Genomic DNA, 63762 nt, shown 5'->3' with positions numbered 1-63762 from the left:
AAACTGTTCAGAGGTGAGATGGCTGTGGATGGTCCTGGTGGTGATGGTAAGAGGCAAAGAGGTCTTTAAATATGAGTTAGGGAACCCGGGTTCTGCAGTAACTTTACCTTGGACCGTCACACAGCACAGTGATTAAGAATCTAGTTATGGCTCTGACCTGTGTGGCTTGGTTGGTCGGGCATCATCTCATAAACCAAAAGGGGACAGTTTGATTTCCAGTCAGGGTACACCAGTAGGTTGTGTGTTTGGTCCTGGTCGGGGCACGTGTGAGAGGCAATCAATGTTTCTCTCTTTCTTTCTCCCTTCCTCTCTCTCTCAGTAATTAATTAATTAATTAATTTTAAAAAATTTCAACATGGAACCAGATAATTGAGTCTTGGCTCTGCCACATACTAACTGCAAGCTGGGTAAGCCCCATGACCTTCGACCGTGGCTGTGCTGCTCATTTTACTCTTTCCCCATAGATCCATTCCCTGAATTTCCACTGCAGACTAATTTGCTAGGCCCCCTTTTAGTTACTTGTGGCCAGTGAGAGACACTGGGGAAAACGAGAGGTCAGGAGAAAGGGAGACCACAGGTCCTCTCTCCCTCTGCCTTGGGCCGTGTCTCTGGTTATGTCTTCTTGGTTCCAGCTCCTGGGCCGGCTTCGCTCCTGGCTCTGCTAACAGCACATCCTCTCCGTTTCTTTGCAGCCTTAGGGATGGTAGTGGCCCCCTGGGTTACTAATCTTTGGGGGACCTCATCATTCCGTTTGGTTTTTTAGTTCTTCCACTTGCTATATTTTGTTTTGTGTATTAAATCCCCTCTGATGAGGGGATCTGGTGAGGGTCCTGCTTGTACAGAAGAGTTGTCTCTTCTGTGAAATGAAGATAATTGTTGTGCTGACCCCCTAGTGGTGCTGTGCTAATTAAATAAGTTAATACAGGCAAGCACTAGAACTATGGTCCTGTACTAAACCTCTAATACATGGTAGCTCAGAGCGTGCTGAGTTTCCTCATCTATAAACTTACAGTGTAACTGTTAACCATTGTTTTGCCTTTAGTAGGAAGGATGTAAGAATCAAAAGATACAATGGTTATGAAAGCTTTTGGAAAATAAAACATTTGTATATGGATACACTACTTGAATGAAATGGCCTGATGTGGACTCCGTTTTCCTCCTGATCAGACCTTTATTTTCAAGGAGCTACAGTACAGGTGGGGAGACAACACGTTCTCCACAGGCAGTGGAGTAGAACGGAAGGAGCAATGAACTTCAGGTCAGAAGGCCTGCAGTTCCAGCTCTGCTGCTTTCTGGTTCCATGCCTTTAGATCCGTACTTCTCACAATGACCAGCGTGAGCCTTACCTGGAGGGCTTGTTAACACAGGTCATGGGTCTCCTCTCCCAGACATTCTGACTCAGTAGGTCTTGGTTGGGTGGATAATTTGTATTTCTAAAAAGCTCCTACATGGGGCTACTGCTGCTAGTCTGGGACCAATAAGCTTCATTTCCCTCATCTATAAAAGTGGGACTGTAACACTGGTTCCATTTCTCACATTTGTGCAGATAAGAAAGTACTTTTGGCCCTGGTTGGTGTGGCTCAGTGGATTGAGCGCTGGCCTGCTAACCACAGGGTCGCTGGTTCTATTCCCATGTCTGGGTTGCAGGCCAGGTCCCCAGTAGGGGGCACACAAGAGGCAACCACACATTGATCTTTCTCTCCCTCTTTCTCCCACCCTTCCCCTCTCTCTAAAAATAAATAAATAAAATCTTGAGAAAGTACTTCTGTTGTGATTTAAATAATAGTATTTATTATCTACAAACAACTGGGAATACCTTTTTCATTATTAAAAATAGAAGTTTTAGTTGACTTTCAAAATATTTTCCAGACAGTAAGAATACCTGCAGATTCATATGAATCGAATATGTAATTGCAGGGAGTTTGTACAAGAACAGAATATGGGTCAGCTTTGGATGTCTCTTTGAGGGTTGAAGTGTTTGAAGTGGATTTACTGGGAGGTGAAAGGTGTGAACTGGCAGCACAGTCAGGAGGGATGTGCAGGGCGGTTTGTGCAGCACCTGTTGTGTTCAGCAAGAGGCAGCAGAGTGAAGGTGCGTACAGCGGTCACGGTGCCCCCCTCCCCTGCCACCTTCTCTCTTTCCCACTGCTCCGCTCTCATCACTGCCTGACGTGTCTTGTTTCCTTTTCTGCGTGGTTAAATCCTATCCTCTCTTTGTATCTTAGTTCAGGTTCTCTTTTTTTCCATGGAAGTTTTTCCTGCTGCCTCTTGCCTATTTTAATCTCTTCCTACCCTGAAATCTTTCCTTCCTTTCAAAAAAGGCTTCTGGTCTGTCCTGGATAAGCATTTCTGTTTATTGTCTTTTTTAAAGCTTTTCACCTGTCTCTAGTGAGATTGTCAGTTTCTTGAGGCCAGGGACTAAGTCCTCTTTCCCATATGCGTCTTAAACCCTAGGACAGGGTTGGGAATAGTTTAAGCACCCAATATTTGCAATCGCGGCGGCCTGTCCATGAATTCTTGTAATGTATGAGAGAGGAATTTTGCTTTCCATTGTTTGCCTTCTTCTATTTCCCACTTTGCCAGACACACACATATATAGTTTTCCGTTCTTTTTATAGAAAATCTGTAGTAATCAATGAGAGAAGTCATTTCCTAGAGCCTGGAACGGGTGAGCTGGGACTGGAAGCTACATGTTTTGATCCCAGAGGCTGAGTTCATGCTGTGGTGGTGCAGCGCTAGCTTCCTGAGTCAGCGATGTCTTAGAATTGCCCCAGGCTTCACTTGGCCTTTAGAATGAAGTCCAGGTTCCGTACGTATGGGAGACAGGACAGCACAGCTCAGCTCTGGCCTCGCTTCCCAGCCTCGTGCTCAGACGCTCCCTTTGCTGTATCTCTGGGGCCTCTTCTTATATTTCAGAGAGGGGGAGGCCAGGGAAGGTAGGAGTGGACAGAAAAGAGCTTCCGCTTCATTCAACATACTGAAATGCTGCTACTTTTACTTAATTTTCCTTATTATGTAATGTATGATTATATAAAAAACGATATGTATAAAAAACTATATGCAAGGTCCCTGTGAGTTACTAATCATCATCATTAAGCACCCATCTGTGAGCCTGTCATTCAACTTAAGAATTCAGCCGTTGCCCTGGCTTGTGCATCTCAGTGGATTGAGTGCTGGCCTGTGAGCCAAAGGGTTGCTGGTTCAATTCCCAGTCAGGGCACATGCCTGGGTTGTGGGCCAGTTCCTCAGTAGGGGACCAGCGAGAGGCAACCACACATTGATGTTTCTCTCCCTCTTTTTCTCCCCCTCTTCCTCTTTCTCTAAAAAATAAAATACAAATAAAATCTTAAAAACCAAAAATAAAGAATTCAGCTGTTACCGATGCTGGTGAAGTTCCTGTGTGTCCCTCGCCTTTTCCTGTAGGGCAGGTGGGTTTTACCACAGGCTGCCTCACCTGTTGTCTGCAGAAAAGGCTGTTGGTAAGGGGCCTTTTCTGGAGGTCAGACCTACGTCTGCCCTGGGACTGCTGAGGTAGTGCCTGGTTGTCATCTGGCCGAGTTCCCCACATTTGCCTCTATTCCAGGGTTTGCTGGCGGAGGTCTTGATGCTAAGTAGGATCTCTGTCCCTGCAGGTCAGACCGGGAAGCTGATGTACGTGATGCACAATTCAGAGTACCCTTTGAGCTGCTTCGCCCTCTTCGAGAATGGCCCTTGTCTTATTGCCGACACCAACTTTGATGTGCTCATGGTGAAGCTCAAGGGCTTCTTCCAGAGTGCCAAGGCCAGCAAGATTGAGACCCGGGGTACCCGTTACCAGTACTGTGACTTCCTAGTGAAGGTGGGCACCGTCACAATGGGGCCCAGTGCCCGAGGCATCTCTGTGGAGGTAAGACCTTGGTGAAATACAGGAGCACGCTGTGCGGAAGGGGCTGCTCAGCGGAGGGCTCTGCAGATCCCACGGCCCTCTGTGTGCACACAGGTGTGCGTGCCTACCTGATTCCTGTCTGTAGCGCACCGCATCTCTGCCCCCTCTCTCTGCCCTTTTTAACCTTTCTCTAATCATCTGGGACTCTCTAGCCCAGGATGGAAATTGGAAGTTGGGTTCACAGCTGGTAGAATAGGAAGGCTGGCTTGCTGGAGAAGGGAAGGGATAGTTAAAGGAGGCAAGTGAGTTATGATGTAGAGGGACCGGTCACCTTCCACATGAAGGATTGGAGCAGACCAGGACAACTTTCGGTGTAGTTAACTTTTGGGAGGTAGGTCTGTACGCCTCTCCTTAGTATGCTTTAAGATGAGTCTCAAAAGTTGTGTAGCAAAGATGTACCTTTTCTTTTGCTGGGCTGTCCTCATTCTTTCACGATGGGAAGGTGGGTGTGTGATGACTGTCTTTGAGGGGGTGTGGTAGGACTTTAGATTTTCAGTAGATACTGAAAATGGCAAAGAGAGAGTGTGACAGGAACTGGCTTTGGGACCAGTGAGGATCTACAGTCTACCCTGTGTCCAGCCCTGTGTGAGATTTAAAAAAAAAAAAAAAAGTAAGCTATGGGGCCTGCCTTTTGCAAATTTGTGATTTAGTAATAGAGCAAGGCTGAAACACAAACTTTAAAAAAAAAGATTTTATTTAGTTATTTTTAGACAACAGGGAAGGGAGGGAGAAAGAGGGAGAGAAACATCAATATGTGGTTGCCTCTTGCACACCCCCCACCAGGGACCTGGCCTGCAACCCAGTTGGAGTTGGATTCCCTGACTGGGAATCCAACTGGTGACCCTTTGGTTCACAGGCTGGCACTCAGTCCTCAGAGCCACACCGGCCAGGTCCAAACTGTTTCCGAAGTGGCTCTATAATAAATGCCGTGAAAGAGGCACAGACTGCTCCAGGAATCCAGGCCAGTGAGAGCACTGCTGACTTGGGGGATTGTGACTTCTCCTCCAGGACTAGCAGGAAGGAGGGCGTTCAAGTACAGAGACATGGGGAGAGCTGAGCATCCCTAAAAAGCACCTCTGGTGGAAAAAAGGGCATCAGTGGTAATTACTGTTCTGCAACTCCAGGGTCTCAAGGGCCAAGATTTCCTGACTCTCTTTAGCACGCGACACACCTTGCACTGGCTGAGACCCACTGGGGACCCACTGTTTATCCTCCATATTCGCAGCTTTGTAGTCCGGCACCCCCCAGCTGTTTCTTTACTGTTTTTCCATCTGGTTCCCAGTGATTTCCCCTGCTCTCTCTGCAGTGACAAATTTAAGAGAGAGGAATGAAAAAGCCAAAGGTGTATCCTCTGGCCCCTGCTACATTGGTCAGGAAATTATTTCTTAGGGTTGGAGCTGGCTGGGTTTACCTGGGGAATAATGTTTGGCCTTGAAGAGACTTATGAGCATATTTGTCTGCTTTGCACTCTACTGATCCCCATCACACACACACACACACACACACACACACTCTCTCTCTCTCTCTCTCTCTTTCTCTCGCTCTTTGTTTTCTTAACATTTTCCTCAGCTCTCCTTGAGTCTTTCAGCATAGTAGGGATTATATAATTCTGAGAAAATCTAAGGGGGCCCAGATTCGCCTTTGCGTCTGTGGGCAGGGCTGAGGGTTGATAACACCAAGATGAGAATGTCAGAGATGGCCTAAAGGCAATGGTGGTGGTGTGTCAGATCCCTGGTGTTTGGGTTGAGTGTTTCCCGTGCAGCAACTGTGCTAGAAGGTGTGAGTCTTTGGCCTGGGGTTGTCAAGATGGGAGTAGGGGTAAGAGGTGCAAGGGAAGCAGAAGCCCTCATCCTTGCTTACATTCACCCTCATTCTTTGTTCCTTTGGTCCCCAGGTGGAGTATGGCCCCTGTGTGATAGCCAGTGACTGCTGGAACCTGCTGCTGGAGTTCCTACAGAGTTTTCTAGGCAGCCACACTCCAGGGGCTCCCACAGTGTTTAGCAACAGACATGACACGGTCTACGGCCCAGCAGATACCATGGTCCAGTACATGGAACTCTTCAACAAGATTCGCAAGCAGCAGCAGGTGCCGGTGGCTGGGATTCGTTAGTGAGCTCTGTCACCAGAGGACTCCCGAGAAGGAGCAGGTGCTGCACCGTCAGGCTCCTGAGCCCCAGAAACCCAGGGCAGACATGGAGCCCTCTCTCCCTCCAATTCGCAGCTGTGGCTTTTGTTCTGGGGCTATGGACTATTTGCCCCTGACCCTCACACACAGCTCCCCCGATTTCACCCCACGCCTTATTGGACTTGGCTTGTCCTCAAGAATGGTAACTATGAAGAATGGAGAAGCTTGGAGCTTTCCTGCTGTAGGGGAAAAGGTAGGACAGGGGTGTCCCCGCCTAGTGTTGGTGGGGAAACTAGTCTGTCTCCAACTGTCCTGGATTTGGCCTAGGCCGTGGTGGACAGGCTGCATTTCATGTCCGGGCTGTGCTGTAATAAAGGCCTTTCCCACTGCTCAAAGTATACGGCTGCATCTCTCCTGGAAAAGGAGTAGGAGGCCACCTCGTTATATGGATGTCACTTTCTGACCTGTGTGTGGAAGTGAATTGTGAGTTGACTTTTCTAGGTTGCTGCCTGAGTCCTTTGAAGTCTGGTCTCTCTGACTCCTATCAGTTCTGTTGTGAATTATGTTAAGCCACAGGCTAAGCTGCTATAACAAAGAGAGCCTAGTAGAAATTTCATTTTCCTTCTAATAGTACAGAGGTAGTCAGATGGTCCAGGGCAGATTTAGTTGTGCAGGGTCGTCAGGGACTTGGTTTCTCTTTATCTTGTTGTTCAGCTACCCCAGGTTGTTGTCCTTGCCATAAGGTCAAAGCAGACTCGTCAGCTCCATGTCCACATTCCACTGGGGAAAGAGAGAACAAAGTAGTTTCTTTTTTAAAGTCTATGACCTGGAGTTGCTCAAACAACACACTTTGCAGAAAGGGACACTGGGATACAGAGCCTCTTGTTTGGGTAGTCACGTGCCCAGTCAAAACCCAGGGGCTTTTGTGACTGAAGGATGAAGGGGAAAATGGGTGCAGGGCCCAGTTAGTGGCCTCCGTGCATGGAGCTCAGTGGATGTGCCCAGGAGTGCTCTTGGCTCTTATTTTGCAGTTAGCACTCCTTGTAACTCGGCCCTTTATGAACTAGATTGGGACAGGGCCGATGCCAGAGCCGCTCTCAGTTTAGCTGGATTAGTCAGGCTGGGAAGTCAGGTCGGAACCCCTGGTCTAAGTCTCAGCATCTAGGCCTCTCAGTTCTCAGGAACCCAGAGCTTAGTGTTGGAACAGTGAATCTGATACCGGCACTGCGCTCCTGGTTTCCTGAGTTCTTTCTCCTCGTCTCGTGTGAGCCTCCAAGCTATGCGTTTGACACCCGTTGCCTGCCCAGCCCACTCCAGCTTCGAAGTGTTTAGTCAGGCCAACACTGAGACACGGTCGGGGGTGGTCTCAGGACATGTGTTACTGTACATGCTGCTGTGCTGTCCTCAGCGTTACTGTCCCTCACTGAAGGCACCGAAAGAGAAATTGTTTTCAGACATAAGGGCCCTACAACAAGAATCAGACACTGGTCATGTTTCGCTCTTCGCTTTGGCTGGCAGGAAGCTCAATTCAACTTTATCACTGCAGGACCTGTCGTCTGCATTTTTTGTTCTCACTTTCCCCTTGTTTTCTTGTTTATGCTGTATTGATAATGAGGTATGTGTTAGATATCATTAGCACACAATAAAATGCACAACCCTTGTGTTTTGGGCCCTCTGGTTTATATTGGCTGTTATCCAGATTTATCTATTTGTATTTTTCTATATGCTGCCTTCAGTCTTATGAGATGAGACAGCATTTTGAACATAACATGTTCCTGATAATATGTGGAAATTGAAATGTGGTAAATTTGATTCTAGACTTAGGCATTATAGGGAAAGATTCTGTTCCCTAAAACCTAACAAATAATATAGACTCCCTAACTGTACTTGGTCTTCTCTGTTATTTGAGCATACGTTTGACCAGCTCTAAGTCCAGTGAACACCCGATCAAGATTTAAGAACTGCTGCTTCGAGTACTTTTGTCCATGTCTGTCCTTTGTGTCAATTAAAGAAAGTCTATCACTAAAGAAGTCAGGTAATGCAATACATTTTAACAAATATGCCTCCACTCGCAAAATTGCCAGAACAGAACTGGAAACTAGTACGAAGGGCCCAAATGCCACCCGGCTTTTGTGTGCAAGTCTGAAGAAGGCTTTCAAGAGTATTCTAGGATTGTCAGAGTATACATTTTTGTAAGTTCAGACTGAATGAAAGTCGAGGAGCAAATGTGTAAATTTAAGGAAAAATGGCCTGATTATCCTAGTTTTAAAAATGGAAAAAAAAAAAAAAACTGGGTTGCTAGATGGAGATGCTGTATGTTTCAGATTCAAATCTCATGTTCTTCTACACTAGACTGTCTTCTACCCAACTTCCTTTGCTTCCAAATGTGTTACTTCTTTCCCTATCTGTAGCTAACCACGAAAGAGCAGAAACTGGGAAACTTCTGGGACCCTGATAACAAGTCACCTTGGTGTGGGTACCTTAGCCAGAGCCACATAGAAATCTGCCCACCTTGACTATCAGAGCGAGATGGGGAGGCTGCGGGCCCATCCAGCTCCCCCTCGCTGTAAGACAGGGCAGCAGTGGCTCTCGGCGAGGTTGTGCCTGGAGACCAGGCTGGAATCAGGAGCAGACTTCACAGCCAGGGCCCCTGGCTGCCAGCATGTGTGCAGGTCTGGCACCTGGGCCTCCGTGTGGTGCCAGGTGGTTTTGAATGGGGTGTGAAAAACATTGGTACATTAGCGCTTCTTATTCTAATGTATATTAAAGAAAAATATAACCAGTTCTTTATTCCTTAGGATGAGGGTTTTTGAAAGAGTCCATTTAAAGAGACCTATGAAGTTGTAGTACAGGTAATACCTGGAAATGGCACAGTCTGTGGAGGCAGAAGGCAAATACTGGGATTTGGGAAGACACTGTACTCTGCTTCGTGTCTAGTCCACTTCTGGTGGGTCCCGCTCCACCTCTCCTGTGCTGTTCTGGTTTCCTGTGCACCTGTTCTGTGCTGCCCCCGCTTGCTTTCCTCAGTTCCTGAGGACCAAGCAGTTACACTTCCTTGACCATCTAATGATGTCACTGCTCCACCTAGAACCCGCACATTCCCACCACTGGCAGGCCCAGCCCAGCCCGGCATGTCCAGTATTCACTCCTTAGGCTTTAGGATGAGGTAGTGAAATTTTTACCTTCAAATCCCAGCAGGTAAGAGAAGTGGTTAGAAATTCCCACTTAAACACGCCTTCAGATTTGAAAGTTGAGACTCTTCAAGTACAACATAGGAAGGGCTATAGGCTGAATGTGTTGAGGACATTCACAGGTCTAGAGCCATGATGGACTGTGCGTCTTTCTGTCTCCAGGCTCACACCTCTGACTCCCGGTATTGCTTTTCCCTTGCCGCAGCTTTCCTCTGCATATCTGCTGCTATCTGGGCATCGTGGGCTGCAGACACTGGTTACAGTTGCCATGTGGAATGGCTGAAATTGATTGCATTACAAGTTGAGTCCTCTCCTAGGGGGTGGTGTCGTTGACCTTTGAGCAGTCACTTCTTAGGGGGGTGGACTTTCCCCAAGGTGAGTTTCTGTCATTGTGTAGAACATTCCAAATTCAGTCTCTTGAGTTAGAAGGGAGCTTGAGGTCAGCTAGTTTGACTCTCAGTGCTCATATCTTTGATCCCTCCCGGAGATCTTGTAGCTTTAACTTGGCCTCATCCACGCAATCCCTTCCCTGTGTATTTCATCCCTTTTCTTACTAACTCTTGAGACAAAAAAAACAAAACATAACCTGCCCTTTCCCTCCCAGACAAGACTGTGGAGAGAGTCTTGTGCTTAATAAGGGAGTTTGTTGTTAGCTGGTGCTGGAGTGTGCAGGAACCATGGCTCTAATGTAGGGGTTCTAACGTTACTACAGGTCATCAGCCCCCAAGGGGAGACTCAAGAGGCTTAAAATGCCCTGCAACTAGACATGGTTTTATGAATATGCTCAGTTTGGGGAGAATAGGATTTATAGAGTTCATTGGAATTGTCACAAAGATTTGTGATTCAAACACAGCCTCTGAAGGGAGACAGCAGGAAGACAAAAAGCAGGGCTGAAATTTGCCCAGCTGGCTTATCATGAGCAAGACCTTGCCTTGCTTTTCAGACACCTCATCTGGGGTTCTCTCCAGGGAATTTCCTCCTTCACTTTGTAGTCCTTCGGGCCTTTCATTCAGTTTCTTGGAAGCTGGGCCTTTTTATTGCTCTAGTCTTTCTTATAGTTTCCCCCTTCTCTTATTTCTTTATACACATACATTTAGAACCTTTTAGAAATGAGTGGAAGTAAAGATATATGAAGCAATCTTTATGGCTTTCTGGTTGGCCCCAGAGTTACTCTTCCATTATGGTACACTCCATGGGATCTGAAAATTATTCTGATGTGGTAGAATTTGGCATAATGAGTATATTTTCTCATAAGGAGGTGACTGCTAAGGTAGAGAAATAGTTCCCTACTCTCCATGATGAAATTAGCAGGTTAAAGAAATTCTCGGAACTATTAGGGCAAAGATTCCTAATTCTCTTTTATTCTCTGTTCTGTTTCCCAACACAGTCCTGCCCCATCAGATGGCATAGACCTGTTTTAAGGTTAAAAATCTTCTGCTGTGACAGTTCTGAGGCAGCCTAAAGGGGAAGAGAACATGTGTTAGGAGACAGACAGCGGGTGCTAGCCACAGTGCTGTCTCTGACTTGCCTCACAACATCAATCAAGTTGGCCTTTCTGGGTCTCCTCGGTAAAGTGGGAATAATGATGCTTATTTCATTGGCTCCTGTGTGGAGGGTGCTTTGTGGATAAGGAGATGCTGTCTGTGTTCTGCTCTTGCATTTTTTTTTTAAAGATTTTACTTATTTATTTTTAGAGAGGGAGGAAAGAGGAGAAAGAGAGGGAGAGACACATCCATGTGTGAGAGATACATCAATCACTTGCCTCTTGCGTGCCTCCAGCTGGGGACTTCGCCTACAACCCGGGCATGTGCCCTGACTGGGAATCGAACCAGGGACCTTTCCTATGTTTGCAGGCCAGCACTCTGTCCACTGAGCCACACCAGCCAGGACTGCTCTTGCATCTTTTAAGTGGTGCTAAAGGTATTAGTGTTTGCTTAGGATGTTTAAGATGGGAGGTGATGGGGTCATTACTGTTTTAGTAGCAGGTTAAAATTCTCTGGTGCAAAGAGTGTTGTTTTAATAGAAAACAAGCAGTGTAGAGAGGGTCCAGAGAACATAGTTGTTGCTTTTTGTAACCAGATTAGTGAACACAGTTGTATGGAACATCTCTTATTCATAGTACTGAAATTGTACTTGTTCTCCGATAAACTAAAGGATCTGGGCTTTAAAAAAAAAGTTGGGTACAAATGACTATGTCTTTTATGTGGAGCACATACATTCCTGTTTCCCTGAACTCCCAGGCCTTTGTTATGGTCTCTGAACTGTTTTTGTATTTTTTTTAATGCCATGTGTATTGTGATTGCATTTGTAACCAGTTGTGTCTTTAAAGAAAGTTCAGTGTTCTGATTCTGTTTTCCATTCCTCATTGATGAACCGTGTAAGTTCTTAACTCTGAAGCTACAATAAAACCTTTTGTTAGCTACCCTGCATAGTTGTTTCATATTTGAATTATCAAAAACAGCCTTCGTTATTCTTTCTGCTTTCACCTAATACACAATTCTCAAACGTTTTGGTCTCAGGACTCCTTGGTGCTCTTAAAAATTACCGAGTACCCCAAAGAGCTTTTGTTTATGTAGGTTACATCTGCTAACATTTACCTTCATAAAAATTTATAGTGAAAAGATGAAAGTATTTAATTCACTTAAAGGTAACCATAAACCTATCACATGTTAATGTAAATAAAATATTTAGTGAAAAGTAACTTTTAAAAAATTTAGTGAGAAGAGTACCCTTGTTTTATATTTTTTGTAAATCTCTTAAATGTCTGGCATAATAGAGGAGAGTGAATTCTCATGTATTTCCACATTCAGTCTGTTGTTTTGGTTGAAGAATATGTAGAAAGTCCAACCTCACATAGATGTGTAGTTGGAAAAGGGGAGGAGTATGTTCATCTTTTCAGATAATTGTGGATAGCCTTTGATACTACATCACAGTGCCACTAGAGGTTAGTTGTAATGTGGAATCTCAAACTCTGAACTTTTTGTATTGTTATATTAACATTTATTGGTTTATTTTGCACTCAAGGGATCTTTTACTGAGGTGTGATTTTTCTGTAGCATTATGTATTTGGTCATTTGGAAAATACTACAGATCTTTTAAATGTCAACGTACATTTTATCATACAGTATCAGAAAATTATATTTGTTAATATCACCACCAATCAGATCAGAAAAGTCTTGGGAAGCTGTTAAGCTCACAAAGGTAGATACAAGTTTTCAAAAAAGAAGTTTTGCTTGAGAGCTTAAGTTTGATCATTGCTAACAAAGGCTGTAAGGCTCATTTTGTTTATTTTTGAGAAAATATCTGTCTCTGACAAGTGATTCAGAGACGTGAATCACTTTTAATCCGTTAGCTGTTCTTTCAAGTAAAAGTGGTGAAATTTTTCCACCAAGAAAAATTTCTAATTCAGCTCAAAATGCAGAGAAATTCCACAAGTGCTCTTCCTCAAGGAAAACATTGTACTTAAGTAAGGAACAGAAGTGCTTTATGCATATATCCAAAGAATAGTATTACTGACAAAGTGTACTTAAATAAAACAAATAATTTTTAGTGCTTCCTCAAGGGCTTCCTTAAGTAGAAGAGGTATTTTTTCTCAGGAATGGGTGGCTGTGAAGAATAAATGACTGCTAGTACAATTTAGTGCCATTGCTTTGATTTGTGCTGAAGCAGTAACGGTTTTACCTGTCATTACGTTTGCGTCATCAGTACAAATGTCATCACAGTGACAAGGGCAAATAAAATCTTACTGTGAAAGTAGTTTTGATCTTGGGTGCCCTTGAAAGGGTCTCAGGGAACCCAGGTGCTCCTCCACAGGCAACCCTTAGAGAACCACTGACTTACTACATGCTCACAGTGCTGAGACTCTTTCTCCCCTAAATTGCTAATCAGAGATCACCCCTTCCTTCAAAAGTCTTAAGTGTCTCCAAAATCCTTCACTCAACAAAAGCACCTAGTATGTGTTGGACTCTTTGTCGGGGAATTAACATAGAATAAGATATTTATTGTGCAACCTTTATTCTGCAAGAAATTTCTTGGGTGGTTTGGGGACCCAGGGGATAAAGTAGATAATTAAGGAGTTATAAAGTAAGATAAAGAGAATAATGTTAATGGTGATAGACAACAAAGGGAATGCTGAATTTTAGCTCAAACTCTTAACTCTTGAATCACATGACAAATCCTCACCAAATCAATCACCAGGTCCTCTTCTGCCATCAAATCTCTTGTTAATTATCTTTGGAAATGTTTTCATGCTTAATTGCGCTTGGCTCCAGGCATTGTAGTTATACACGCACATGCTGTTCCCCCCGTGTTTTATTGTTCTTTGGCTTTTGTGCTTCTCTATTTCATATTTACAAGTGTGTAGCCTTGAGCCAGTGTAGCTGATAACGCATATGTTTAACTTGTCCTTACATTTAAATATAAGCCTTTACCTGCTTTAGCCATGTGTTGGGTGATGTAATAGTGTTGGTCTTATTTTGGGTAATGTAAACCCCCACCCTTACCCCCTGCCCGGCAAGTTATGTCAGGACAATGTACTACTCAAGAGGCTTCCCAGAAAGGAAACCTTTCCCGAGGCAGTGAAGACTTGCAGAAATAGCCGCCTTTCTCTTTCCCGGTGATTTCTCTCCATCCCCAGCATCTGCCAAATGTCTTCAGTTTAAAGTCAAGCCTCTTCCTTGGGGGCGAATTCCTATAAAACAGCTGAATCCCGCCTGGGTCATCAGTGGCAAAAGTCAGACACGTGCTCACCCCTTTGGGAGCCAATAGTAAGTAACTTTTGCAAACGCAGCCTCAGGAAACCCCACCGCTTGCAGGCTGCTTGCTTTCGAGCCAATGACACAGTTAAAACTAAGTCTTTTAACAGAACAAAACGAAAACGCAGATGCGATTGTGAGAAAGGCTTTATTTACCCCTTGGCCTTGTTTAGAGATGTTCGGCTCCAAAAGAGTGCGGGGAACGAATGTAAAATTCCTTTTCTGTTCCAAGGCTAAAGGGGCTGCGGAGAAGGGAGCGGAGATGGGCTCGGGAGAGTCTCTGGCCCTTTAAGAAGGAGGGACAGACAGAAGATTCGGTACCTTAAGAATCTCTTTGTCTGGAAACCTCCTTATTTACTCTCCTGTGCTTCAACCAAACTTCGACCCCGCGATTCACAACGCCCCTCTACGCCGTCGCCCCGTACGCCAGGCTCTAGTTAGCCTCGCGTTTGTGGCTGACCCTAAACTTTGCGCCCCTGGCGCGAACCCTGGCAGCGGATAACGTTACCGGGGTCGGGGCCCAGCGCTGCGCCGTTGGCGCAATGCGGGGCCTAGGGGCGGGGCTTAGGAGGCGGGGCTCAGGCAGGCAAGCCAACGGGCGATCAGGGGGCGTGGCCGTGTTCGGTTGTCTCGCGCCCTAGTGACAGCTCGCGCGTGCTGATGATGGCGGTAAATAGAGGGGGGGGTCAGTGGAGGGGGCGGAGGGGGGGGAAATAGCGAAGGGGGTAGCTCCAGGGGGTGGGGGGGACAGGGACGGGGGCCAGGGAAGACTCGGCGGCAAGGGAGCCCATTCTAAGCCTTGGAGGCGGGGACAGGAATCTCTAGCACCCTGGCCCTCCCCCTTAAAGAAGCAAAATCCTTACACACCGGGTGAGGGGCGACAAAGGCAGCGCGCGCCTCACGGGCGGGAGGAGCGGCGGCAGGGGGCGGGACCGCGGCGCAGGCGGGCTGGGGGCGCCCGAGGCCGGGGGCCGGCGGGAGGCGAGAGCCGGCAGTCCTGGCGCGCCAGCGCTAGATTTTGGCGGGGTGGGCGACGGCAGGATTTGGAGTAAAAGCTTGGAGGAGAAGAGGAGAAGGAAAGCTTGGGGGCGGTTGCGGGGAACGGGCTAAGAACGAAATGAGGATTAAGGGGAGAAAAGGTTAGAAGGCAAGAGAAGCCAGCCAAGGAGGTAGGAAGGAGGTAAAAACCAGGGTTGGGTGTTAAGGAAGCCGAGCAGGGAATGAGGTTAGGAAGACCGAAGCTTGAAAGAGGGATCCCGGGGTTAGGTGTAAGAGCAAGGATTTGAAGGGGAAAGCTTCGCAGGGGATGGTGGAGGGGTGAGGGGTACTGGGGTAAGAGTTGGAAAGTGGGCAGCAAGGAGGGGCAGAGCGGGGGTAATAGTTAGGAGCAGAGGAGAGAGAGCGATTAAGAGCTAGACGTGACAAGGGTGTGAACTAGTGTAGAGCGAGATGAGCTGAAGGACTAGGACTAGCGGTGGGGTGGGAACTGCGAGGTTCTGAGAAAGGTATGGGTTGGTGGACTATGGCTGTAAATTTTTGAAAGTGAGAGAGGGTGAATGAGACACCGGACTAGTACCAGGTGGAGTTAAGAATAAGAGTGTAGTGGAAGGAAGGGGTGAAAGGACAGAGATGAGATAGGACGTTTATAGGACAATTTGAGAACCAGAAAAGCTGGAGGGAAAAGAGAGTGAGAAGTGCTGGCGGTGTGGGACCGGGTAACTGGGGAATTGTGTTAATTGACGAGGTTCAACAAGATCCAAGGTAAAAACAGGGAGGTGAAGATACAGGGCTAATAGCAGAGGTTGAAGGAGCGAGGTAGAGATGGGCCCCAGGCTTTAAAGGATGAGATGGGGAGTAAGGGAAGTCTGGGGAGTCCTGATGGATGCAGAAGTGGGGCAGACTATACAGGAGTGGGAATCAGATGTGCATATTATGGGGAGATCCTCCAGAAAGAAGGTCTGTCTGCATGGGTAAGGGCACAGATGCTGTAGTGAAGAATCAAGTGTAGGGAGCCTTTGGTGCAGAAGAGGAACCATGGTGAGTGAAAAGAGACCTAGAGATAGGGGTAAAAACTGAGATGTAAGGTGGGAGGGTGCAGGAAAGGAATTCTTTGTTGAGGAGAGAACTGTGTTGAAATTGTGAGTCCTTTTGTCCATAAAAGTAGGAAATTCCAGAAACCTCTTTCCTCAAGGAATCTTGAATCTGCTTCTACCTTCCATTGCTTCTAATTTGACTGATATGTCCACTTTGAAAAGATGAGACCCATTTTGATTTGATTTTGTTCTTGTCTGAATGATAAAGCATCAACACAGTGTGAAAACCTGCTCGTTTCACTAGGGTTGTGATCCTAAGAAAATGGGGTGTATTTTTTACAGTGTGACTGTGCCTGTATAGTGTGATAGTGCTGTGTTGTCACAATGTTGTACCTGACAAGTGCTGGGCAGGCAGAATGCTTTATCCACAGCATTTTGGGTTTCAGCGATGAGCCTGCTATTTCTGAGATAAATCTGAAGATCTTTTTGTTTTGATAATCAGCCAGATTTCTGCCTAGTTGTGTTTGGTGGCTGAAGAATTCTGAGAAATCATTTCAGAGAAAGGCAAATAACCAACCAGGGAAGTTTGCTGGGGAAGAGATTTAGATTTAAATCAAGGCAGTGAGGGCTTTGAGTTCCCAAGCTGCCTTTAGCTTTGTGTGGGACATTTCATACTGGAGTAGGTAACTCACCCACTTAGCAAAATGGAATAAAGAAAGGGAGATTTGTAGAATAGTGGAGGATTTTGGAGTGGGATTTATCATTCAGGGTAAATAATGAATTAATGAATAATTTTGATCATGGGAAAAGCCTCTCTATAAGGCAGTGCAAGGTGGAGCATGGACAGCTCCACTTCCTCTCCTGTTTCGTAGGTGTGAGTAAGGAAGGCCATATTAATATTAATTTTCTAGAAGCTTTTGCTTTTTAAGACACTTTTGGAAATTAAAAGGAAAATAAGGAATTTAGGACAAAATTTAGGTTATTCTTCCTGCATATGTGTTTCGATGATTTTTTATTCTGAAACTTTTACATTTAGCTAAGAATATGAACAATTTTACTTTGCATTTGATGGTGCCAAAGGATACGATATAATTTACTTAGGGAAAAAATGCACACTGTTCTTGATAATCTTATTTGAGGTTATTTCATTAGTGGACATTCAGATACAAAAAGATACTTTTTTTCAAGGTGGTGTAAATTTGGATTGCCACTGTTTTGTGTATATTTATATAAAAGCAAAAATTAGATCGAGGGCATTTGTAACAGCAAAGATTGAATTTTGATTTGTGCCTATCAGAAATGCTGGTTATTAATACATATAAATAATTTGGAATCTTAATTTCAGATGCAGCTGTGAACTGTATTCATGGATTCTAGAGTCTTTAAGCAGGTGCTCAAGGTGATTAGATTGATTTAGCAGTTTAACAGAGGATTTTTTAGAAATGACTACTTTTGCTGCTAAGTTAAGAGGGTTAGTTTGAAATATTAACTTTCAAGTTGAAGAGTAACTTCGGCATGAGTTGTGTGTTTCTGTGAGACATGTGCATATTTTTTCTTTACAGGTGTGTTTGGGCTGGAATTACTACTAGGTGGTATTTTGTGTATGGTATTGACATTTTAATAATGTAATCCTTTTATAGTTGGTGTTCTTATATAAGGTATTTTAGACTTATTGATATTGATAAAGAAGAAAATACAAGCTATAAGATTAACCAAGGGAAAGAGTCTGTTTTGGTCCTGTCATTTTTTCCATATGCTGCATAGTGTGCTAAATCACCAATTGACGGTGAATCGTAATGACTTAGTTGATATCCCTAAAATGGAAAATGGATAATCTTTTTGTTCAACTAATACTATTTATCAGTAAGGACTCCAGTGATAAATTTAAGCTTTATTTTCTTTTGTTCATCAAGTAAGATTCTATTCCATTTCACTATATTTTATCATAGTATTTGCTAAGCAAAAAGTTTTAAGTTTATGTTTTCAGATTTGAATAAGTAGATTGTACATAATCAAATGTTTTTCTGGTTAATCGTAGATTCTTTGGATGGGACGAAACCTTGAAAGGACCTGTAGTTTACCCTGCAACTTCAGACAATATCCCACTTAAATTATCCCAGGTAGATAAAAATTTATCCTATTTTTATAAATCTTCAGAGGTAATATAGGAGCCTTTGTAGATAATCTTTTCCAGCATTTAATTATTTTCTGTATAAGAAGAGCCTGCCTTCTGTCTAACCAGCACTCACTTAATGCTATATTTGTATTTATTCTCTTACTTCATTCTCAATTTTTGAGGAAAATTATTGGCTTACTATTTAATATTAAGAAGATGTCAGTTCTTCATAAACTTAATAGGAGTAGCTACCATGTGTGAGACACAGTTGTAAACTGTTTGCAGATTTTAACGCATTTACTCCTTACATCAGTCCTGAGCTCGGTGCTCTTCCCCTTCCCATTTTACATGTGAAGAAATAGAGCTCCTTGAGATTAAGTGATTTGCCCAAGGTTATACCCAGACATTTTATTTGTACCAAAAGAGAGCTGATAATCTTTTGTTATAAATAATACTTGGGGTTTTGGTCAAGTAGTAACTAAATGATTATTTATTTATAGTTTTTCTTAATTTTAAAATATTTATTTATTTTTAGAGAGAGGAAGGGAGGGAGAAAGAGAAGGAGAAAAACCTCAATGTGTAGTTGCCTCTCATGTGGCCCCCACTGGGGACCTGGCCTGCAACCCAGGCTTGTGCCCTGACTGGAAATTGAACTGGTGACCCTCTGGTGTGCAGCCTGTGCTCTATCCACTGAGCTACACCAGCCAGGGTGTTTTGTTTTTTTTTTTAAATAAGGGAAATGGGGGGTAGGATTGAACCTTGGCGTTTTGCTGGCAAAGCCTCTACTCAGATTCATTGTGCTCGGTCTGGTATTATATCTGCTTGACTTGTGAAGTCATCCTTTACTGTGCTCTTCTCTAGTGTAAACCACGCTGGTTTATCTTAATCCTTTAATTGTTCTTGTTTGTCAGTACTTAAATTTTCACTGTGGCTTTGTTATTAACTGTTTCTCAGGTCCTTCCTGGATAGGGAAGCTGGGACAGACACAGGTCATGTCTAATGCAAAAATTACGTCAAGGTTCTTACATGCTCCTATTTTTTTATTACAAAATTATATTTCGAAAATGAAATGACCCCAAAACAATTAAAAAATGTATAATGGCATTGCAGATTAATGGTTACCTGTCTACCTTTTTAGCCAGAAAAAGACTCTGGACTTCTCATATACCCTACAGGTTTGTAGTTGAAAGATTGTTGCCATTGAGGAAAAATGGAACTCTCAGTGTGGACATCCATAAGCAATCTCTTTTCAGGATCTTGCTGAGTATTTACTATCTTCTCTTTGTTTGCCTCTGTAAATAATATACTGAGTACATTTATGCATGCTTTAATTTGGTTAAGTACATTGATACACTCATTTTTTAAAAATTAAGACTTTTTTTAAAGACTTTATTTATTTATTTTTTAGAGCTAGGGGAAGGGAGGGAAAAGGAGAGGGAGAGAAACCAGTCGTTACCTCTCTCATGCCCCCAACCAGGCACCAAGCCCACAACTCGGGCATGTGCACTGACCAGGGAACCAGCTACCTTTCAGATTGTGGGGCGATGCCCAATGCACTGAACCACACCAGTCAGGGCCAGACTTTATATTTTTAGAGCAGTTTTAGGTTTACAGCAAAATCAAGGGTATGGTATAGAGATTTCCCATTTACCCTCTGCCCCCACACATGTATAGCCTCCCCCGGTATCAACATCCCCCACCAGAGTGGTTCATTTGATACAATTGTTTCTTACTAATTAGTGTTTACTAAGTGTCCAGCATGAGCCAAGTATGTCAATTGATTAAAACTAAACAACCCAATGAGAGAACATCTGTTGTTAATACTCCATATTAGGACATGACTTGGTTTTTTTATAATGTTTCAAACTTATAGAAAAGTTGCAAAAATGGTACAAGGAACTTCTATATACCCTTATTTAAATTCACCAGTTGTTTTCATTTTGCCCTATTTGCATTACCATTTTATCTCACTCGTGGTTTTTTATTAGTCATTTTAAAATTGTTATTCTATTAAAGTTGTCACAGTTTTCCCCCTTTGCCCTCCTCTGCCCAACCCTCACTTATTGTTAAACAAGTAAATTTGAAAAAAAGGATACAGAGGCCTCAAGTTTTAAAAGAGAAGGCAAGAATGTCTTGAGTGTGTCAGCAAGTTGTATTTGATTTTAGTTAAACATGTGAAGCAAAGGCTTTTGTGGTGTTAAGGTTTGTTTTCTTCACTCTCTTCTGAAAAACATTATTTTACCTGTGAATGATGAGATTGTAGTACCCTCCCACATCAGCAAAAACTGTCATGGTGGATCCCTCTGTTGGGGACCTCCCTGCCACTTGGCGTGGTGTGCTCACACATGGGTGGGTCGTTAGGATATGCTAGGTATTGATGTGTGGGTGCCAACAGGAGCTACAGGGCTGCTCAACACCATGACTAAGGTATATTTTGAAGATATCTTTGTAGCTTCAAGGAGCTAGAAAAGATCTTTTTAAAAAGATTTTATTTATTCACTTTAGAGAGAGGAAAGGAGAGAGATAAGGAGAGGGAGAGAAACATCAGATTCTCACAAACCCCACCTGAGGGCCTGGCCTGCAACCCAAGCGCTGGGAATTAAACCTTCGACCTTTTGGTTCACAGGCAGCACTCAATCCACAGAGCCACATCACCCAGGGGTAGAAAAGAGCTAAGTGCAGAATGTATAAAAACTTTGGTTGCAATTCATACAAATAGTTTTGCTTTATGGTAAGGGAATGAATATAAATATTGTAACATTCTATTACCTTTCCCCAAATAACCTAAATTTTGGGTGTCTTTTAGTTGTTGTTATATAAGGAGATTTAACTGACCCCTATCCCCACTGCCACCTTCCAGCTCATCCTCAGTTTTTAAAAAAAAATATTTTATTGATTATGCCATTACAGTTGTTCTATTCCCCCCTTCATTCCCCTCCACCCTGCACACCCCTCTCCCACCGTTCCCCCCTTTAGTTTATGACCATGTGTCTCAAGTTCTTTAGATTCTATATTTCCCCTACTATTCTTGCCCCCCCATCTATTTTCTACCTACCGTCTATGCTACTTATTTTCTGTAACTTCCCCCCCCTTCTCCTCCCACTCCCCTGTTGCTAACCCTCCATGTGATCTTCATTTCTATGGTTCTGCTCATGATCTAGCTGTCCTCTTAGTTTGCTTTTGTTTTAGGTGTGGTTGTTAATAACTGTGAGTTTGTTGTCCTTTCACTGTTCATGTTTTTTTAACTTCTTTTTCTTAGGTAAGTCCCTTTAACATTTCATATAATAAGGGCTTGGTGATGATGAACTCCTTGAATTTGATCTTATCTGAGAAGCACTTTATCTGCCCTTCCATTCTAAATGAAAGCTTTGCTGGATAGATCAATCTTGGATGGAGGTCTTTGGATTTCATGACTTGGAATACCTCTTTCCAGCCCCTTCTTGCCTGTGAGGTCTCTTTTGAGAAATCAGCTGACAGTCTGATGGGAACTCCTTTGTAGGTGACTGTCCCTTTATCTCTTGCTGTTTCTAGGATTCTCTCCTTCATTTTCATCTTGGCTAATGTAATTATGATGTGCCTTGGTGTGTTTCTTCTTGGGTCCAACTTCTTTGGGACACTCTGAGCTTTCTGGATTTCCTGGAAGTCTATTGCCTTTGCCAGATTGGGGAAATTCTCCTTTATTATTTGTTCAATAAGTTTTCCACTGGTGGCTGTTCCTTTCCCCCTTCTGGTACCCCTATAATTTGGATGTTGGAGCGTTTAAAGATGTCCTGGAGGTTCCTAAGCCTCTCCTCATTTTTTTGAATTCTTGTTTCTTCATCCTTTTCTGTTTGGTCATTTTTCCTTTTCTTCCTTCTGGTCGAGTGGACCAGATTTGATTTGAGTCCCAGTTTCCTTTCCATTACTATTGGTATCCTGTGCATTACCCTTCATTTCAATTAGTTTAGCCTTCATATGTTCCTCTAATTTGTGACTAAAATCAACCAGTTCTGTGAGCATCCTGATCACCAGTGTTTTGAACTCTACATCTGAAAGTTTGGCTATTTCTTCATGGCTTAGATTTATCGGCTCTGGGGCTCTGAGTTGTTCTTGAGCAATGTTTTGATCTGTTTGTGCCTGTTACGTATGAGGAGCAGAGCCTTAGTTGTTTACCAGGGCGGGGTCACCCAGGTCACTGGTTTGTGATGCTGTATGTGGGGGCGGGGTCAGAGAGGGACAATGGCGGTCCCCTCTGCTGCTTCCTGCCACTGCGGCCTGTGCAGTCCATCTCTCTGCTAGCTCCTTCACTGGTTTATCGGTTTGGCTGAAGGGTTCATTGTTGTCAGACTTCTGTGTAGTTCAATTTTCTGTGGTTTGGCTGTGTTTTTGTTGCTAAAATTTTGTTGTTTTTAAACTTGGTTGTGCAAGAAGGCACAATGCTTCCAACTACGCCTCCATCTTGGCGGAAGTCCTCTCATCCTCAGTTTTTATCATGAAAATGGTAGCCTGTCTTTTTGATAAAGGCATGACCTGCAGAATGAGGCCTGTCTGATTTCAGTGAAAGCACTATTATCTGTATTCTTACAAATGTAAAGTACAGCACTTGTAAGCTTTTCCTTTCCCCCATTTTAAGTGATCATGAAACTGATGAAATATAGCTTATTATTAAACCTGATTGTAATAATTAAAAACACTTTGCTTTCATAAGGACGAGAAAATTACAAATTATTTGGGAAGCATTCTTCCCAGTCATGCCTTATTGTCAGTGAGGTATGGGCAGTTTTTTAAAGACTGTAATACTATTCCTTTGCTATTTACATGCTAATAGAAGTCTGAAAAGTAAGGCGCTTTTCTGAAATGTTCAGGATCGTTTTTATTATATGTCATGTTGTAAACAGCATTCTGTGACAGGTATTTTCTCTCTTTGTCTTCTATTGAGCTAATTAGTAATTTACACTGTAGTAGCATCTCTTCCAGCCTCACTGTGTGAAAATGCCTGCTACCCTGTGCCTTCCATGCAGCCTCGGCTGGCAAATGATTGGGGGCAGATGTTGGTTAGCACATCAGAAGGATCAAGGCTAAAATTTATTTTTGTGTTTTTATAAAGATACAGGCTTTTGTATATGCCCTGCCCCTTCACCCCTCCCCCCTCTATTTAAATAAAAATGTTATGACCTCCTGTAATCCAGAGCAACTGTCCTTGATTCAACTTTGGGCTGTTTTCTGTTCTGTCCCCACCCCCACCCCATCGTTGTGGGATTTGAGGAGGATTAGCGGGCCGTCTGGCATAGTTAGAGCCCAGAAAGCCGGTCTTCACTGCTCCCATTGTCATAATACAGAGCTTCTTGTCATTGTCTTTAGAACCCAGCAATCCTCCACTTGCTCGGCAAGTTGTGTGAGGGATGGGAGGGCAGCACCATTGCTAGCAAGTTGGAAAGATGCTTTTATATGACACTTGAATCTATCCAAAGGAAGGACAGGCCCTACTTTGCTTCAGCTTTTTCACAGTGCAGCTGTGAGTGGCCGAAAGATAATTCATAGCGTGGCTTTAGCAGTTCGTCACATTGGTGTTCTGCCCTTTCCTGCCCCTTGGTCTATCTTTCAGTCTCTGACGTGGGAAAGCTGATGTGTGGTATCTGTCATGCACTCCCTTGGATAGACCATGTGGGTATGGTAAAGTAGCAAGAGCTTTGACTTTGAGTTAAAGTCCCAAGGATCGGTTTGTTCAGTGAGGAATATAATTTAATGGCGAACTAAAGGAAGGGTAGAGAGGGGTTTGCTGATTTATTAATTTTGAGCTAAAACCTTTTTGGTATTCTGGATAATTTGTGGTACTTATTTTTGCAGTTATGGACAGAATAATAAGATCAAAGTCCCCATTAGAGTTAATTAGAGTCCCCCTGACAAAAAATTGTTGCCTGGATGTGGCCACAAAGAAAATCAGGTGGGAAAATGCGTGAATAGCTCTGTTCAGCCATCATTGCTAGTAGCATTATAACCAGAGACATCTAGCCTTTGGCATTGCATCAGCATTCCTCAACAGAGGACGTTTCATTTACGTAAGCATTCATAAGAGTGTGTGGGGCTGTATGTTTTGCTCACATTTACTTCCTTTATTCTCCTTTTTTTCTGTGTTTCTAACACAACAACCTGTATCAATTGTCTAAATTACTTTGGAAGTTCATGGCTGGATGTTAATTAATTACACTCTTGTGTTGTAACATCTAAAAGAGGTTAATGGTCAGATTTTTAAGCAACATATATAAAAGTAAAATATCAAAGTGGACTGATCACATAAAGAGGTATTATGAGTAAGTAAAGGTGAGAAAGTGAATACATGACTATGGAATTGAATATACTTATTTTTTTTTAGATTTTATTTATGTATTTATTGATTTATTTTAGAGAGAAGGGAAGGAAGGGAGAAAGAGAGGGAGAGAAACATTGATGTGAGACAGCTACATTGATTGGTTGCCTCTCACATGCCTTCATCTAGGGACCTGGCCCACAACCCAGGCATGTGCCCAACCAGCGACCTCTCAGTTTCCAGGCCGGCACTCAATCCACTGAGCCCCACCTGAATATACTCTTTCAAAAGAAACATTTCTAAAATGTATGGCATAGCTTGAAGAATTGATAACAGTGCATTTCACTTGAAAGGTATGTGTACTTTAACGAAGAGATCAAACTTACTTGTACTTGGCCTTATTGTTTACTCCCTGCTAAAATCCCAAACTGGTTAAATATTCCCAGTTTCCAGCTATATTGTTAATGTGCTTCTTGAATTTTTTTGAATCTCCATAGGCAGTTCAGCTTAGCCTATAACTAGTAATAAATTCAAAATCTGTTTATGCTATAAATTCAGTAATCCTAATATTTTGAATAAATATAAAATAAGGCATTTAATTACTACTTTTTGTATATCATATTAAAAGATGAAACAAGCTGATGATAGCCAGTGGTGAATGAGGATGTGGGAAATTTGGAACTTCCGCACACTTGGTGGGAATGTAAGTCTCCTTGGAGGTGAATTTAGCAATGTCTGTTGGAATTAAGTGTGCATTCCTGTGACCCAGCAGTTCCACTTCTGGAAATTTGTCCTATAAATATATTCATACAATTGCATGAAAACTGTAGTACAAAGTTTTTCTTTATAGCATTGTTTGATATAGCAAAAAATGAAGTTCCTCCCTGGTTGGTGTAGCTCAGTGGATTGAGCGTAGGCCTGCAAACCAAACAACTGTGGTTTGATCCCCAGTCAGGGCACATGCCTGGGTTGCAGGCTAGTTCCCAGCAGGGGACGCATGAGAGGCAACCATATATTGATATTTCTCTCCCTCTCTCCTTCCCTTCCCTTCCCTTCTAAAGATAAATACACAAAATCTTTAAAAAAAAAAAGTTCCTCAGGGGCTGGTTAAGTACTATGTAATGGATCCACACGGCGGAGTGCCACTAAGCTGGTAAAAATGCAGTGTGTCTTGATACTGATGTAGAAAGATGTCCGTAATAAAGTTAGTTAAATAGTCACATTATAGAATGATGTTTATAGAGTATTCCTAATTTTGTAAAGTGTTAAGGACTGTTATTGAGGTATTCCCTTTTTGGGGGAGGAGATAGCAACTTTTTATACTCTATATACGTCTATATTTTTTACTTTTCATAAGTATGTGAGGAAGTGGTTAACTGAGAACATCTTCATGATGGAAACTTCTGTGGTGGTAAGGGAGAAGAGGGAGGAGGCTGGCCAGAGAAAGGAACTGGTCCATTCAAATGAGAAACATCAGTCATATTTTCGAGTCAGAAATGTCTGGAATGGCAGAAAGAGGGAATAGAGTAGAGGTTGAGGCCATTAGGTAGAGGTTTTAAAGGTAATAAAAAGAGCCTGGATTTGATCTGTAAATGATCTGTAAAGTGGAGATGATAATATCACTTAGTCTGCCCTGACTTGTGTGGCTTAGTGGGTTGAGCATGGTCCCACTAACTGAAGGATCGCCAGTTCAATTCCCAGTCAGGGCACATGCCTGGGTTGCAGGCCAGGTCCTCTGTTGGGAGCTTGTGAGAAGCAACTGATTGGTGTTTCTCTCACATGGATGTTTTTCTCTCTCTCTAAAATCAGTAAATATATCCTTGTGTGAGGGTTAAAAGAATGTAAAAATACTGAAGAGTTATACTATTAGAGCTCTAGACGCATGATGTCCTACAAGTTGCTATTGGTTTTGTTTTCCAATATTATGGTATAAGTATATTAACATTTGGGGTTTGTGAAAAAGAGGGGAACAGGTAATTTGGGGGGAAAGCATCATTTTCTGGGCCCGTGGGATTTGGAACGATGCATCGCTTTTCACCGAATGTGTTCATCAGTTTCGTTAGCAGCGCTGTATAATGAGCACATTAGCTGCAACACCTCCATTGGCAGCCCACAGTCGGCTGGCGACGTCTTAGGAAACGGAATCTGGTGGGAAGTGTTCCTGAGCTGTTGAAATAGCTTTTGTGGGAAAATTACATGGAACAAATAAAATAGACAAAATTTCTCCAGAAAGAAATAGTTTCACCCCTGAGAGCCATGAGAAAAGATGGTTTACCTGTACACTGAGATATGACAATGTAATTTTGTAGGGCTTTAGAGTTCTTTTTGCATTTCAACTTTTCATTTAAGTTTATCATTTTAAAAACTTCAAGGTATATTTATAGTTGATGAAAAAATAAGTGTAAATTTTTATAGTATAAAATTAAATTACTCTATTTTAAGAATGATGAATTTCTCACACTGTAATATATACTATATTCTTTTATTTTAATTGTTGTTCAAGTACAGTTTTCCCTTTTACTCCCATCCCAGCCCACCCCACTGCCCTCATATATACTATATTCTAATCAAAAGTATTCTCCCCTTCTACTTCCAGTTAAAGCATATCTTAGAACATATAAAATATTTTTGAGGGTTCTTTAAAAAAACCCTTCAAAAATAATTTTAAAAGTTTATATTTAAGCACAGTACTTGGCACTTGAACTGTTCAATAAATTTTTATTGAATAAATTAATGTATGCATGAATGAAGATATTCTGAATTTGGGCTTCATGCTCTGTGATGGAGACACAGTCCGGCATCAGTGTACCAAGGCCCTCTGTTCAGCCTCCTTCCTGGGCCCAATTTCTTCTCCCACCCCACAAGCACCCTCTCTAATGCTTTTGCTATATGTCCTTGTTTCTGTATACATCTCTATAAAATACTTAGTGATTTTTTTGTGTGTATGTACCTTTAATTCCAAAATTCCTCATTATATCACACTACTATATATAGAATTTGGCTATAGAATTCTGTGAAAATGCTATAGATCCTGCTCAGTTTTTACTTTTTTTCACTAATTACTGATTTAGGAGCTCTGTATGTTTTTAGGTGTACATTTGGCTAATTGGTCCTAACTGCAGTCTAGTATTCCATGGTGTGTATCCATTCCCATAGCGATGGATGCCTAGGCTACCATAAACAGTGCTACCAATAAACAGCCTTGCACGTGTCTGTCTGGGACATGTTTGAGAATTTCTTCGGGATACAGACTCGAGTGGCATTGTGGCATAAGTATTGTCAAGCTGTTGAATCAGTTTCCATCCCATGGGCATTGTATTCCCCACCACCCTAACACCTGGTATTGTCCACGTTTTAAATTTCTGCTATTTAATGATGTCTCAATTTATATGTTGTGAGTTTGAGCATTTCTTCATATTCTAGTTAGCTGTTTCTTTTCTGTGAAGTAAGCATAAAACAATAAACAGTATTTTTTTAAAGGGAAAATCAGTTTTGTTTTTTAATAAAGATTTTATTATTTATTTATTTTTAGAAAGAGGAGAAGTGGGGAGACAGAGGAGAGAAACACTGATGCTGGTTGCCTCTCACCTGCCCCCCACCGGGGATCTGGCCTGCAACCCAGGCATGTGCCCTGACTGGGAATCAAACCGGTGACCCTTTGGTTTGCAGGCTGGCACTCAATCCACTGAGCCATAGCAGCCAGAGCTAGTATTGTTTTAAGCTTGAGGAACTTTTGGTTATGCATTATATTTTGTAAGATGTTAATGTATTTTCTCAAACTTCAAAAAGTGAAGAATATAATACTTTATGTAGAAGCTTAAAGTATTGTTTTCTTCCTGACTGCAAGAAATTATTTTTAAGCATTCAACATGAAAGCTATAAACTATGCTACAGTCGTAATCTACCTGGCTAATCTAAGTCTCATTGTCTTTATTTATGCTGAAAATTGAGAGCAAGTGTTTACCAGAATAGATTTGGTCAGAAGGTGCTTTTTAGCCTATTAGATTTTTAGAAAATCACCCCGGACAAAAATCAGTAGGAGATTATAATGATCCAGCTGTTTTCCCCCGTTTACAGTGTTCTAGATGTCAGAAAATGGAGTAAACAGCAGGCAACACCTCTGCTTGCCCGTCCGTGGAGAACCCATCACACAATTAATAACTACAGACTGAACACTCATTGACTCTAAGAGATGGTATTAAATATGATAAACAAGTGCCATGTTACTCTCCCAGTTTTTCAGTGAAAGGGCCTCAGAAAATATAGATAAGAAGTATTTGAGGACAGAGAAAATCATATTCCCTAACTGAGATGCCATTTCTTGGGGTCCCAGAGAAAGCCAGGCGGGCAGCAGTTGTTTCCGTTCTGTACACCAGTCCCACTGCGGTTTGTTCGTCTTCAGGAAAGCACGAGCGAGCGACTCAGCAGGCTTTCTTCCTCCTTCCAAAGGGTTCACAGTACTTGTGCTTTCCTTTCCTGGGGAAGCAGCACAGTTTTTTAAGTGTTTTCATTTCTGCCTAAAATGTGATGGAGTCAATTTGTTCTGTTGACTTTGATTAACATCAGCTTGACTGAGTGAAGAAGGAAATATAATTTGTGGCGTGATTGACATAGCCATAAACTATGAACTTTCCCCAATAATATATAACATGTTAAACTTTTTCTTTCATTTTTCTTTTTTTTGTTGGTGTTACGGTTATGACTTTTGAGTAAGTATCTATCAGCAAAACATTTTTTTCCTGCTCTTAATTTTTTTCAAAGTCACACTTTATGCTAAGATACAGCAAAACATTTTCTAAATGTTTTGATATTGCTCTGCCTTGAAAATTTACTTTTCTCTCATGTTTTTTTGCTCAGAAATCTTGCTTGACAAATCTTATTTTTAGGTGTGATTTTAAAACATCTTTAAAAAAAATCTTTTTTAAGACTTTCAAGAGTCTTAAAATATAATATTTTAGGGTAGAAGCAAGGGAGGAAGGTGAGTTTGGCTGGGGTGGAGGGAAAAGGCAGACAACTGTAATTGAGCAACAATAAAATATTTTTTTAAAAAGTAATATTTATCAATGCTAAGCCTATCTATATATAGCATAAAAAGTATACTACCTGCTTTTCCCCTCCTCAACAATATGCCTTCACAGGCACCTCTATTTTCTATCCTTTGAGCTGTTTCTTTTGAATTTAATGACATTGTTCTAAATAGTGGGCTTAGACTGCTATTTTCAAAAATCTGTACAGGTTGCTTTCTAGACCTGCACAGCTATTGTCCCAGGATCAACCTTCCCTCAAATACCTTCCCCTCCTTATGATGGGATCCCACATTTCCTGGACTCCACAGCTTACCCCTTCATTGCCTACGCTTTAATTAAGCAACTCCTCCATAACGTTCCAAAAAAAAAGGAGCATGGGATATAAATTTGTGAATTTGCATGTATGAATGTCTTCATTTTCTCTCACGCTTGATTTATAGTTTACCTGGATATAGAATTTAGATTGGATGGTATTTTTTCTTAGTTTAACAAGCATTGCTCTATTAGTTTCTTCTATTATTGCTAAGGAGAGTCTGATGGTGTTCTGAGTCTTGATTTTTTCCCCCTCATTGGTTACTTTTAGGGTCTTATCTTTGTCCCTGATGATAATCAGACTTCCTCAGACCTTGTTTTATCTTCTGTGCTAGGCACACCGAGGGCTTCAGTTTGGAAACAGATTTTTTTACTTCTGAGATTTTCTTGAATTCTTAAATTCAAACCAGTTTCCCCCATTCTTCCCCAGTTTTCCTGTTCTTTCTCTCTGGAACTCTTTGTATTTGGAACTTAGGGACTGATGAGCCTTTTAATTTTCCTATCTTTTCTATTTCTCATCTTTTTGTTTTACTTTCTGGGCGGTGTCTTGAACTTTCCTCTTCAGACTCTTCTGATAACTTTTATCTATTTTTATCTCGTTTTTAATTTTTATGAGTTTCTGAATGTTGCTTTTTAACAGTTTTCTGTTTTTGTTTTATGGATGAAATAGCTGAGTATGTTAATTATAATTTAAAAAAATTTCTTCAGAGCCCTGGCTAGTGTAGCTCAGTGGATTGAGCGTGGGCCTGTGAACCAAAGGATCGCGGTTCAATCCCCAGTCAGGGCACATGCCTGGGTTGCAGGCCAGTTCCCAGTGAGGGACCCATGAGAGGCAACCATACATTGATATTTCTCTCCCTCTCTCCTTCCCTTCCCCTCTGAAGATAAATAAAATCTTTAAAAAAAATTTCTTCAGCCTCCTGCACCATTTCTGCTTTCTTAGAATACCTTTACTTGATCATCTGTTTTGGTCTTTCATTTCGGGAATTTCCTTAAATGTGTAGCCTTGAGTATCTTACCCATATTTCAGAATGAGGCATGGAAAAATTGAAAGCTGAATTTGCCACAGTGGGGGCTTCTGAAAGTACTATAAACTGGTGGTCTTCCTTATAAGGTGATTAGCCATGAACCCAACTTTTGGGGCTGGATGTGGAAATGACCTCTAACACTCAGTATTTGTAGGTGTTTTGCTCTTGGCCAGGTTCTTCCTTATTGAGGATGCTGCAGTCATTGGCTTACGTGCCTGGCTGCAACATTTGGGGAGCTAAATGGGGAAAGAGCCAGGGATATTTAACCTTCAAGTTTCCATTAATCCCCATCTTTTTAGACTTGGTAGCGCTACCCCTAGTGGTCCCTAAGTCAAGAGCCCCTTTAGTTTCCAGAGAGCAAACTTCCTGTCCTTACCAGTGGATACCTGGAGTTAAGGTGGGAATCTTGGAGGACTTCCGCCAAGATGGAGGCATAGGTGGAGACACCGTGCTTTCTCACACAACCAGGTTTAGAGACAACAAAATATTAGCAACAGAAAACACAGCCAGAACACAGAAAAGTGAACTTTTCGGAAGTCTGATAACAACGAATTCTTCAGCTTGACCGGTAAGAGGGGCGAAACCAGCAGCTGGTGGAGTGGGGTTGCACAGAAAAACTCGGTCAGACTGACTCAGGCGCGTGGATCCCAGGCGCGGGGTTACAAAGGGCGGACCCAGTGAGCGACCCGCGGATCCAGGGAGGGTGAATGGCGGTGGGTTCACTGCTGGCGCATTCCTGCGCAGATAGACTGGTGAGGGAGTGGGCAGTGAGACAGCCGCCATTTCCTGGCTCTGAACCCGCCCCCACATGAAACATCACAAACCAGCGACCCCACCCTGCAGGCCCTGCCCCGCCCCTAAGGCTTCACTCCTCATACTTAATGGGCGCAAACGGACCAAAAGTGGCTCAAGAAGATCTCAAAGCCCCAGAGCCCATAAATCTAAGTGATGAAGAAATAGCAGAATTTTCAGATGCACAGTTCAAAACACTGGTGATCAGGATGCTCACAGAACTGGTTGATTTTAGTCACAAATTAGAGGAACATATGAAGGCTAAACTAATTGAAATGAATGGTAATGCACAGGAAACCAATAGTAGTGGAAAAGAAACTGGGACTCAAATCAAAGGAGTGGACCAGAAGGAGGAAAAAAATGACCAACCAGAAAAGAATGAAGAAACAAGAATTCAAAAAAATGAGGAGAGACTTAGGAACCTCCAGGACATCTTTAAACGCTCCAACATCCGAATTATAGGGGTACCAGAAGGGGGAAAGGAACAGCCACCAGTGGAAAACTTATTGAACAAATAATAAAAGAGAACTTCTCCAATCTGGCAAAGGAAATAGACTTCCAGGAAATCCAGGAAGCTCAGAGATTCCCAAAGAAGTTGGACCCAAGAAGGAACATACCAAGGCACATCATAATTATATTAGCCAAGATGAAAATGAAGGATCGAGAATCCTAGAAGCAGCAAGAGATAAGGGGACAGTCACCTATAAAGGAGTTCCCATCAGACTGTCAGCTGATTTCTTCAAAGAGACCTTACAGGCAAGAAGGGGCTGGAAAGAGGTATTCCAAGTCATGAAATCCAAAGACCTACAACCAAGATTGATCTATCCAGCAAAGCTTTCATTTAGAATGGAAGGGCAGATAAAGTGCTTCTCAGATAAGATCAAGTTCAAGGAGTTCATCATCACCAAGCCCTTATTATATGAATTGTTAAAGGGACTTATCTAAGGAAAAGAAGATAAAAAAGATGAACAGTGAAAGGACAGCAAACTCACAGTTATTAACAACCACACCTAGAACAAAAGCAAGCTAAAAGGACAGCTAGATCAGGAGCAGAACCATAGAAATGAAGATCACATGGAGGGTTAGCAACAGGGGAGTGGGAGAAGGAGAAGGTGGGAGAAGGTACAGAAAATAAGTAGCATAGACGGTAGGTAGAAAATAGATGGGGGGAGGGCAAGAATAGTATGGAAAGTATAGAATCCAAAGAACTTGAGACACATGGTCATAAACTAAAGGGGGGGAATGGTGGGGGAGGGGTGTGCAGGGTGGAGGGGAATGAAGGGGGGAATAGAACAACTGTAATGACATAACCAATTTAAAAAAAAAGTGGGAATCTTGCACCATTCTTTTTTCAGGCCTGCCTGCACTCTGCACTTTTTGAGGCATGTTGAGCTTTTCTGGTTTATCTCAGCACAACTCAGTTGGCTTTGGGCTTCCCCTTAACATGCTCTTAGCTTTTGCTTTCTTTGCTTTACTCAATCAAATAACTTAACCATTTGCTTTTCAGCTTCCCAAAACTTTGTTGTAGTTGTTTCCTATTTGTCCTTGTATATTTTATGTTATTAATGCCATTTTAGTGGAGTTGTGGAGAGAGCAAAGGTAAATGCAGGTGTTCAGTGTTTCACAGAAAATTCAAGCTTCTTTAATGCTCTGTTTCAACATGAGACTTAATAGGTGAATTGCTTATAGCAGCAATTTTCAAGCAATGTGCCATGGCCCACTGGTGTGCCAGAAGAATTTTTAAAACATGCAATACCTCACTGTTTAGTCAGGGGCATGGACCTTTTTTCCCATAGATTGTCAAAGAAAAAAATGACAACAGCCAATATAACAACAGCTGTCTGGTGTGAATAAATCAGAATTATACCTATTTTTTGTCAGGTTGGCAAAAAAAATATTTTTGGTGTGCCACAGAATTGTAGAAATTAGTTTATGTGTGCTGTGAGATGCAAAAGGTTGCAAATCACTGGCTTATAGCAATTGCAAATTTTTGCTGCAGTAGCAGAATTGTATAAGACAAATTCATTTGGTTTTTGCTATCCTCGTGGATTAATGCCTAACCTATAGCTTGCTATAAGAGAAGGACATCTGAATGACTTTGGGAAGTTCATAGGTGGATAACATATTAAGGTTATTAGTCACCTAAATGTTCCTTTTGCAGATGTGGAAACTGAGACACCTATTTCAGTGGAGAAGTGGCTTACGTATATTCACTCATAGACTGAGAACAAGAATGGGTCTCTGCTCCAGTGTTCTGTTCCTTTTTCAGTATGGTTCTATTCTCAGTAAAGTAACTGGAATTAGGAGTCCTTTATCCATTGCTCTCATGTCACCCAAATATCCTATTAGTTTAGTGTAGGTTTTAGTGTCAGTCATGGAATTGTTTTAAAATATATTTTATTGATTATGCCATTACAGTTGTTCTATTCCCCCCTTCATCCCCCTCCACCCTGCACACCCCCTCCCCCACCATTCCCCCCTTTAGTTTATGATCACGTACGTGTCTCAAGTTCTTTAGATTCTATATTTCCCGTACTACCGTCTATGCTACTTATTTTCTGTACCTTCTCCCCCCTTCTCCTTCTCCCACTCCCCTGTTGCTAACCCTCCATGTGATCTTCATTTCTATGGCTCTGCTCCTGATCTAGTTGTCCTCTTAGTTTGTTTTTGTTTTAGGTGTGGTTGTTAATAACTGTGAGTTTGCTGTCCTTTCACTGTTCATCTTTTTTATCTTCTTTTTCTTAGGTAGGTCCCTTTAACATTTCATATAACAAGGACTTGGTGATGATGAACTCTTTGAACCTGACCTTACCTGGGAAGGGCTTTATCTGCCCTTTCATTCTAAATGAAAGCTTTGCTGGATAGATCAGTCTCGGATGTAGGTCTTTGGATTTCATGTCAGTCATGGAATTTTTTAATGTTTTTCTTCTTGTTAATATTTGGAGGTCTAGTTTTATTTTGGTGAACTTTAAAACTTAAGAAAATTTGTCTTTCTATTTAAAGATGCATCTGTCTCGAAGAATTTATATCGTGCATTTAAAAGTTGCTTTTTTCCTCCTACTATTCCCTTCTCAGTAGGTTCCCGAACTTCTCTGTGGGGGAAGGCAGAAACTCTTTCCTGGATATAATTATACCAGGTAAAACAAGTTAGTATGCCTGTTACAATTTTTAAATAATGTGGAAAAAGGAAGTAGGTTTTGTAAAAATGTCAACAGGTTTCTTTGGAGATACCCTGGAATGCTTTCTGTACCAAATTTTTAATTCTCAGTTCTTCTCTTCTAAGACCTCTTCCTACATTTTACCCTGTACTATATAAACCTTTTGTCTTATTTCTCCTTCCTTCCTCTAGTTCATATTCTGAACAGTTTGTCCCAGAACACCACTAAATTCTACGTGGACTGAGAATTCTTTGGCATTTTTCATTTGTATGTAAAATCCATGGTGCAGAAACCCTGTTTTATACTTTTAAATGAAATCACTTGCACACATTTATGGAGTATGTTCTGTGAGGCACTGGGTTCCTCCGTAGGTGCTAGCATCTTTTGGGGTAATATTAGCTCTTTGATAGATTCCTGGTGGTTAATATAAATCCTCCTTCTCTCTAGTCACTGTCACGAGGCAATTGAAAGAATGGGCTTGGCTCCTGTCTATGTGTAAGATTGGTGACTAGTCATAACAGCTGGGAGCAGAGCAGGGAAAACCCGCTGTTTGGAAACTGAGGGGTCTTCCCTTATCTGGAAGTGCACATATTGGAAGAGAAGCCCTTTGATTCCTTATAACCTTCAGATTTCATGATCATAAACGGGCTCCCAATGAACCAGTGATACCCCTTGTAACAACTGACCGATGAAAAATGTCTCTTGGCACTGAATGGAATCCAATGGAAATGTTTTTATGACTGAGCCAAGCTATTGCAGAGGTAATCTGAAGTAACCTGAGAACACTTAGAATGGTGGAGCTTTGTTTTTCTCTCTCCCTCATTTAAGCTTAAACAATGCGTTCTTTCTCACTATACTTTGGAAATGTGTGTTTAATTTTTTTTAACTTTTATTTTTTATTGCGAAATACGATACTTGTGAAATACATTTAGAAACATATATACATTTTAAAGACTAGTATTGAACTAAAAGTTGGGGGTAACCATTCTATAATGGTGAAAGTTCCCCGTGTGATCCTCCCGTGTGCCCCATCTCAGGTTTACCCACTACTCTGGCTATTATCAAGAAAGTTAGGATTTGCATCTCTTTATTGTGTTTCAAATTCTAAACTTGAAAGCACAATAGCTCAGTGATGAAATGCCTTCATTCTTTTTACATGTGTATTTTATTTATTTATTGAGGTATAATTGACATATAACACCATATTATTTTAAGCTGTACAACATAGTGATTCAGTATTTGTATATATTATGAAATGATCACCACAATAAATCTAGCTAACATCTGTCACCATACATACTAAAAAAACATTTTTTTTATGAGAACGTCTAAGAATCACTCTCTAAGCAACTTTCAGATATGCGATACATTAATGTTTATAAAAGTCACTATGCTGTACATTAGATCCCCAGGACTGACTTATTTTAGAACCAAAAGTTTGAACCTTTTGACCCTCTTCACCCATTTTCACCTTTTACCCTCAACACCTCTGGCCGCTACCAATCTGTTCTCTGTATCTCTGAGCTTGTGTGTGTGTGTGTTTCTGGTTTGGTTTGGTTTGGGTTTGTTTTATTTTTTTAGATTCCACGTACACGTGAAATCGCCCAGTATTTGTCTTTCTCTGACTTATGTCACTTAGCATAATGCCCTTAAGTTTATTTGTATTGTCTTAAGTGGAAAGATGTTATTTTATTTTACTTTACTTTACTTTATTTTATTTTATGGCTGAATAATATTCCTGTGAGTGTGTGTGCACGCGCGCGCATTTATCTCACATTTTCTTCATTCATTCATTTAGGAATGGACACACAGGTTGTTTCCTTATTTGGGGTATTTTATATCATGCTGTGGTGAACATGGGATGAGAGTTCATATATCTTTTGAGCTCGTGTTTTTGCTTCCTTCAGATATATTCTCAGAAGTGGAATAGCTGGATTGTGTAATAGTTCTATTTTTAATTTCTTAAAAAGCATATTTTATTGATTATACTATTGCAGTCATCCTGATTTCCCCCCTTCACTCCCCTCCACCCTGCACACCCCCTCCCACCCACATTCCACCCCTTTAGTTCATGTCCATGTGTCATACTTATAAGTTCTTTGGCTTCTATATTTCCCATACTATTCTTACCCTCCCCCTATTTTCTACCTACCATCTATGCTACTTATTCTCTGTACCTTTTCCCCCTCTCTCCTCTTCTCATTTCCCTGTTGCTAACGCTCCATGTGATCTTCATTTCTGTGGTTCTGTTCCTGTTCTAGTGGTTTGCTTAGTTTGTTTTTGTTTTAGGTAGGGTTGCTAACAACTGTGAGTTTGCTGTCATTTTACTGTACATGCTTTTTATCTTCTTTTTCTTAGATAAGTCTCTTTAACATTTCATACAATAAGGGTTTGGCAATGATGAACTCCTTGAACTTGACCATATCTGAGAAGCACTTTATCTGCCCTTCCATTCTAAATGAAAGCTTTGCTGGATAGAGCAATTTTGGATGTAGGTCCTTGCCTTTCATGACTTGGAGTACTTCTTTCGAGCCCCTTCTTGCCTGTAAGGTCTCTTTTGAGAAATCAGCTGACAGTCTTAGGAACACTCCTTTGTAGGTAATTCTCTCCTTTTGTCTTGCTGCTTTTAAGATTCTTTCCTTATCTTTAATCTTGGGTAATGTAATTATGACGTTGTCTTGATGTGTTCCTCCTTGGGTCCAATTTCTTTGGGATTCTCTGAGCTTCCTGGACTTCCTGGAAGTTTATTTCCTTAGCCAGAATGGGGAAATTCTCCTTTATTATTTGTTCAAATAAGTTTTCCACGTGTTGTTGTTCTTCTTCCCCTTCTGGTACCCCTATAATTCGGATGTTGGAACGTTTAAAGATGTCCTGGAGGTTCTTAAGTCTCTCACTTTTTGAATTCTTGTTTCTTCATTCTGTTCTGATTGGATGTTTCTTTCTTCTTTCTGGTCCACATTGTTGATTTGAGTCCCAGTTTCCTTTCCATCACTATTGGTTCCCTGTGAATTTCCCTTAATTTCACTTAGGTTAGCCTTCATTCGTTCATCTAATTTGTGACTAAAATCAATCAATTCTGTGAGCATCCTGATTACCAGTGTTTTGAACTGTGCATCTGACAGGTTGTCTACTTCTTTGTTACTTAGTTGTATTTTCTCTGGAGCTTTAATCTGTCCTTCCATTTTAGCCACAATTTTCTGGTCAGGTTGCACCTGTTACTTAGTGAGGGCGGAGCCTTAGGTGTTCACCAGGGTAGAGCAACTCAGTCGCTGGGATGTGACGCTGTATGTGGGTCTCTGTTGGATTTCAGTTACTTCCCTGCTTCCCACAAACAAACTGGGCCCTTCTGGTTCTGATTCCCTGGTGGGTGGGCTTGTGTAGGTTCTAGGACCCTGTGGGTCCTGCCAGCAAACTCTCCTGTGAGGCTGGGAGTTTCTCACGGCCCCTCAACCCTCACAGGTGTTTTCAATCAATGATTTGAGGCTTCATCTTTCCACACTGGAGCACTGGGGTTTTGCTTGGTTTATTTGTGAGCTAATGTGGGACCACCTAGTCTGCCAGTCGTCTTGCCTGCTGTGTCCCGTTCCACAATCTGACACCTCGCTGAGTCCCCCAGCCACCACTTTGCGGAGAGCCCTCTCTAACCCACTGCCCAACTCTGCCCCTCCTACCAGTTTGGATGTTTCTTCTTTAACTTCTTGGTTGTCGGACTTTCGTATAGTTTGACTTTCTGTCAGTTCTGGTTGTTTTTTGTTTCTAAATTGTTGTTGTCCTTATGTTGGTTATGTGAGGAGGCACAGTGTGTCCACCTACGCCTCCATCTTGGCTGGAAGTCTATTTTTAATTTCTTGATGAACCTCCATACTGTTTTCCATAATAGCTGTACCAACTTACATTCCTACCAACAGTATGTAAGGGTTCCCTTTTCTACTCTTCCTGGACAACATGTATTTTATTTTTTTATAGAGAGTAGTACTGGGAACACAGTAGTAAAATTTATGAGTATTTACTTCATGCTATTTCTTCTTTTTTAAATCTTTATTATATATATTTTTCCATCACCATTTAGTCCTCTTATACCCCTAACCCCCAACAATAACCACACTGTGGTCCATGAGTTCGTTTTCCTTTTTGCTCAATTTCTCCACCTCCTAACTCCCCCACAACTAGCTGTCATCTGCTCTCCATCTATGAGTGTGTCTCTATTTTGCTAGTTAGTTCAGTTTGTTCATCAGATTCCACGTATGAGTGAAATCATATGGTATTTGCCTTCCTCTGACTGGCTTTTGTCACTTAGCATAATGTTCTCTAGGTCCATCCATACTGTTGCAAAGAGTAAAACTTTCTTTTTATGGCTGAGTAGAATTCCATTGTGTAAATATCCTGTAGTTGTTTTGTCCATTCACTTATTGCTGGACACTTGGGCTGCTTCCATATCTTGGCCATTGTAAATAACACTGTGATGAACATAGGGGTGCTTATGTTCTTTTGAATTAGTGTTTTGGGTTCCTTCAGATATAGTCACAGAAGTGGGATTGCTGGGTCAAAAGGCAGATCCATTTTGAATTTTTTGAGGTGTCTCCATACTGCTTTCCACAGTGGCTGCACCAGTCTGCATTCCCACCAACAGTGCAGAAGGGTTCCCCTTCTCCACATCCTCGCTGGCACTGGTTGTTTGCCATTTATTTTGAGCATGATACACATCCTACCTCAACAACTGTATGAGTTAGTTGAAGAAATTGAGGCACAAAGCTAGCAATTTGGTCCAACTGGGATTCTAATTCAGCCAATCTGGCTTCTAAATGTGCTGTCTTAACTACTATACCTAATTAGGGTATTGTTAAGATCTTCATTTATTTTGTATCTGTGGATACTCTAACCAAGTAACAGTATAGCCATCAAGTTCTATATTGTTTCTGTTGGAACCATTGTACTGGAAAGTTCTACAGGCTTTTAGATCTCATTGTTTGGCACCAATAATACAGTCCATCAATTTATTGAAATCTTACTATAGCTTTACTATTGTTCATTTCAGAGCCCTTCTAAATTTTAGTTTTTTAATGGAATTTTCAGGGAAAATCAATAATATCACTTGTATTTGTAGTATAGTGAATAGTGATATGTAGGTTCGAGTTAACTTTAATTTGTAAAAGAGCTGTGGTTAACAGGTATGTTTTAAAATTCTTATTTAAAATATTTTCATGTTTGTAAGGCAAGTAATTTTGACACTTCTTTAGGTATGATCTTCAAGAGATATTTATAAAACAGTCATTAGGACTTCCGCCAAGATGGAGGTTTAAGGTGGATGTGCCTTGCCTCCTCTCACAACCAAGTTTAAGGACAACTAAATATTAGCATCAGAAAACACAACCAGAACACGGAAAACTGAACTTTTCGGAAGTCCGCAAACAACAAATTCTTCGGCCCGACCGGTAAGGGGCGAAACCGGCGGCGGGTGAGGAGTTACAAAGGAGAACTCGATCGACCCGGGCGCGGGCGCGGAATCCGGAATCCAGACGCGCGAATCCAGTCGCACGGGTTCCAAACCCAGGATTGGACCTAGTGAGCAGCCCACCGGGTGAGCGACTACGGAGGAGTCAGCGGGGAGGCGGTGGTAGCCAGTTGACTGTGGGTGCCCGGATAGGCGCGGGTGAGGGAGTGAGCGGTGGGACCGGCAGCGGCGGCGCCATTTTCCCCGCTCTGACCACGCCCCCACATACAGCGTCACAACCCAGCGACCTGGGACTCTAAGGCGCCGCTTCTCTCACTTAAAGGGCCAGAACAGACCAAAAATGTCGCAGGGGGACCTCAAAGTCCCGGAGATAAATCTAAGTGACGAAGAAATAGCAAATCTCTCAGACGCACAGTTTAAAACACTGGTCGTCAGCTTCCTCACAGATCTGGTGGACTATAGCCACAAATTAGAGAAACATATGAAGGCTAAATTAAGGGAAATGAATGGAATTCCACAGGAAACCCATAGAGATGAAAAAAAAACTGGGACTCAACTCAATGGAGTGAACCAGAAGGAAGAAAAAATGATCAATCAGAAAGGAATGAAGAAATAAGAATTCAGAAAAATGAGGAGAAGCTTAGGAACTTCCAGGACATCTATAAACGCTCCAATATCCGAATTATAGGGGTACCAGAAGGGGGAAAGACACAACCACCAGTGGAAAAATATTTTTGAACAAATAATAAAAGAAAATTTCCCCAATCTGGCAAAGGAAATAGACTTCCAAGAAATCCAAGAAGCCCAGAGAGTACCAAAAAAGTTGGACTCAAGAAGAAACACACCAAGGCATATAATAATTACATTAGCCAAAATTAAAACGAAGGAGAGAATCCTGGAAGCAGCAAGAGCTAAGGGGACAATCACCTACAAAGGAGTCCCCATCAGGCTGTCAGCAGATTTCTCAAAAGAGACCTTACAGGCAAGAAGGGGCTGGAAAGAAATATTCCAAGTCATGAAAACTAAAGACCTACAACCAAGATTGCTCTACCCAGCAAAACTTTCATTTAGAACGGAAGGACAGATAAGGTGCTTCTCAGATAAGACCAAATTCAAGGAGTTCATCATCACCAAGCCCTTATTATATGAAATGTTAAAGGGACTTATCTAAGAAAAAGAAGTTAAAGAAACATGAACAGTGAAAGGACAACAAGCTCACAGTTATTAACAACCACACCTAAAACGAAAGCAAACTAAAAGGACAGCTAGATCAGGAGTGGAAACATAGAAATGAAGATCTCAAGGAGGGTTAGCAACAGGGGTGTAGGAGGAGGAGAAGGGGGAGAAGAGGTACAGAAAATAAGTAGCATAGACAGTAGATAGAAAATAGATGGGGGGGGCAAGAATAGTATGGGAAATACAGAACCTAAAGGACTTGAGACACATGGACATAAGCTAAAGGGGGGGTAATGGGGGGGTTGGGGGGCAGGGTGGAGGGGAATGAAGGGGGGGAATAGAACAACTGTAACAGCATAAACAATTCAAAAAAAATCAGGTAAAATAATGATTAAAAAGTATAAAAGCAAAAAAAAAAAAAAGTCATTAAATCTAGTTAGTGAATTAATGTTTCCTTTGCAGTGTTTCCTTTGAAAACAACCTCCTGTAATAAGTCTTTGTGTTTAAATTTTAAAGTTAGAAAGTGTTCTTTTTTAAAAGATATTTTATTGATTATGCCATTACAGTTCTATTCCCCCCCTTCATTCCCCTCCACTCTGCACACCCCTCCCCCACCATTCCCCCCCTTTAGTTTATGACCATGTGTCTCAAGTTCTTTAGATTCTATATTTCCCATGCTACTCTTGCCCTCCCCCCTGTCTTTTCTACCTATCGTCTATGCTACTTATTTTCTGTACCTTCTCCCCCCTTCTCCTTCTCCCACTCCCCTGTTGCTAACCCTCCATGTGATCTTCATTTCTATGGTTCTGCTCATGATCTAGCTGTCCTCTTAGTTTGTTTTTGTTTTAGGTGTGGTTGTTAATAACTGTGAGTTTGCTGTCCTTTCACTGTTCATCTTTTTTATCTTCTTTTTCTTAGGTAAGTCCCTTTAACATTTCATATAATAAGGGCTTGGTGATGATGAACTCCTTGAACTTGATCTTATCTGAGAAGCACTTTATCTGCCCTTCCATTCTAAATGAAAGCTTTGCTGGATAGATCAATCTTGGATGTAGGTCTTTGGATTTCATGACTTGGAATACCTCTTTCCAGCCCCTTCTTGCCTGTAAGGTCTCTTTTGAGAAATCAGCTGACAGTCTGATGGGAACTCCTTTATAGGTGACTGTCCCCTTATGTTTTGCTGCTTCTAGGATTCTCTCTTTCATTTTAATCTTTGCTAATGTAATTATGATGTGCCTTGGTGTGTTCCTTCTTGTGTCCCACTTCTTTGGGACTCTCTGAGCTTTCTGGATTTCCTGGAAGTCTATTTCCTTTGCCAGATTGGGGAAATTCTCCTTTATTATTTGTTCAAATAAGTTTTCCACTGGTGGCTGTTCCTCTTCCCCTTCTGGTACCCTTATAATTCGGATGTTGGAGCGTTTAAAGATGTCCTGGAGGTTCCTAAGTCTCTCCTTATTTTTTTTGAATTCTTGTTTCTTCATCCTTTGCTGTTTGGTCATTTTTTTCCTCTTTGTGGTCCACTCCTTTGATTTGAGTCCCAGTTTCCTTTCTATTACTATTGGTTTCCTGTGCATTTCCATTCATTTCAATTAGTTTAGCCTTCATATGTTCCTCTAATTTGTGACTAAAATCAACCAGTTCTGTGAGCATCCTGATCACCAGTATTTTGAACTGTGCATCTGAAAGTTTGGCTATTTCTTCATGGCTTAGATTTATCGGCTCTGGGGCTATGAGTTGTTCTTGAGCCATGTTTTGATCTGTTCGTGCCTGTTGTAGGAGGAGGTGTTCACCCCGGGTGGGGCCACCCAGGTCGCTGGTTTGTGACGCTGTAGGTGGGGGCGGGGTCAGAGAGGGACAATGGCGGTCGCCTCTGCCACTTTCCGCCACTGGGGCCTGCACAGTCCGTCTCACCGCTTCACTCCTTCACCGGTTTATCTGTGCTCGAGTGTGTGACTGTGGTCAGCCCTTAGTGGGTCCTCCGTCTTGTGCCCTCAGTGTGTCTGCCTGCTGCTACTCCACACTTGGGATCCGCCTACGGCTGCCGGTGAGCCCAGGTCACGCGCCCGGGTTGGTCTGGTGGATCTTTCCTGCCCGACCCCGCTCTGCTGTTGGTTCTGCCCCTCTTACCAGTTTGGCTGAAGGGTTCGTTGTTGTCAGACTTCTGTGTAGTTCAATTTTCTGTGGTTTGGCTGCGTTTTTGTTGCTAAAACTTTGTTGTTTTGAAACTTGGTTGTGTGAGAAGGCGCAGTGCTTCCACCTATGCCTCCATCTCGGTGGAAGTCCTAGAAAGTGTTCTTTAGGAGGAGTGTGAATTTACAGCTCAGTAACTTCTCAACAAGGCAGGTTAAGTGTCGCAGGATATTGCCATCTGCCAACTAACTTTTACCACAGCACAAAACTTAACTAAACCTTGTTTTTTTTCGCACTGATTATTGGAATTGCACTAACTCAAAGCAGTTATTTTGGGTCTAAGGTCTGCTGTTTTCTTGCTGAGTGATCCTTTGCTAGTCATTTAGTAGCAAATTTGAGTATTCATTCTTCATTTGTAAAGTGCCACTGACACTTCATTGTAAGAGGTAACTGACACAGCACGGTATCTAGTAGGAGTATAATAAATGTTCATAAATGCCCTCTTCCAAGAAAAATTGCCACACTGCTGACAAAATTGTTGTACAGTATTTATAAATGTGCTTAGTAATGATAGAATTAATGTTTTTAAAATGGTTTGAATGTATGCTGGCAGACTGAACTCTACCAATTAATAGTATTATATGTGGGGAGTACAAAAAAGCAGGGTTAGATTTATGCACAGTGGTGAAATAGGGACTCTGGTGTGTGCTGTATGGAAAGTCATGTTGTGGCTAACGCTGTGGCTCAAACTAAATGGGCTTTGGTATTGCTTTTGTTTGCATACATTTATCTTGGATGACTGGGGAGAATGCAAGTATATTATGCTCTTGCTTTTAGCTCATTTTATTATTTTGTGAGAAGGAGTTCCCAATCTGGCTAAGATCTTATGCCCTTTCATCCGTATTAAACTGTTAGTTGAAACTAGCATGTTATTTAACTAAAGATCCAGATACCAAACACATTTTAGGATTCCTGAGCTGTACCTGAATGATCAGGCTCTTTTATCCCAGCATGCCACTCATCCTCCTGGAATGTTCGAATGTCAATGCCTCTTCTCACCAGAATAAAGATCTCAAATCTTTGCTCTTTTTAGTAGCAAGAAGAGAATGGCTAACCCATGTGCAGCTCTTGTCAGTTTGTAATGCACTTAGGCGCACAGTGTCTTATTTCATCTTCACGGCACCCTTGAAAAGGAGTATAAGTTGATGTTATGTCCATTTATAGGTGAGGATGTAGAGGGCCCGACATTCGTGAGGTGCCCAAGTTCACACTGCTAATGAAGTGAATAAATAACCTGGGGCTTAAACCCAGGCCTTCTGATTCTAAATCTGAGGCGTTTTTACTCTCCTATGTTCTTACGCTACTTATAAATTAACAGACCCATTTAATCTCTTATTAGATATGAAAGTCAATCAACAAGGCAGGCAGATTCCTAAAGCCCTTTTGATCCTAACCATTACAGAGACATTTAGGGAAGAAAGTTCCTGCTGTGGGGCTCAGCTCTCTTTCCGTCTGAGACTCTGCATCTCTTCCTCGGCATTGTAGCCATCCCAATTGTTCTTATTTGAGAGGGCCAAGAGAGAATGGGAAATTTTCTTCTAGTACAAGAATGTATCTTTGAAAAGGTGACAAAAATTACAATTTACAGTAGTAAGTGCCATGTGAAGTTTTTAATTTAAAAGACATTATAAAGGTTAGAAAGCATATGACCTAAGAAGTAAACTTTGTGATGAACTTAAATGTATGTATTTTTAAAGTTTCTTGTTTGAATGAAAAACAGGCACATATTAACAGCCTTGTATGAATGTCAGATGATTAAAACAAGACAAAAAAGTCATCTGCACTGCAGCTAGGAAAGCAAACTTTTGGCCTTCAGAGAAATGGTGTGTGTGTGTGTGTGTGTGTGTGTGTGTGTGCACATGTGTACGTGTGCATACACCTGGGGGTGTTTCAGGAAGGCCATTCCATTCCAGTCTCGAAAATGAAAGCACAGGCCATTTTTGATGACTGGGATTATTTCACCAGAAGTGAACTCAGTGGTTAGGGTATTTTTTAAAAACACCAACCATTGCACTCATTAAAAAGCCTTTTCACTGAGGAAAAAAAAAACAAACAAAAAACAATTTTTTCTTTCCTTGTGTATACAGAAGGAAAAAACCTTTCTGTATACAGTGAGAACACAACCCAATAAAATAACTGTTTGAGTTCTTTTTAGAGTTGATTGACTTTCTAAAGGCCTTATTCTTAGTGACAGGTTAGATTTTTATTTACCAAATTTTGTTGATGGCAAGGGTCTCCTAGGGCATCTATTAAACATATGCATGCCTGGGTCCCATTGCAGACTTGTAGGAAAGCTGACCAGCTGACAGGTGCTGGTGACTCACCGTCAGCAGCAGCACTCCCTTCAGGAGCTGGTCTGGAGTCTTCTGCTTGCCCACCCTACCCACCCATCCTGGGATATTTTTTGAGGAAAAAAACCTCAGAGGCCCTCTACTATTACTGGGTTTTCTTTGAGCATCAAAATACCTTGTCTTTAGAAACACACATGAACAAATTGAATCCCTTTGTGAAATGGCTCAGGATTGAGGAGACACCGGGATTAGCCTGGCTTCTCCCCGAAGCAGTACTGGAACCTCCAGCAAATCCCTTAACTTTGCTGGGCCTAAGTTGTCTCTTACCAAAAAAAAAAAAAAAAAAAGTGGCCATGTTTGTCTTGTGGACCAAATTTCTCCCTTAGTACAATTTTCCTGCCTAGTCATGATAAACTTAAATTTAAAAAAGGGGGTCGTCCACCAGTGATTGATTCAAACAACAATATAAAGACAATGGGACACAAAAATGAATGAGAAACAACTTTGTTTCAAAGTCCAGGGAGCTCACAGTCCAGGTTGTCATTTCATGTATATTGTGTAACAGCTTCATAAACCCATGCTTAATGGAGAAAAAAAACATTTTAATAAACAGCTTACAAGAAACCAAGCCAGCTGTGCCCAGATGGCTCAGTTGGTTGAGTGTGGTTCCGTGCACCAAAAGGTTTCAGATTCAATCCCCAGTCAGGGCACATACCTAGGTTATGGGTTTGACCCCTGGTAGGGGTACATATGAGAGGTAACCAATCGATGTTTCTCTGTCACATCAATGTTTCTCTTCCTATCTCTCCCTTTCTCTCTCTCTAAAACTTGATAAACATATCCTCGGATGAGGATTAAAAGAATGAAAGGAAGAGGAGGGGAGGGAGAGAGAGAGAGAGAGAGAGAGAGAGAGAGAGAGAGAGAGAGAGAGAAAAGAAGGAAGGTAGGAAGGAAGGAAATTTATTTGGCAAGTGAACTTAGATTTTACCACTAGGTTATTCCTAACCACAGTCAGAGGGTATGGATGCAAACTTAGCACCCTTTGTGTTTCACAGAAAACCGTAAGTCTGTCTGTTTTGCAGTTTCTATGCAGAGGTCCTGAATTTGAACTGAAATCATTATTCAGAGCTGTTAATGGGTAAAATCCATGGTAAACTAATAATTTAGAATCTTAGAACAGTAAAGTCAGCAGCTCTTGCATCTTTTGTTGCACTGAAATGTAAAATGTTGTTTCTTTTGCATTATTAACTACTTGGAGTGATACTAAAGGCAAAAAGATAAGGGATCATTGGCTATGTGCCAGGCAGTGTACTAGCATTTTACCAATATTCACGTTTAACCTTACACCAGTGCTATGACGTGGGTGAGAAAACAGGCTTAAGAAAGTTAAATAACTTGCTTATACGCTGTGCTAGAAAGTGGATACCCTGACAATAAGTGCTCTCTGTTTCTGTCTACATCTTGCCTTGCTTGACACCAGAAAGCCTAACAGTTCAGCAAATTTCATTAATAGATCAGCTTGAATATGCCTGTTGGGGACTTTATTTCAAAGACCTTTGCAGGGGCGTCCAACCTGCAGCCACAGGGCACACGCCACAGACAGCCCAGTGTGAATGTGGCTCAACACAAAATTGTACGTTTATTTAAAACATGAAAAATTTTTTGATTACGTGTGGCAGTGTATTTAATGTGCGGCCCAAGACAACTCTTTTTCCTTCTAGTGTGGCCCAGAGACACTAAAAGTTTGCACACCCCAAGGTTGTCATCCACATTTTGTTTGTTTCTATTGTAGTGATTTATTTTATATATGTATCCTGTAATTCCCTTCCCCCATTCAAAAGTATATTGCAGTAGTTTAAATGATATAAGTGGGGCCTAGCTGGAAAATATTTGAATGTGTGTCTTATTAATAGTAAGCTGATTTATTATAATTTCCCAGTTTTCAAGATCACTATCCTAATCATTGAAGTCATTACTCTTTAAATTAATAACTGTTTCATAGGTCTTTTAAGCCTGCCTAAACTCCATCTTATTAAATATCCTAGGTACTGTTTAGAATAGAATTGATTATTGTGGTCAACTTTTAGAGAGATCCAAGCATTAGTTAAGATAAATTGGATGCAGCCCTGGCCAGGTGGCTCAGTTGGTTGGAGCATCATCCCGAACACCAGAACGTTGCAGGTGATCGCTGGTCAGGGCGTGAACAAGAGGCAGCCGATTGATGTTTCTCTCGCACATCATTATTTCCCTCTTTCTCTCTCTCTGAAATCAATGAATATATCCTCAGGTGGGGATTAAAAAATAACTTGGATTTAAATGTAATTAAGTTAACTTTTAATCTTTTGGTGTTCTTGAAAGTAGGATTATTTGGGTAGGGAAGAGGGAAATTTTGAGGATATAAAACCCCCATCCACATAAGGTTGGCTTTGCCTCCTGGATAGGGTTGCCTCAAATCTGCATCCTAGAACATGTGGAAATGGTAAGCTCTTTCTAAAAGTATTTGTGCGTTCCCTGAGTTTTATCTTCTGGCAGTTACTTCTGTCTCCTAGAGCCCTATTTTCTTACCTTGCACCACTGACGTGCACTGTGGTGTACTCAGATGTGAAACTGGGTTCTTCCTCTGATTTTTAGAAAGACCCTAATTCACACAGGACATTTGCGGATTTGGTACACCTAACTGAAGAAAGGAGACCAAACGGAGGTGGGCGAGCCTTACGTCGCATTAATGCAGCTCCCCTAGTAAAGCATCCCCATCCCCAAATGTTTTCAGGCCTCCCTTGACCCGAGAACCTCACCCCATCTAATCCCAACTTTGCTCCATTATACTGGCTCATCTTTCCCTTGTCTTTTGACAGCCATTCTTGGCTCTTGACAGCCATTCTGCAGGGATTCATTCACCTCAAGGAGCTGGACGTGAGGGGTGGGGTGACCCATACGGAGGGAACATATTTTCACAAAGAAAACTTCCTTCTAGGAGGAATTCTTATTGTTAGTTACAGGATGACAAAGTAGGCTGACAGTGTACTAATTTCAAGCTTTTTGAGTCTTGCTTTCCAAACAAAGTGTCAGAAGCCTAAAAAATGATTACACATGTAATTTGTCCAAATCATATGCTCTAGATATCTTTGACTAATCTGATGTCCTTGCGTATAGAATGTATGCTGCTTTAAAAATAGCATGTTGCTTCCCTAAAAAGGCACTAACCCACCTAAAACGAAAGGGTCGCCTCATGGCATCTTTCATTATTATATATTTTACTGATGCACAAATAATTTTAGCTTATGATACATGAGAATTTTTGTTACCATGAATTGGTTTTGGTTTTATTGACAGTTTGGGGTTATATGTAAAGACAATGTATAATCTCTAAAACCTAAGGCAAATGCAGAGGTGTATTTTTTCAGGACATAAACTTTTACTTCCACTTATGAATCAGCTGGTTCATTAGTGACTGAATCTTCTATTGCCCTGAGCTGAAAAAATCTTCAATTGCCCATAGCTTTTTTCACTCTTCTGCATTAATTTTGAGTACTTGTATGGAGTTCATTAAATTGCATTTTAATATACTGATCCTTTTTTTGAATTTATAAGTAAAATTCATAAAATCACTTTCCTCTTGCCCACCTTACAGATTGTTTTTCTCCATAGGTAATAGAGAAGAGGAAACTTAATCCATGACAGTAGAATAATATGGAAGAAGATGGAAAAAAACTTGTTTAATGGGTAAGAAATAAAATTATAATAAAAATATATTAATGAAAATTATAATAGCTTATGTATGGCCAATCTGTAATAGATGGCCAAGGTTGGGATACTGTTACTATGAGTGATCAGTCTCTGTTTTTATCTTATCTCCGTCCTGAACTTTCACCATTTCCTTCTTATTGTTGAGAATTTTTCAGTATTATGGATCAACTTAAGCTAAGAGAGGACACAGCCATATTTGTGTATCAGGTGGTAATCAAGTGAAATTCCACAGAAAGCCCACAAAAGGTGTGACTAACTTTATGATATTATAAAATTGTTTAATTACACAAGTTCATGCATTCTCGTTGTCAGTAATTTCAACATGCATAACCAAAGCCCTCTACCTGCATCTTAGTACCCTCACAGAGAGTATACAAGATCTGGCTAGAAGGTATCCAGGCATGTAATATGAAAAATAGAGAAACTTACTGAAGAAGATACGAGATACAAAAACATTGTACATAGGACAATGATGCCTCAGTTCCTTTCAAAGTAGGCACCTTGGGATCTCACACGGTTCTCCCAATCTCCATCAGGTGCCCTGTTGTATTTTTCTGAATTTCATCTATAGTCTGAAATCTCTTACCTTTCAAAGGTGATTTTTGTTTTAGGAAAAGCCAGAAGTCACAGGGTGCCAAATCTGGGCTGGATGGGGGCTGATTCACCTGGGTGATTTGATGTTTCCCCCAAAAACTCTGCATAAGACGTGATGCATGAGCAGGCACATAGTCATGATGAAGCTGCCAATCACCAGTTGCCCATAGCTGTGGCCTTCTGAATCATCCGAATAGTTTTCTGAGGAGGAATGTTCAAGCCTAAAACAAAATTTGATGTAGATTTGTTGCTGTAATTGCTCAGTCATTTTGAATGCCATGGCCCCACAAAACACACGGTCACTCAATGGCATCCACCACCCCCACGGACTAGTACAGTAAAGTCATCATTGTTCACACACATGCATTCCAGTCCACCCTCCTTGGCTGCCAGGTTATATCGATATTGCACAAACCGTTCTCATTGTATCAACAATGGCTGGACTTTTTCTGGACAGACCTCATGTAAGTGTATGATACATATTTGTGCAGTGCTCTTCCTTGCCTAGTATTTAAAAACTTGGGCTTAGGAGTCACACTGTTCTTGACTAGCCACTGTTAACTTGACAGTTGGGCAGGTTAATTTCTCTGTGCCTGAGTTCCTTGAACATAAGGTGGGAACAATAAAATGCCTATCTCATGCCGTGTTGAAGATTAATTAATCCATATAAAAAATTTGGAATAACGCCTGGAAGATGGTAAGTGCTTGGTAAATGTTAGCTATAATTCTCATATGCATCTGAGTTTATATACCAAAGATTAATCTTTTTCTGATATACCCAAGAGCTAAACTTTTTTGGATAAGGTTAAACCCTGATGGTAAGGATTATTTTTTTTTCTTTTTGGCTTCAAGCTTCATTTCTCTCAGAATATGATGCTAGACTGAAAATAGTTATACACCTTCAACTCTTACTGCACATCTTACAGTGTAGATGGTGCTTGTAGATACGTAAGAATAAACTGTCTTTGGAATGCAGTAGTTTCATCCCATTCATAAAAGCATCCGTGGCAAAGCTGGACTCAACGATCAACTCTCTTGTTTCCGGATAGGTATGCCGAATTTTCTAAGATTCCTTCAATCTGTTTTGAAGGATAGGTCCTTTGAGTAGCTTTTCTGTTTGTTAGTTTCATAGAATTGTAATAGTTTTGAAAATGTCTTGGATAATTTTCCTATTTCCTAAAGACAGCAGCTATTTGCTATTGCCTGTCAGCACTTTCTTAGTCAGTATAATTGTTTTAAGAAGTAAGGACACTAGAAAAGTCATCTCTTTTTAATATTTTTTTCTCCTGTATTGTTTTGGAGCTCTCTTAGATTATAAGACTAATACATAAAGACAAGTTAACATTTCCTGAGTCTTATGTGTCAAACACTGGTTTTTTTTTAGTGCTTCACTCATTTATTCATTATCTCATTTAATTGTGTCATTCACCTGTGAAGCAGATACTATTATTGTCTTCCTTTTAAAAGCCGAGGAAAGTAGACACAAACTGAGTAATTTGCCCAGAGTCACAGAACCTGTGTTGCTGAGTAGAGGGTTGCCATTCTAGTTAATAAAACTCTTTCAGGGTTTCCTAAGATAAGTGTGAATTTAAATAAAACAGAAAAGCCAAATATCTTCCTAAAAACAGGCACTGTAACAAAAACAGGCACTGTTTTTGCTTGCTTATGGGAGGGAAAATTTGAAATTGTGTATTTTCTTAAGTATGAGAAAAATGATGTGAGGTGATTATTTGTAAACAATTATTTTTCTTGACCATGCTTAAATGAATACAGCTGTTTTTACTTCATTAGGAATTGTTAGTAGTGTATAGAAATCATCCGAACCTAGCTAAGGACCAAACATTGAGTACATTTAGCAGGGATGCAGGGGTGTCCAACCCGCGGGCCACCTGCAGCCCAGGATGGTTATGAATGCAGCCCAACACAGAATCATAAGTTTACCTAAAACATGAGGGTTTTGTGTGTGTGTGATTATGTGTAGCAGTGTATTTAATGTGGGGCCCAAGATACCTCTTCTCGTAGTGCAGCCCAGAGATGCCAAAAGGTTGGACTCCCCTGGGAGTCATTTGATTTGTAGATTAGCATTTAGCTGCTATTTGGAGAATCATGCAGACAGAAAGATTTAACTGTGCAGCAGTTTGGAACAGATTGGTAATTGGAAATTGTTCTTTTGTCCTGTTAAATAATATTTGAATGACAGTCAGCAGAAAGTTGTGCAAGAGAAGAAAAGGCAGGAGAAAGGTGACTTATGGGTCTTATAATTAGAATGTCACTTATAAGTGATGGTCTAAAAAGTAAATGTGCATTAACAATCAACGTTTATATAGGAACTGGAAGGACTTATAGTACGTGCTTTTTGTTCTGGGGTCTGCATTGTCAGAGAGAAACATTGGCTTTTCTTTCCTTCAAATAGCAATTATTTCCTGTTGAAATATGATAAAGTACAAAGAGTAAGCAACATTTGAAGTAACAGGTATGCTGACGAAATGTTTTGGCTTCTGTGAAGTTGTGGCTACATGTAATCAGTAATGTTTTCCTCTCTATTTAAACTCCATTCTCTTGTTTGAGAATCCCTTCTGAATGTCTCTCAGTGTTAAGGCTGTCAGGGTACATATTTTTTACAACAGTGTCTTGAAGGGTGGTCCTGGGGCCCCAGAGGCTCTTTCAGGATTCAAAACTATTTTCATAACAATACTTAATACACTACTTGCTTAGCAAGTATGCAGTGGAGCTTTCCAAAGGCTCTATGATGTGCAACCAGCTGAATGTGGAGATCAGGTAGGAGAATCCAGCTGTCTTCCTTAATCCAGACATTGACAATATTTGCAAAAGATGTAAAATAAGGTCAGTCTTCTCAAGTAGATTTGCAGAGAGACACACGGGTTTGTTTCTGCTTTAGAGTGTGACAGTGATCCCAGCGTGGTCAGAATGCCCTGATGCCCTCGCTAGTGATCGAGTACACTGTGTGTGGTCACAGGCAGTGTCCACCACACAAACCTCCATGTAGATTCTAGTGACATCCTGGCGGATTGGGGCTGTGTCTCCCTGTCTAGAGCAGTGTAAACTCTGTTCCTTTTTCATAATTGTGCTAGAGGGTATGTTCTAAATTATAAGGGGCTGTGGAAATCCAGGCTTAAAGGACAAAGAAGAGTTTGGTGAGTTAAGTAGAAACACCACCAGTCTTGCCAGTTGTACTTTGAGTTGGTTGCTCCCAACTTTGGAAGGACCAAAAGGACCTTTCAGGATAGCCTTTTATCAATATTTTTCATTGTTAATTGAGCATCAACTACATTCCAGTTATGTTCTCAGGGCTAGAAGTAAGTCAGTAAACAAAGTAGAAGGATAAAACTTCTACTGTCGTGGAGTTTCCATTTCAGCCTTTGAGTCCTTGGTCCTTGTCACACCTTCCTGTTCAGGGGAATCTGAGTTAATGGTAGGTTAGCCACAGTGGATCTTGAACACTGGTATTTCTCATTGTCTGGGTGTTGAAGACAGAGTAGAAACTGGTTGACATTTCGTTTTTTTTTAAAGGCACTAAGCGGCCCTGGCCCAAGTGGTTCAGTTGGTTGCAGCATTGTCCCGTACACCGAAGGTGTGGATTTGATTCCCCATCAGGACACACACCTAGGCTGTAGGTTCTGTCCTCTGTTGGAACACGTATGGGGGGCTGCTGACCAATGTTTCTCTCATCGATGTCATTCTCTCTCTTTCTCTTTCCCTCTCTCCCCCCTCTTCCTCTCTCTCTAAAATCAATAAACATATCCTTAGGTTTAAAAAATAATCATAATAAATAAAAATTTAAAAGCACCAAATGGTTTGGGATTTTTCAAAGCTTACATGGAACCCCAGGATAGCATAAAGGTGAGCCTATTCAGCCACCTATGTGGTTGTTTTAATCTTGTTTTTTCCAAAGTTAGTGCTACATTTGTTAAGAAATTTAACGTAAAAAATTAAATACCAAGTAATGCTAAATTTATTAAAATGTTTTCTGTTATTTGAAGAAAAATGTTCATACATGTGTGAGATAGTCCTTGTCTGGTGAGTTGCTCCCAAGACCCTGTAATTTGTTTGTAGACTTTTATACAGAAAGAGATTACTTGGCTCATTAGATTCTGTCACTTAATAATGACTTGAAGGTTAACTAATGCGACAATCAGACTCCTGCTTACTGACTAAATGTCTATGATACCACTCACTAACTTCAGCCATTTCCTAATGCAGAGGATTGGGAGTACTGAAAGAAACTGTCATGCAAAATGTGAATGACCAAAAATTATCTCTACAGATTATTTTAATTTAAAATACAGGACTTCCGGCCAAGATGGAGGTGTAGGTAGACATACTGTGCCTTCTCTAACAACCAAAATCAGGACAACAACAATTCAGAAACAAAGTATCAACCAAAACTGAAAGAAAATTAAACTGTATGGAAGTCCGACAACCAAGGAGTTAAAATAGACACATTCATCCAGAGTCAGGAGGCCGAGAGGAGAGGGGTCACAGCACAGGAAGTGGTGGCACTGGGCACACAAGTCACCCTGGGCGTGCAAGGTGGCACCAGGAAGACCCTGGGCACCCAGGTGGTGGCTGGCAGACCCCGGGCATGGGGTGGCAACGGGCAGACCCAGTGAGGTGGTGATTGAAAGCAGGTCACTGTGCTCAAGGTGTCTGGTTGACCAGGTAGCAGTCCCACATTCGCACACAGATAATTGGGGAGCGAGTCAGATCGCGCAACCCAGGGTCCTAGCAGTGGTAAATAAAGCCTCAAAACACTGATTGAAAACACTTGTGGGGGTTGAGGTGCAGGGAGAGACTCCCACCCTCACAGGAAAGTCCATTGGAGAGACCCACAGGGTCCTAGAACACACACAAGCTTCACCCACACAGGAATCAGCACCAGAAAGGCCCAGTTTGCTTGGGGGAAGCTTTGGAAGGGACTGAGGTGCAACAGAGAGCAGAGCAAAGCACCATTTTTTTCCCTCTTGGATCCCACCCTCATATATAGCATCACAACCCAGGGAGTCTGGTTGCTCTGCCCTGGTGAACATCTAAGGCTCTGCCCCTCATATGTAATAGGAGCAAAGAAACCAAAACGTTATGGCTCAAGCAGAAAAACAGCTCAAAGCCCCAGAGCCAATACTTCTAATCGACAAAGAGATAGCCAACCTATCCAATGCACAGTTCAAAACACTGGTGATCAGGATGCTCACAGAACGGGTTGATTTTAGTCACAAATTAGAGGAACAAATGAAGGCTAACCTAAATGAAATAAAGGGAAACTCACAGGGAACCAGTAGTGATGGGAAGGAAACTGGGACTCATATCAATGGAGTGGACCAGAAGGAAGAAAGAAACATTCAACCAGAACAGAATGAAGAAACAAGAATTCAAAAAAAAAATGAGGAGAGGCTTAGGAACCTCCAGGACATCTTTAAACGCTCCAACATCTGAATTACAGGGGTACCAGAAGGGGAAGAGGAAGAGCAACAAGTGGAAAAGTTATCTGAACAAATAATAATGGAGAACTTCCCCAATCTGGCAAAGAAAATACACTTCCAGGAAGTCCAGGAAGCTCAGAGAGTCCCAAAAGAAGTTGGAGCCAAGGAGGAACACACCAAGGCACATCATAATTACCTTAGCCAAGATTTAAAATAAGGAGAGAAACTTAAAAGCAGCAAGACAAAAGGAGAGAGTCACCTACAAAGGAGTTCTCATCAGACTGTCAGCTGATTTCTCAAAAGAGACCTTACAGGCAATAAGGGGCTTGAAAGAAGTATTCCAAGTCATGAAAGGCAAGGACCTAAGCCAAGATTGCTTTATTCAGCATAATTTTCATTTAGAATGGAAGGGCAGATAAAGTGCTTCTCAGATAAGGTCAAGTTAAAGGAGTTCATTGTCATCAAGCCCTTATTATATGAAATGTTAAAAGGACTTATCCAAGAAAAAGAAGATAAAAAATATGTATAGTAAAATGACAGCAAAATGACAATTACTAACAACCACACCTAAAACACAAACAAAAGCAAACCACTGGAACAGGAACAGAGCCACAGAACTGGAGATCACATGGAGGGTTAGCAACAGGAAAGTGGGAGGAGGAGAAGGGGGGAGAAGGTACAGAAAATAAGTAGCATAGACGGTAGATAGAAAACAGACAGGGGGAGGGCAAGAATAGTATGGGAAATGTATATGTTAAAGAACTTATGAGTATGACACATGGACATGAACTTAAAAGGGGGGAATGTGAGAGGGAGGGGGTGTGCAGGGTGGAGGGGAGTGAAAGGGGGAAATGGGACAACTGTAATAGCATAATCAATAAAATATATTTAAAAAAATACACTTTAGCTGATGCCTCAAGTGGACTGAGCAAGCCCAGGCCTGTGAACTGAAAGGTCACCAGTTCGATTCCCAGTCAGGGCTCATGCATGGGTTGTGAGGTAGGTGCCCAGTTGGGAGTGTTGGAGAGGCAGCTGATCCATGTATCTCTCACACATTGATGTTTCTCTCCCCCTCTTTCTCCCTTCCTTCCCCTCCCTCTGAAAGTAAATAACTAAAATCTTTAAAAAAGAATCTCTTTTAAAAAATAAATAAAACAGCCCTAGGTGGTGTTGCTCAGTAGATTGTGTGCTGATCTGTGAATCAAAGGGTGGCTGGTTTGATTCCCAGTCTAGGGCACAGGTCTGGGTTGCGGAGCCAGGTCCCAGGTGGGGGGCACACAAGAGGCAACCACACATTGATGTTTTTCTCCCTCTTTTTCTCCCTCCCAACCCCTCTCTAAAATAAATAAATAAAATATGCTTTAACAGAAGTTTTAAAAAATGGGTAGCATTTGGCTTTTCCTTCATTGAAGGTGTGAAAGAAGCACTTTAATCAGAATTCACCAAATAGCTGTTGTCTTTCAGCATTGCTACCTGTCAGGCACCCCGTTCTGAGCTGTGCCTGATGTACCAAAGACCAGAACACCCAAGGTTCAAATAAAACCCCAGACTTCTCCAAAGTGGAAAAGACGTAGTCATTCGGCTGCTTAGGGCTGACCAGGAGCAAGTGGTGTGGCATCGAAGGTGTCAGCCAACTTCTTGTCCCATACTTTACATCTACCTTTATATGTGTGCAGGGACTGCTAATTCCTGAGGCTTTCCAGGTTCTCAAGTTCTAACCAGCTTGCTTGTTTATTTCACCCACACCAGCACTTAAGTTTTAGCATGCTCTTGGCTCTTACATTTCCATTCCAGATTCTAAAATTTTGATACTTCTCATCTGCTATTGTGTCACCTCCTATTCTTTCTGTGCTTATGAATTTATGCCCTTTTTTACTCATATCGTGATTTTACTGAGATTTTGAGAGCAGAGGAGAGAAATGTACATCCATTCTGCCCTGTTTTACTAGATGCCCAGGTTTTCACAGAAACTGTCAAGTGCCTGCAACTTACCACAGATTGTGTTAGACACCTGGTCTTTTCTCTAGTTTAAAAATCTTGTCAAATTCTGTTGAGGTTTAGAAAATTCATTCACCTTAGCATTATTCACCTATCATTTTTTGAGCACCTTCTATATCCAAGGTACTTCATATAAATCATCTTATTTAATCATCACATAAGCTCTGGGAGGTATATAGATATTATTCCTCATTTTAATGAATATGAAGACAAATTCAATGTCACAGACCTAGTAAAAGGTTATTCCAGGTTTGAGACAGATTTCTAAAATAAACATACTTTCTGTTATATTGGGTTAGCCAAAAATCCATATGGTCTTCTTTTTTCTGTAAAATAAAAGACACATTTTTCATCTTCATCAGTAACTTTATTGATTTGGATATTTTGAGTATGTCAGCTATCTCCCACATGGTATAACATTGATTGTTTTCAATTAATGTCTCAATATGATTGCTATCAACTTCAACTGGTCTACCCAACCATAGACCATCATCCAGTGAGAAATCTCCAGCATGAAACTTTGCAAACTACTTTTGACATGTTTGGTCAGTCACAGCATCTTCTCCATACACGGAACAAATCATTTTTGCACCTCGGTTGCATTTCTACCTTTCTTGAAATAGTAAAGCGTAAAATGCTAAAAATGTTGCATATTTTCTTCCAGCTTTAATATTAAAATGGCTACACAAAAATTCACCAATTTTGATGTTTTATTTAAAATGCATGCTGATATAACAGCTGTTACAATACAATGTAACAAAACTGTTTCTCGGGAAGTTAAAGACAACTAAGTGCTGCTAGAGCCATCTTACGGAAAAAAAACAAATGAACTTTTTGGCCAAACCAATACCTCTACTAACTCTTTATTAGATATTAGGTAGATAGCTATTGTGGGTTTTTAAAGCACAGGAATACAATGTAGGATGCAAATGCTGTTTTTGCTTTAATACAGTGATATTTATGATTTGTAGTAAATCTAGAAAGATAGAAGGCATCAGAATCAACTAGAGGTTAAAGGAGTAATAATGCAATTGTGTGGCGTTACAGGCCTAGATTTCAGGGAAAGAGGATAGCGGTAATAATGAGGAAGGTACTTAGGTTCAGAAAGCCAGGGGGACATTTAAATCCATTCTCTTAAATGAGCTGTTGTAACAAAGAACCTAGACCGGGGCCTGGTACTGTCATTTCTGAATACAAATTAGTTAGCCTTGGTAACTTACTTGAATGTTACATGAATAAGGAGTTTAAAAGAATGTCAGGTTCTCAGGTCAGGTGAAGAGGAGTGCCCTGTCTTGGTAGGGAGGATAGCAGGGGGAAATGAGTAAATTTAAACAACTCACATGCTAATTCATGGTTTCTTGAAGATATGAACAATGACAAGTCTTTTGTATGTTTTGAGGTTTTTATTTACATTTATCTGAATGTCTTGTGATCACATCATACACAATTATAGGAAGTCAACTGCATACATTGGCATTATTTCTTGGTAGGTAACATGTGCTTGTGTTTTTAAGCCATCCTTTAGTATTCTCAAATCCATAGTTGGAACATCATTATTTTTTTCCTTTTTGAAACACGTACTCTGATTTCTTAAGCACACAAAGTATTTTTGCAAGTTAATTTAAAAGACCAAGAACTGTCCTGTCTGGTGTGACTCAGTGGACTAAATGCTCAGTTGCCTGTGAGCAAAAGGGTCTCTGGTTTGATTCCCAGTCACGGCACATGCCTGGGTTGTGGGCCAGGACCTGTAGGGAAAGCATGAGAGGGAACCACACATTGATTTTTCTCTCCCTCCCTTTCCCTCTGTTGAAAAATAAATAAAATCTTCAAAAAAAAAAAAAAGACCAAGAACCCAGTGTTAAAGACATGAATTGACAGTTTACATAAAGAAGAAAAAAAGACTTCTGCCAAGATGGAGGTATAGGTGGAAACACTTTGCATCCTCGCACAACCAAACCTAAAAACAACAAATCTTTAACAACAATAAACGCAACCAAACCACACAGAAAATCGACAATATGGAGTCCAAAAATAATGAACCGCTCAGCTAAACTGGTGAGAGGGGCGAAGCCAACAGTGGAGCTAGTTGGGCAGGGAAGATCCCCTGACTTGGGGCAGTGCACAGGCAGCTGAGGGCGCGGATCCCAGGTGCAGGCTAGCTACGGGCGGAACCCAGGGAAGAGGGTTCCACATTTGTGTGATCGCAGTAGGTCACACATTTGCATGCAGATAAACCAGTGAAGAGGCAACGATTGAGACTGCGTGGCCCAGGGCAGGGGGCTCAGACAGTTGTGCTTAGATAAACAGGCAGGGGGGCGAGCGGTGAGGCAGACTGGGCAAGCAGAGAGGACCGCCACTGCTCCCTCTCTGACCCCACCCCCACATACAGCATCACAAACCAGTGACCTGGGTGGCCCCACCCTGGTGAACGCCTAAGGATCCATGCCTCCCTCATACATAACAGGAACAAACAGATAAAAACATGGTTCAAGAACAGCTCAAGAGCCCCAGAGCCAATAAATCTAAGCCATGAAGAAATAGCCAAACTTTCAGATGCACAGTTCAAAACACTGGTGATCAGGATGCTCACAGAACTTGTTGATTATAGTCACAAATTAGAGGAACAAATGAAGACTAAACTAATTGAAATGAATGGTAATGCACAGGAAACCAGTAGTAATGGGAGGAAACTGGGACTCAAATCAAGGGAGTAGACCAGAAGGAAGGAAAAAATGACCAAAACAAGAATTCAAAAAAATGAGGCTTAGGAACCTCCAGCACATCTTTAAACGCTCCAACATCTGAATTATAGGGGTACCAGAAGGGGAAGAGGAACACCCACCAGTGGAAAACTTATTTGAACAAATAATAAAAGAGAACTTCCCCATTCTGACAAAGGAAATAGACTTTCAGGAAATCCAGGAAGCTCAGAGAGTCCCAAAGAAGTGAGACCCAAGAAGGAACACACCAAGGCACATCATAATTACACTAGCCAAGATTAAAATGAAGGAGAGAATCCTAGAAGCAGCAGGAGATAAGGGGATAGTCACCTATAAAGGAGTTCCCATCAGACTATCAGCTGATTTCTCAAAAGAGACCTTACAAGCAAGAAGGGGCTGTAAAGAAGTACTCTAAGTCATGAAATCCAAAGACATACAACCAAGATTGCTCTATCCAGCAAAACTTTCATGAATGGAAGGACAGATAAAGTGCTTCTCAGATAAGATCAAGTTCAAGGAGTTCATCATCACCAAGCCCTTATTATGTGAAATGTTAAAGGGACTTACCTAAGAAAAAGAAGATAAAAAAGATGAACAGTGAAAGGACAGCAAACTCACAGTTATGAACAACCACACCTAAAGCAAAAGCAAATTAAGAGGACAGCTAGATCATGAGCAGAACCATAGAAATGAAGATCACGTGGAGGGTTAGCAACAGGGGAGTGGGAGATGGAGAAGGGGGGAGAAGGTACAGAAAATAAGTAGCATAGAAAGTAGATAGAAAATAGGGGGGAGGGTAAGAATAGTAGGGGAAATATAGAATCTAAAGAACTTGAGACATGTGTTCATGAATTAAAGGGGGGGAATGGTGAGGGAGGGGTATGCAGGGTGGAGGGGAATGGAGGGGGGAAATAGAACAAATGTAATGGCATAATCAATAAAATAAAAAATATATTTAAAAAATTAAAAAGAAGAAAAAAAGATCAATAGTTACCATAATTAAAGACAACCAGACAAAATATGTAGGCATATATATAAAATTTTCAAATGTCAAATTGCAAATTATGTAAGCATGTGTCAATCCCCAGTGTTTGGGACACACACTCTCAGACACTACTGATGGGAAGAAAGGGAGCGAGCACCAGTTGGCACAGCCTTTCTGGAGGGCAGTTCAGTGATACCCAGTCAAGATCTAAATGCCTCTATCCCCTGGCACAGCAGCTCATCTTCTGTAAGTTACCTCAGACACACTTGCATGAGTGGGTCATGATAGGTGCCCAGGAATATCCACGGTACATTGTTTGTAATAATAACACACTGCAAAGAGCATAATTTCTTATTTGTAGGGGATTTAGTTAAATGAATTATGTAGTCCATGCCATGGAGTATGAGACAGTCTTTAAAAAGAGTGAGGTAAAACCAGATATGTGGGGAAATGCCCAAGATATTAAAAAGAGCAAGATAAAGAATAATGTGTGTGGTAGGATTAAATTTATATTAAACATTTTATTTCTAAATGCACAAATTATTCCTGGAAGTGTGCGGCAGGAGTACACTTAATGCAGTTAACAGCAGTTACCTCTGGAAAGGCAGCTGGGGATGGAGAGCAGAGGGAGAGTTTTAGTCTCGAAATTTCTGTGTTCTGTAAAACATACTCATTTTATATTTTCAGTGCAGATAATTAATATGAGAAAGCTGGGACTGCAGTTGTCCTTTACTAAACACAGAATGAACCTTGCTTTCCATGGTTTTTAAACACGTTATTATGGAAAATTTCAAACTTTGTCTATATCCGTTTCCTCCTTCTTATCCTACTCCTGGATTATTTTGAAACAAATCCTAAACATTATATTATTTTATCCATAAGCATTTAATTATGTGCCTCTAACAGATAAGAACTTTAAAAAAACATAACCACAGTACTTATCACACATAAAAATGGACAGTAGTTCTTTAATATCACCAGATATCTAGTAGTCAATGTTCGAATTTTTCTAATGACCTGATTTAAAAAAATGTTTTATTGTTTGAATTAGGATCCAAATAAAGTTTAACCCCTGCAGTAGTCGATTTTATCTTTCTTGCCTCCCCTGCTGTCTTTTTCCTTTTTTTGTAATCTATTTGTTTGAGTTTCCTTTTTAGGGGTGTTAGACTCATTTTCACCAGGGGCTACATCAGCCTTGCTGTCGCTTCAAAGGGCTGATTGTGATTTTAGGACCGTGTGAATGTAGCTGTCCCTTAACAGTGAAGTGGGAGCTTGGCGCCACTGCCGGGTAGAAGCAAGGTGCTGGGCTGCATGAAACAGGGTGGAGGCCGGGTGCGGCCCGTGGGACCGGTGTTTGCCACCTGTGCTTTAGTCTGCATGCTGGTGGCTGTGTCCCAGTGGCATCAGTCAGCTCTGTCCTTTGCTCTATTATGTGTAAATTTATAGTTAAATCTAGAGACTAATTAGATGTAGGGGTTTTTTTGGTTGTTTTTTTAAGAAATAGTAAGTGCTGTTGTACATGGCACAGGTCAAACACCAGTCCCAAGGGTTGAACCCGGCCTCCACCTTGTTTCATCCAGCCCAGCACCTTGTTTATACCCGGCAGTAGCACCGAGCTCTTGCTTAACTGTTAAAGGTAGCTACATTTACACAGTCCTAAAATTGCATTCAACCCTTTGAAGGCAACTGCGAGGCTGATGTAGCCCCTGGTGAAAATGAGTTTGACACCCCTGCATTGGGGGCACATGTCTGGTTATCTTTTTGTGTGTGCGATATTAGTGATCATTGCGTAGGTCCACTATTCATAAGAGTGCTCAATAAATGCAACTCTTAGCTAGTGGGTTTGGTTAATATATTAAGTATATATTAAGTAAGGCATACAGCATTCAGGTACGGATTATTTTAAACATTTTCTAATTTTTATAATTTCTTCAAAGATTTTATTTATTTATTTTTAGAGAGAGGAGACGGGAGAGAGAAAGAGGAGGAAAACATCAGTGTGTGGTCGCCCCTCATGTGACCCCTACCGGGGACCTCGCTCACAACCCAGTCCTGTGCCCTGACCCTGAATCGAACTGGCGACCTTTTGCTTCACTGTCCAGTGCTCAATCCACTGAGCCACAGTAGCCAGGGCCATTTTTTTGCTTTTTATATTGTCTGTAACTATTCCCATTGGTGTGCCAGTTTATCTTTGGACCCTTTCATCATGGTTTAAAGTCCTCAGTTGGATCAGACAGACCTGGTTTTTCAAACACCAGTGAAAAATTACTTTTGCTTTTTTAGTTTTCATCAGGATATTTTTTCCTCCTGAAGATGTGTAAAATGCATCTTAGACATAATTATTAATAATTCACCAAAGGGCCCTGGCTGCTGTAACTCGGTGGACTGAGTGCCGACCTGCAAATAAAAGGATCGCGGTTTGAT

The 63762-nt window shown here is 41.3% G+C and overlaps 1 protein-coding gene and 1 long non-coding RNA gene across 3 annotated transcripts; both read left to right on the top strand.

Moving 5' to 3' along the window:
* Positions 1 to 3575: 3575 nt before the first annotated feature.
* On the top strand, positions 3576 to 7732 carry MED20 (mediator complex subunit 20). The gene is made up of 2 exons (XM_053663754.1): positions 3576 to 3886; positions 5820 to 7732. The coding sequence occupies exons 1-2, from the start codon at positions 3605 to 3607 to the stop codon at positions 6033 to 6035; spliced, it is 498 nt and encodes a 165-aa protein (XP_053519729.1). The 5' UTR covers positions 3576 to 3604; the 3' UTR covers positions 6036 to 7732.
* Positions 7733 to 14636: 6904 nt separating this feature from the next.
* On the top strand, positions 14637 to 49581 carry LOC128627166 (uncharacterized). 2 transcript variants are annotated; one of them, XR_008391323.1, is made up of 3 exons: positions 14637 to 14664; positions 18067 to 18148; positions 49505 to 49581. It is a non-coding gene; the product is annotated as an uncharacterized LOC128627166 (long non-coding RNA). The 2 variants fall into 2 exon arrangements; XR_008391322.1 differs by lacking the exon at positions 14637 to 14664 and adding an exon at positions 15302 to 16032.
* The last annotated feature ends 14181 nt before the right edge of the window (positions 49582 to 63762 follow it).

The sequence above is a fragment of the Artibeus jamaicensis genome, unplaced genomic scaffold (genome assembly GCF_021234435.1).
Source record: "Artibeus jamaicensis isolate MK-2021 breed Jamaican fruit bat unplaced genomic scaffold, CSHL_Jam_final contig_3279, whole genome shotgun sequence".
Classification (NCBI taxonomy): Eukaryota; Metazoa; Chordata; class Mammalia; order Chiroptera; family Phyllostomidae; genus Artibeus; species Artibeus jamaicensis.
Note: the sequence above shows the minus strand (reverse complement) of the source record. Positions and strands in the feature narration are given on the sequence as shown.

Bases quoted from the DNA above. Each gene is read 5' to 3' on its own strand.
- MED20 (XM_053663754.1), top strand. From the start codon at position 3,605: ATGCTAAGTAGGATCTCTGTCCCTGCAGGTCAGACCGGGAAGCTGATG. The intron at 3,887-5,819 runs GTAAGACCTTGG...TTTGGTCCCCAG, and splicing joins CCCGAGGCATCTCTGTGGAG to GTGGAGTATGGCCCCTGTGT.